The sequence below is a fragment of the Temnothorax longispinosus genome, chromosome 11 (genome assembly GCF_030848805.1).
Source record: "Temnothorax longispinosus isolate EJ_2023e chromosome 11, Tlon_JGU_v1, whole genome shotgun sequence".
Lineage (NCBI taxonomy): Eukaryota > Metazoa > Arthropoda > Insecta > Hymenoptera > Formicidae > Temnothorax > Temnothorax longispinosus.
Window position 1 is genome coordinate 9,677,934 of NC_092368.1, and position 70,569 is coordinate 9,748,502.

Consider the following 70,569-nt stretch of genomic DNA (forward strand, 5'->3'; position numbering starts at 1 on the left):
ATAAATATACATTATACAGGATGAGTTATTTTAATCAATGCAGGCAAATACCTCAAAAAAAATATGGAAAATAATAATACAAAAAAATGGACTGCTCAAAAGTTAAATAACTTTTTTAACATTTTTAACCTACTGCCTCCACGCATACACTTTCCACGCTAGACGAGTTGCCACATGGGTTTACAACTTTCTACGCGTGGAAAGTCCACACTTTTCCATCCACACAACAATTGAGTTGGGTTAAGTTAGTTTTTTGAGAGGTGGAGCCCCCCGCAGGGGGCGGAACCTACTGCCTTTACGCATACACTTTCCACGCAAGTTGCCACATGGATTGACAACGTTTCTGATTTTCTGAAGTTTCGCCAATAATGCTTTGCGACGCTTTTTTCCCCGGTCTCGCTATCCGGAGAAGGGCCATCGTGGATTGACGCGAAGTTGCTGAGACACAAAATAATTGGGCGCCAGGTGCGACGGATCGCACCACCGTACTCTACTCTATACAGAGCGATATTTCCTACGATACCTCAGGGTGTAGCTTCTTGTTCGTGGAGATTTGGAGAGGAGGCGTGACACAATTAATCGAATATAATTTAACAGAAATAGAATAACATATATTTGAAATCAAAGAAAGAAATATAGTCATTGATGTAACATAGGTGAAATCAGAGACAGAAATGTGGTCAAAGATTGAAAAACATTTTTGAAGTCAGAAATAAGGTGAATAGAATAATCTTCGAATCGGCGGTAAGGGAGACAGAATAATTAAAAATAGGGTGAATTGAATAATCTTCGAATCGGCGGTAAGGGAGACAGAATAATTAAAAATAGGGTAAATACACTAATTTTCGAATCAGCGATAAGAAAGACAGAATAACATGTTTGAGGAATTCACGAATCCGAACATTCACACAACGACTTACACACACGCATACTCGAAATACTCACACATACTCACGCAACGACTTAACCCACGAAATACTCACGAATATTCACGACAGACGCACCAATACTCACGAAAGACTCACGCCACGACGTAATTCACGCAATACGCACACATACCCGCGATAGGAAAGACGGAATAATATGTTTGACGCAATGCTCACAAATCTAAATCACGCGCCGACTTGACGATACGCAAACGAGCGTCCTCGTTTCAGACGAGCGTCCTCGCCTCACATTACCCAACTCTAGGGGTGCGTTCCACTTATCGACCGCAACGACTACGACCACGACCGTGATATTTGCCGTTCCATTAACTTGTGGGCGCTACGAGCGAAATCTTAAGTGGAATGAGTTTTGTGCAGTGAGATGGATGCCAAGATGAATACCATCAAAATAATAGTGCTGCGCTACAGAAATTGTGACACAAGTGAAGATTCATCGAGTTCTGATGACGAATGGAATGTGTTATTATTTAAAAGAGAAAAGCGTAAACATCGTCCACGAATTCAAAATTATGTCGATAATGTTGTGGTTCGTTACATGGGACACGATTTCAAGAGTCATTTCAGGTTAGTAAATAAACATATACGTTTTATTTTATTTTATAATATATTATATTATAAAAAATATTATTTGTACGTGTAAGCATGTGTGGATAATTGGAAATAAAGTTATGTACAATAAATATATTATAAAATATATATTTATTTTACATAACTTTATTGCCAATTATCCACACATGCTTACACATACAAATTGTTGATATTAACATTTCTTTTTGTTTATAGAATGTCAAAAGCGACTTTTCAATATCTGTTAGAAATGCTGAGACCGTATTTGACCAGAAAAACAAAAGGATGTCCTATGATTCCAGCTTCTCATCAATTAATGATAGCTATTTGGAAAATGGCAACCATGGACTCTTACAGGTACAATATAAATTTTCAAAATAATGCAATGAATAATTGTTAATTTACAATAAAAAATATTTAATAAATTTCTTTTTTAAAGATCTGTTTGCGATAGATTCAATGTTGGAAGAGCAACTGCTGTTCGAGCTGTGCGAAGGGTTACCCGTGCACTTTTTTTAAATTCGTCAACATTTATTAAGTGGCCTACTGGTGATCGTGCTATAAGGGTTATGCAAGGATTTAAAGAAAGCAGTGGATTTCCAAATACCATTGGGGCCATTGATGGTACCCACATTCGAATTGATGCACCAAAAGAAAACCATGTCGATTACATCAACCGTAAAGGATTCCATTCGATACAGTTACAGGTAATAACAATTAAATCTGTTGATCACAAATACAATTTTTTAGAAATGTTTCATTATGTACGTTTGTTTTGTATTATGTATTTATTACATTATGTATTTATTTACAGTTAGTGTGTGATCACAGAACTTTGATCACACACTGTTATGCTGGGCATCCTGGGTCAGTTCATGATCAACGAGTTTTTCGCCAATCTGAGGTAGCAAACTATTTAAATGATGAAGAGAAATTCCCAGCAGACAGTCATTTATTGGGAGATGCGGCATACGAGATTCATCAACACTTATTGACTCCCTTTAGAGACAATGGACACCTAACAGAGGCACAAAACAATTATAATTATCGCATGTCTGTAGCCAGAGTTACAGTCGAGAGGTGCATCGGTTTATTGAAAGGGCGCATGAGAAGTCTATTGCACTGTTTGCCTATGTCAAGAGTGGACTTAATGGCGGAATATGTGATAGCTTGTTGCGTAGTCCATAATATCTGTACATTAAGAAGTGATGACATACCCGAAGTTATCACCATACCCCCAGCCTTACAAGAATGCAACAGAGCTGAAGAAAATTTGCAAAGAAGACAGAATGCTGGCGGAGTTGCCAAAAGAAATTTGATTATGCACACTTTATTATAAGATTAAAAAATCATTATTGTGTTAGTTTTTGTATATATGAATTTTTTAAATAATACATGTACTTTTCTTACTATGTACTAAATTATGTACTAAATAAAAATGTCATTAAATATTAAAACATTACTTGAAAGTTTGAAACAAATGTTTTATTGTTCTTTATTTAATTTTAAACTTACAGTTTTTAACCTTTATCCAGCTTTTAACCTTACAGTTTTTAACCCTTAACAATTTTTAACCTTAATCTAATTATAAAAATAAAAATGTAAGAAAATATGCGAACTGTTTTGTTAATTTTAATTGCTTTAACGAGTGTGAAATGAACTTAAATGTTGTAATACAACTTTGGATTGTAAATAACATGTAACATAACTTAATATCGATACTCAATATATAACATGTTAATTTCATACAAAATAAAATTTTTTTCCCTCACAAAATAATTATTACAATTGACTCAGTGTGAGGTATCACAAAACAAAACATTAAAAATAATACAAAAAATAACATAAGTAAAACAAACAGTCTTATTATTTGTACTACAATTTGAAAATAAACGAGAAAATGTTGTAGTTTCTTACGTTAAGTATTACTTATTTCTCAACAAATTTATTCAAAACTGCAAGAAATTTCTCGTCCATTTCCAGTCTTTCTTTATGCCTTTTGGCTTTTGCTTCCTCTTGTTCAGTTTTTTGATGTAGCCTTCTTTTTAAAAGACTGCACACGTTTTCTTTTCCTTTCGATGTCTCTGTTCTTTTGCACATTTTCTGCTCACTTTCTGTTGATAGCTCTAAAAAAATTATTAAATATTTTAATAAAATTTAAATAGTTCAGATATTTATCATTTAAACTGAATAAATGCAGTGTGACAATTATAAAAATAATCAGATTTAAAACTAAAAAAATTATAATAAACCATTCATAAACTAATAATAATAAACTAATACTAATAATAATAAAATAATAATCATAAACTTACCAGATGTAGAATCTATATCGACAAATTCTGCAGCTTTTTCCTGCTTAATAGAAAGTCCCGTTGATGATGCAACAGCAACTGGAGAGCACCAAGCTCTTTTTGAAAACATTTCATCCATAACCTACAAAGAATATGTGTATTAGCAATAGAGGAAATAAAATGTTGAATAAACCTTTTTACTATATTTTTAATCCAGTTTTACTTCATAAAACTGCCAAGGTCGCCTATCATTGCCCGATCGATTATTATGCTCTTTCGTGCTTTTGTATGCTTTTTTCAGGCTTCTTAGTTTTGCCGCACATTGTGGTCCTGTCATTGTATGTCCTTTTTCCACAAGAATTGCACTAATTTCTTCCCAGATCTTTTTGTGTGAATATTTTCCGTTGCTAAACTTATCTTGAAACGTTTTATATGTTTCTAACAGTAACAGCACAGCAGCTGTTGACCACCTATAGGTAGAACCTGAAATGAACATTAAATAATGTAATCAATTACTTAAATCAATGTTTATTAAAAACTGAATGAACAAATGCTTTAACGTACCACTGTCTTCAGTGTTACTTATATTCATTTCGGTATTCGTCTCCGTTTGTGCCGATTCTTGACCCATCGTGGAAATGGTTTGTTGGCTTGGAACTAATTCGATAGAATTTTCCACATTTTTTTTCGAATCTTTTTCTTTTAAAGCTGCATTTAATAAAGATGTTGCAAAGGTCATGTCTAAAATCAGAGAACATTACGTTAAAATATAAAATATTATTTAACAAAGGTTAAGTATGTTAATGTTTCATAATATTCAAAAACATATAACTTACCTTGCTGTGCACGTAAAAAATCTTCCGGAGAAAGATTAATATCTACTACTATATCCTTTTCCGGGTCATATAAAGAAACTTTTTCCATTATATATAGCCCCGGGTTAACACAAAAAGAAATAACCTGAACGATCTTCTACTTCTTCTTCTTTAATTTTCCTGGCACCTGATTTCTGCCGAGACACAAATATCAATATCTTATGCCCCCTGGAGCGAGGTTACTTCAAAGCGTGCTACCAGTTCGCGAATCTAACCTTATCTAACCTGAACGACCGCGCCGACCCACCTACGAACCATGAGCGCCGTGAGCTCGATGCGGTCGCGATCAATGACGTCACTTATGACGTTTTGAACGCGACCACGACGATCGCGGTCGTTATGTGGAACAGGTTTGGAGGTGTTGCGAGCGTTGCGGTCGATAAGTGGAACGCACCCCTCGGTCGGCCTCGCCATGCCGAACCTTCGGCAGACGATCGTCCTCGCCCCGAAACCAAACTATCTGACGAGGGGACCTTTAGGCTAACGGATTTTTGTTTTTTTTTGTACTTACTGTACTTGAGGGTCATCACCCGGACATCAATTTCCCAAAGTATTAAGGCGCGCTTTTCAGAAAAACTCGAGAAAATCGACTTTGAAGAATTCCGAGCGCGTTATATGTACATAGAATTTTAATTTTAATGTAAAATTTATCAAATCATATTTAATCATGGTTTTCAATAAAAAACTTACATCTTCTTATTTTGAATTGCCACTCGCTTGAAACATCGTACTTTATATTCAAGTAATTTTGAAATCGAATATTTATAATAAATTGAAATTTTGGTACAAAAATGAAAACGTCAGGTAGGAAATAAAATACTTTTATATTTTTGAAAATTACGAGAAAATACAGCGCAAAAATGATATTAATAAAAATATTGTTTAATTTTTAAAAGTGAATTATATGATATGAAATATATAGTATAAAACATATTGTATACAGTCGTTTTACAGTAAAACGACTGTATACAATATATTTTATACTTATGATAAATTAAAATTTTGATACAAAAATGAAAAACGTCAAGTAAGAAATAAAATACTTTTATATTTTTGAAAATTACGAGAAAATACAACGCAAAAATAATATTAATAAAAATATTGTTTAATAATTAAAAATTAATAATTAATAATTAAAAATTAAACAATATTTTTATTAATATCATTTTTGCGCTGTATTTTCTCGTAATTTTCAAAAATATAAAAGTATTTTATTTCCTACCTGACGTTTTCATTTTTGTACCAAAATTTTAATTTATTATAAGTATTCGATTTCAAAATTACTTGAATATAAAGTACGATGTTTCAAGCGAGTGGCAATTCAAAATAAGAAGATGTAAGTTTTTTATTGAAAACCATGATTAAATATGATTTGATAAATTTTACATTAAAATTAAAATTCTATGTACATATAACGCGCTCGGAATTCTTCAAAGTCGATTTTCTCGAGTTTTTCTGAAAAGCGCGCCTTAATACTTTGGGAAATTGATGTCCGGGTGATGACCCTCAAGTACAGTAAGTACAAAAAAAAACAAAAATCTGTTAGCCTGAAGGTCCCCTTGTGAGTCGCGGACGATTCCGCGGCTTGCCGCGCGAATCCCGAAGTTTTCCGTTTCACTCGCTCCCGACTCCCAACGAAACCCGGTGATTCCACGGCCCCACGCCAATCCCACGGCTCGACGGTCTTACCCCAGGGTATTCTACAGAACACAATATCTTACACTTACACAACATCCGCAGCTCGAAATTATCACGCATACCATACGAAATACGCAGACTGACTCTCACACTAATCCACGACCATTCACTCACGATTACACGAATACGACGCGTGACTGTCGGCCGCGACGGCGCTCTCGGGGAGGGCTCAGGTGAACCTTACTTACGTGAGGATTCGCTCTCGGCGGGGCCCCGGCCTTTGAGAATCCCTATCCCGCCTTCGACCAGGCAGAGCGCCAGGTATAATAGAGGCTCTTTCTCCCGAAGGTATCGCAAGAGGTAGCTTACTACGCGAGCGGGGCCGTCGCCTCGAACGAATCCTCAATACCGCGGGGACGCCAGAGTGGTGACCTTACAAACGATGTCTCTCGCCGGAGGTCCGGATCGGCAGCTCCCAGGTGTCCTCCTCACTCTGTCCGGCACGACAGTGAGTCGACAGTGGCCTGCCCGGATCGCGCCAGTTCCCCGCTACGCAGCAACGCGCCGGTCGTGTTTCCACCGATCCTAGCGCTCCTCCCCGCCTCTAGCGCCTCTTCTCTGCTGTGGCGCCGCTCGAATTTCATCCGCCTTGGCGCGGCTCTTTCAAATTAATCCGACTGTCCAGGCCGCGATTATTGGGCCGGCGTTGCGTGGGCCAGGCTGGTCGAGCCATGGCCACGCGCGCCGGCGGTCCCTTAGGTCGTGCGTTCCCTCGCTCCGCGCTTCGGCACCCTGGCCTCTCTGGCACTACGTCAGGACGTCTCGCCCAGGCGTCTCGGTTTTTAAACTGCGGGGGGGCGGTAGGGCTGTTTGACGCTGCTTGCGGGGAGGTCCGGACGCAACCCGACCGGCAGCCACGTCTCTCAGCCCTGGTCCTCCCAATTCTCCCTCGTGGCGGCTCACGGTTGTTACATACAGGGTCTTTGTCACCACCGGCAATCCCCCTAAGAAACTTAAAAACTAGTTAATGGTAACACAATTGCCCTTCCCCGCTCCGAGCGAGGAAGCACCGACTTTCCCCTTGGCCGAGCTCGTCCGGGTGGCGGACGCGACTTGTGACGTCATAGCTTATGTTATGACTTTGACGGGTATGACTACTATGACTTTACGGTTGTTTACATTACTTGCAAGCTGTTTTGGTTTGTAATATACTGAGTTAGTTCTAAGTGTATGCGTGGAGGCAGTAGATTAAAAATGTTAAAAAAGTTACCTAATTTTTGAGTTGCTAAAAATCCTTTTGGTATATGACTTTTTTTATCTAAATGAAACCTATTTACAAAATTTGACCTAAATCTGAGTATGGATGTTTTCGAAAGTTTCGCCAAAAAATGTTTCAGACAAAAGTTGTTTAGTATAAAAGAAGACACATGATTCCGATGTGAATCATGTCGTAGATGTCGTCGTTTTCAAGAAATTTTGAAGGCGACTAATTTTTTAAATGGAACTTGATTTTTTTCTCGAGATAGAAGTTGTAGATCTCGTCGAGACGTTTTCAACACGCTCTAATAAAGCTCTCTTTCGTTAAGAATTTCCTGAGATATTTAAAATTTTATTATATTTTTAATATAAATTATAAAACAATATATCTCGCAAAGTATTCACTTTTCGATGACTTTACATTTACACTTTTATACGTAGAATAATGAAAGAAATTGATTGTTGTAAAAAAAACAATAAAAAAGAGATATTTTAAAAAAAGATCCCGCACACATTTTATGGAAAAATGGCCACCCGACAAATTTGCTGAAACTGTATGATATAGTTCATGACGTCCTAATGATCAAAAGTCCTAATGGGCCTGATGTAAAAAAATGGACAGTTTTCGAGATACGGGAGGTCAAAGGTCAATAATAGTGCTTTATTAAAAAATTCTACCCTTTGTGTATATTCGTATATGAGCGGTGCTATTGTGCGTATGAGCGATTCTGCGTATGTGTGTGTATTTGTGTGTGAGTGTAGTCCTGGTGTGATAATATGGCAATAGTACTATGGCCAAATTTGCAATATGGCCACCTACGAAACTAGTGCACAGATTGATATAAAACTTAGCCAGCGTGTTCACTGTCGAAAAAGAATTTTATTTTCATAAAATCTGAAATTAAGCGACCTGACTGGCCAGTTCACATTTATTCTAACTCATAACGTTTCAGCCATAATCTGGTCCTTCTCAAGCAAGATATTATAATTTAATACGCAACATTAGCCATCATGCGTCGTCAGACGTTGTATCCTAACTACATCGTGCAAACGCCAAGCTAAAAACGAATATGTCAGATATAAGTATGTCAAATGTAATAGCGGGAAAAATGTCAAAATTGTTTGGTGCGTCAAAAAAAATGAAAATATAAAATGTAAAAATTGTAAAAATTGTAAAAATGTAAAGAAAATTACAGTGTACATTTTCTCCATTATATCCATACCGTGCCATAGTTAAAGTCACAATAATAACAACAATGACAAATAAATACATTAAGACGCGTTCCAAAAGCACCGTAGGACTAACCAAAATCAGAAACTAAACGAATTAAGATGTGTTCTAAAAATACTGCAAAACAAGCCGAACTCGGAGACCTATATTACACGGCCTCGATAACTCGATCATATATCGCAGGCAAATTCTCCGTATCCTTCTGGAGGTTGATCGTGCATTTGCATTTCCTGATAAAAAACATTTCGGAGATCTCTTTTCTTGAAATGACTTTTGTTATGTTCGTAAGTTGAATAAACCGCCCTGAGAGTGCAACCGCGAGAGGGCACGATAGCCATAAGAGTGCAACCGCAAGAGGGCACGATAGTGAGTTTCCGGTCCCGCCAAAAAGAATGAGAGCCTTCGGGCAGACATATTGTAACAGCCGACTCGGTCGTATGACCGCTGCCTCGCACGCAATAAAGACGACTTATTGTATACATTGTGTGACTTACTACCTGCTCACGTACATAATAAGTGGCGACGAGGACGTTACGAATCCAAGTGCAAGTACTGCAGACTTCCTACATACATTGTTGCGCAGTACGAAATACGACTAGTGCAAAATGCCGAATACAGGGCAAACCACTACGTTCCAGCAAGTTTTCTCTATTGAGTCATTCGATGCGTCAAAGACAACGTTTGACCGTTGGACGAAAAGACTGGAAAGTGCATTTGGAGTGTTCAATGTGCCGGTGCCACCAAGAAGGGACTATTTATTATACTTCATTACATGGGTCCAGAAACATATGACTTATTGTGCGATAAATTGGCACCGGTGGAACCGACTACAAAGACATACGAAGAATTGGTGGCTATAATGAAGAACCATTTCAACCCGGAACCTTTGGAAATAGCGGAAAATTTCCGATTTCTGCAACGACGCCGACGCCAAGGAGAGGGGGAGACAGCGCAGGAATACATGGCGGCCCTCCAGAAGCTGGCGCTTCATTGTAAATTCGGGGACTACTTGCGCACGGCGCTGCGGAACCAATTCGTTTTCGGCCTGCGGTCGGAAAGAATACAAGGACGCCTACTCGAATGCAGAGACCTCACGGTGGACAAGGCAGTGGAAATCGCAGTCGGTATGGAAGTTTCGGCGCGGGACGCGGCACAATTACAGAAGTCCAACGCAGCGAGCGTGAATAGCGTAAATACAAATAAGAAGCAGAGTAAGGTTAAATTCCCAAATAAAAATCGTAAAACTCAGGTCGACACAAAAGAAAATAAAAATCAGAGTAATAACAAAACTTGCTATAGATGTGGTTCAGATAAGCATTTAGCGAATAATTGCGATAAGAAAGAGGTAATCTGTAATTATTGTCAAGTAAAAGGTCATTTAAAGAAAGTATGCATGAAAGCGAAAAAAGATGGTAATCAAACGAATCAGATCGAAGTAATTTGCCTGGCTGACACCGAGCATGCGACATTTCGAGAGAAATTTATGGTAAACGTTGAAGTAAATAAAGTCAATATTCAGTTTGAAGTAGATAGCGGTGCAGCCGTAAGTCTTATAGGCGAAGAACAATTCGTGAAGTTTTTCAAAGATGTACAGATACATTCGACTACGCTTAGACTAGTTACATATTGCGGTACGGAACTCGAGATGTTAGGAGTTTCTAATGTCAGTGTATGTTACAAGGGTATTACAAATAACCTCGAAATGTATGTAGTTAAAGGGAAAAGGAAACCTTTACTAGGCCGAGAATGGATCAGGCAATTAAATGTAGATTTGGGTGAGATCGCTCAAGTAGATACTGATGATGTGCAAGCACTTTTAAAGAAATATTCGCGAATTTTTCAGGATGATATCGGGAAAATTACAGGTATACAAGCTAAATTGAAATTACGCGAGGGGACTACTCCCGTGTTCGCAAAAAGCCAAAAAATCGCTCACGCATTGCTACCTAAAGTAAAGGAGGAAATTGATAAATTGGTCAAAGAAGGGGTATTACGTAAAGTGCAACATTCCGATTGGGCTACACCAATAGTGCCGGTAACGAAGCCAAACGGGGGAATTCGTTTATGTGGAGATTTCAAAATTACAATAAATCCGTTTTTGGTCGTGGACCAGCACCCTTTACCAACGACTGACGAAATGTTTTCGTCGCTGAACGGGGGTACGGAATTTTCAAAATTAGACTTACGGGAAGCGTACCTACAACTGGAAGTAAGCGAAGACAGTAGGAAATGTCTGGTACTTAATACACCCTTCGGACTTTACGAAAGCTGTAGATTAATGTATGGGGTTGCTAGCGCGCCGGCAGTATGGCAGCGCGAAATAGAAAATTTGTTACAGGGCATTGAGGGAGTCGGAGTTTTCTTGGATGATATCAGGATCACAGCGCCTAACAGGAAAGTACATTTACAAAGGCTTGAGGCGGTACTAAAAATATTATCCGAACATAACATTCGCGTAAATTTAAAGAAATGCATGTTTTTACAAGACAAAATTGAGTATTGCGGTTACGTAATAGATAAAACAGGGCTGCGTAAGTCGACCAGTAAAATCGAGGCCATACAAAACGCTCCCAGACCAACTAACAAAACGGAAGTAAAGTCTTTCGTGGGTTTAGTAAATTATTACAGTCGTTTTTTTCAAAATTTAAGCAAAGTACTCCACCCATTATATCACTTGCTAAAGGATAATGTACCCTTTAAATGGAATACAAAATGCCAGGAAGCATTTAATACGGTAAAGAAAGAAATACAATCGGACAAAGTTCTGGCACACTTTGACCCAACACTTCAGTTAATACTCGCAACAGACGCTAGCTCTTACGCGGTAGGTGCGGTACTTTCGCAGATTTCCCCAGCCGGAACAGAACGGCCAATTCAATTCGCTTCACAAATGTTGAGTGAGACTCAGCAAAAATATTCACAGATTGATAAGGAAGCTTATGCAATCATTTACGGAGTAAAGAAATTTTATTACTACTTATATGGCAGGAAGTTTACGCTGATTACGGATCACAAACCGTTAGTACGAATTTTTTCTCTAACTAATGGCCTTCCAGTGTTCTCTGCCGCACGCATGCAACACTATGCAATTTTTTTGCAAGCATTTGATTTTCAAATTAAGTATAAAAAATCAGAAGACAACGCAAACGCGGATGCAATGTCTAGATTACCCCTACGCCCGGTTAAAACGTACGGATTTGAGGAAGCAGATTGCGCGGAAATTAACTCAATTGAGACGTTTACATGTGTAGAATTAGCTCGTGAGACTGAACGCGATAAATCGTTAGCAGCACTCTTACAAGGCTTGAAAGAAGGTTATACGGTTCATAAGGAAAATAGATTTAATATAGATCAAGTCGAATTTACACTACAATCGGGATGCATTATAAGAGGCCAAAGAGCAGTAATACCTGTCTCATTACGAAAAAGAATTTTAGAGGAACTTCATGCCGCTCATTTCGGAATAGTTAAGATGAAGCTCATGGCTAGAAGTTACATATGGTGGCCTAACTACACAAAAGATATAGAACAATTAGCGAAAAATTGTTTCGAATGTAATAAAATTAGGAACGACCCTAGTAAAGTCACGTGGCATCCATGGGAAAAAACTACGGAACCGTTTCAAAGGGTTCATGTAGACTATGCGGGTCCGTTCTATAATACATACTTATTGATATTAGTCGATGCTTACTCGCGTTGGCCAGAGATTTACATAACAAAAGATATGACAACTGCGACTACTATACAAATTTGTCGTAGAATCTTCTCTCAATTCGGGTTACCTAAAGTTCTAGTTAGCGACAATGGAAGACAGTTCACGGCTCATGAATTTAGGAATTTTATGAAGGAAAATGGTATTTTTCACAAATTTAGTCCATCATACCATCCGGCTACAAATGGTATGGCAGAGCGATACGTACAGACAGTGAAACAAAGTTTAAGAGCATTGCACTGGCAAGGAACTAACGAAGAGAAAGATAGAATGTTGTGTAAATTCCTCCTACAATACAGAATTACACCACACAGCGTAACCAACAAACCCCCAGCAACACTTTTTCTCAATCGGAATAACTTACGTACACGTTTAGATCTTTTGAAACCAGCCATCGAGCATGTAAAGCAAGAAGCGATGAGCGAACAAGGGATTAGAAACTTCGCGGAGGGGGAAAGAGTGGCGGTTAGAGACTATATTCACGAGGATAAGTGGAAATTTGGTAGAGTTGTACAAAAGTTAGGAAAACTTATATATACGATACGGTTGGATGACGGTAAAATCTGGAGAAAACATATTGATCAGATACGAAAGATAGGAGAGAACACAGCAAGCGATCAGTTACTACAGCCAGAGCCTCTCACCCAACGGAGTCAGAAATACGAATGCGATATACCAAGGTTGCTAGATCGAGATCAGGTTTCGGAAAGCGGAACAGAAAGCGTAGCCGACGAGCGTCCGACCGAACGGAATACGGAGGATAGGCCTAAAAATAGGGAGTTGGAGACTGTACCCCCTAATGTAATAACCGCACCCGAGATAGCTCTCGATAGAGACTTAGAAGCCAAAGCAGAAATACCTAAGACTGTAGAATTACGTAGGTCTAAGCGAACAAGGAAGGCTCCTGAGAAGCTTGACCTGTAGATAGTGTAGTTCAGGATGTTGCGTTATACTTATAACTTCTTAATGTAACTAGTTGTAAGTATTTCCTAAGGGAGGGAGGAAACTGTTATGTTCGTAAGTTGAATAAACCGCCCTGAGAGTGCAACCGCGAGAGGGCACGATAGCCATAAGAGTGCAACCGCAAGAGGGCACGATAGTGAGTTTCCGGTCCAGCCAAAAAGAATGAGAGCCTTCGGGCAGACATATTGTAACAGCCGACTCGGTCGCATGACCGCTGCCTCGCACGCAATAAAGACGACTTATTGTATACATTGTGTGACTTACTACCTGCTCACGTACATAATAACTTTCTTTATACAAAACTTTCGGATTGAGCCAATCGAAATCATGATTATGAGTAAGACAATATTTAGTGACAACCGAATGATTATTGACATGTTTTTTTATGTCGCTCTGATGTTCTTTTATGCGTGTCTCTAAATGCCTTTTAGTTTGTCCAATGTAACAAGAATTGCAATTTGCACAGTCGATCTCATATACAAGCTCGGTTTGTTTGAAAGGCGGCAATCTGTCTTTCCCCTTCTTAATTATACAATCTAATTTCTTCGGGACGGTAAGAAGTGTCTTAAATTTGACACCTCTCATGGTACGATCAATATTAGCACTAAGGCTGCGGTCACATAATGCGTCATGCGTGATGCGGGATAGGCGTCCGTCATAGCAACAACCAATCAGAGCTATCCCGCATAACGCATCCCGCTTGATTTTCGTCCGCCCTGTGCACATGGTACGGGAGAGAGAGAGAGAGAGAGAGAGAAAAGGGGGTTATAACGCGTTTATGTAAAAACATAAATTAAAAAATAATTTTTTTTAGACGATATTTTATTGATTCACGAAATGTATAATACTCTTCAATATTAATTTTACCTTTGTCTTTACATTATTAAAAACTTCGTCAATACAATTTACAACTTGAAAAAATATTTTTAAATTCTGTAGCCGAATTTTTGGCTAAATTTCGTACCATGTGCACAGGGCGGACGAAAATCAAGCGGGATGCGTTATGCGGGATAGCTCTGATTACAACTTGAAAAAATATTTTTAAATTCTGTAGCCGAATTTTTGGCTAAATTCCGTACCATGTGCACAGGGCGGACGAAAATCAAGCGGGATGCGTTATGCGGGATAGCTCTGATTAGTTGTTGCTATGACGGACGCCTATCCCGCATCACGCATGACGCATCATGGCATGCGGGGCAGAGGATGCGTGATTCGAACAGCCAATCAGCGCTCTTCCGCATTTTTCTGTACCTTTCCCGTATGCGTTTGCGTTACTACCCACACAGCACATAATATTGCAGAAATATTGCAGCAATATTATTTTTTCATTGCAATATTACAATGAAATATATCAGAAATATTGCAGTAATATTACTGATATATATCAGTAATATTAAAATGTCCGCGAAAATGAATATCAGTAATATTACTGATATATATATCAGTAATATATCAATAATATATCAGTAATATATCAATAATATTACGGTAATATTACTATAATATTTGCGTGATATTTGTATAATATTGCTAGGAATTAAAAAACCATTTTAATAATTTTTATTAAATTTTATTAAATTATTTTTAATAGTATTGTTACATACAATTTTAAAATAATATTGATATTGTAAACGCAATAATATTATTTGTGTAATATTAGATAATATTTATTTAATATTGCTAAAAATTAAAACATTTTAATGAATATTATTAAATTTTATCAAATTGTTATTTTTAATAATAGTATTACATACAATATTAAGAAAATAATATTGATATTATCTTTCTATCTCTTTCTTCTTCAAAACTGCTCCATGCTACTCTGCACTGTATGAATTTTCACTGATAAAGAATGACGTAACACTATAACATAATACAAAAACTGTAATTATTATTTTATCTAATTATACAAGGTGAGTTTTATTTTGTATGCCAATTATCCTCACTAATTATCTCGGAAAGTATTGGTTTATTGGAAAAATGTTTCAGATAAAAGTTGGAGGGTTTATAGAGGAATAATGGATGATCTTATTAGATTTTAAGTCTGGAACCCATGTTGAGCCCAGTAGGGTCCAAGTCAAATTTTTTAAATAAAAACTCCCTTTTTTATTACATCATCTTTTTCTACTAATTAATATAAACAACTTTTGTCTGAAACATTTTTTATTTGCCTTATACTTTTTGAGATATTCAAGAAAAATTTGGTAATTTTTTTAATATTTAGCTTATATCTTGATAAATGCTTATCGGAGGGGAAAATGATACAAGACTTTTTGACTTGATATGGTCTCAAGAATATGCTATTGCAATAATACCCTAATTTCTTTAAATATTTGTGTATACATTTTCTTGAAGCTTTCATGTGTACACAATTATTTGAAGAAATTAGAATACTATTGCAACAGTATATTCTTGAAACCTAATCAAGTCAAAAAGTCTTGTACCACTTTTCACTTCGACGAACATTTATTGACAAACATCTATTGTAAGTTAAATATTGAAAAAAATACCAAGTTTTCCTTGAATATCTCAAAAAGTATAAGGCAAATAAAAAAATGTTTCAGACAAAAGTTGTTCATATTAATTAGTAGAAAAAGATGATACCATAAAAAGAGGGTTTTTATTTAAATAATTTGACTTGGATCCTATTAGGCTTAACACAGGTCCCGGACTCAAAATCTAATAAAATTGTCTATTGGTCCTCCTTGAACTCTCCAACTTTTATCTGAAACATTTTTCCAATAAATCAATACTTTCTGAGATAATTATAGCGGAGATGATTGGCACACGAAATAAAAATTACCCTGTTTATTTCATACATAATTACATATTAAAACATAAGGGTTAAGTATGACGTGTTCCGATATCATTGTCTATACTGAAAATATATGGTTAATGTTATACATACACTTTAGATTTTCAGTACTGGATATTAAAATATTGGAACGCAGTTTATACCAAGTTTAAATATTTCTTACTTATGTATCTAATAAATGAAGCTGTCGCTCAGAAGAGTTTGATAGAAATCAAACTGCTTGGTGCTGCTCTGCAACATAATACAAAAACAGTAATTATTATTTACATCTAATTATATATTTTAAACATAAAAGTAGGTTAAGTATGAATCTGTATTGTGATATTCACTATCTATGTATACTGAAAATCTGTAGTTGATGTTACACGTATACTTTGGATTTTCAGTATTGACGATTAATATTGGAAAGTATGGTTTATATCAAATTTAACTTTTTCTTACTTACATATCTAATAAATAAATCTTTTGCTCTTCTATCAAACTACTTGGTGCTGCTCTGGACTGCATGAACATCCACTGATGGAAAGCAATACTGTAACATATAGCATAAGAACAATAATTATTATAAAATCATGTAAATGGTTAAATAATTATGGTTAAATCATTTAATTAATGATTAAACTGCTTTTTAGGAGATTTGGGGTCGGCATATTTCTATCACGTATCTCCAACTAAGGGCTCCAGTTGGATTAAACTGTTAAAAATTTTGAGGTTAAGTTAGCATCAAGATTTAAGTATGAAGCCGTTAATAAATAATTTCATTAGAGACTCGTTCAATAAGGTTATAAAGGCAAATATATGTATTTTAAGATGGTCATTGAAATGATTTTTATGATATTAACGTGGTTTTTGCAGACCATTATGCCACGTAATCTCTATTTTTGGATTTAAAGACAAATCGCCAAATATATATGTACAATGTACATATTAGTAATAATTATACAAAAATACTTTTAAAAATATTTGTGTGAACAATATTTATTAAATAAAGAAAAATTACCTGAAATTAACACGATTGTTTCTGTGCGGTGTCGTACTCGTGATTGCGTGGTCCCACGGAGCCATGTAAGAGACAGCGAGAGAAGACCGGGAATGGTGGGGGTCGGTGCTGCGACCAAGCGCATAGCCACACACACTAGCCACACACACTAGCGTTCTTCCCTCCACTTACGCACTCAGAAACGTTCTGTTTATCCGTGTGACAAACTCGTAATTTGAAAAGTTTAATATTGATTATATAAGAAATATTTTTAAATTTTATCCATTTATTTTATTATCAATTTACTTACTGGCTCTTAATTAAAAATTAATTGTATATATAATTACCTATTATTATTACAAAACAAATAACAAGTTATAAAATTAAATACCACCACTTATAAAATTTATCTTAATCACTTTTATTCCCCAAAAGCAGTCTCTTTTGATTTCATCACGTTTTTTTATTTAGATTTTTCTTTCTTTCAGTCCAAAATTCTTTAACCGGTATATATTATCTGTGCAATACGTATGATTGTGTGATACCTTAATAACGTCTTAATGACGTCAATAAGATGTCATTAAAATGTCATTTGACATTATTTTGCTACTTAAAGTATTATATTTCAACAATATATTGCAGCAATATTACTGTAATATTTCAATATTATTTAAAAACGTGTAATACATCAGTAATATTTCTGAAATATTTCATTGTAATACGTAATATTTCCACTATATTGCAATATTACTGCAATATTTCTGCAATATTATGTGCTGTGTGGGTACCTACTTGTGACTACTTTAACCGTTAATATCTCGCTTCGCGGGGCAGAGCGACACTTTTTTCTGCCAGATTCGGTCGTTTTGTGCAAAAACGCGTCAATTAAGCCCAAGTTCAACGAAATCGGTGAGGAGGCCCAAATTCTTCAGATTTATCTAAAACATTATGGAGATGGACGTAGAGGTTAGGGAGGATTCAATACGTCGTAATGTAAGTATAAAAAAAAGTTTAATTTATTAGTGTTGAAATAAACAATAACAAATATAAATTACTTTTTTCAAGTATTACCAGTGCAAACATTGCAACTTTTTGTTGCCACAAAAAAATTTCAATTTAACGGAACACTCATGCTTTGCCGACATTGATTTTGTAAAAGAAGATATTTATGTGGACGACGCAAACGTTATATTTAGATGTTTGCTTACATTCTTAACAACATTTATCATTTCCTATATTTATAATTCTTCATATAATTTATATCAAAAATGCATAATAAATAATTATCATTGTATCAATACAGCTTTAGTAAAAAATAATAAAGAAGATGGTACAACAGAAAAAACATCTGTTAAACATAAAAATAAAGAGGACAAACTGTGGGGTTTATATGATGAGATACTCATCGAAGGTGTACGAACCAGGCTATGGAATCATACAATCCCTGTTAAGGAAAAAGGTTCCTTATCTGTGAAAGAAGCGTGGTTGGAAATAAGCAAGGAACTGGAAGGTAAATATTTTATGTGACCATAATTTTTATATCACTTACAATTTTTTAAAATAAAACTTTTGTTATTAAATTTTTAATAATATTAGTTATTTTTATGAGATTCTTTGAGAATGTAAATTTTTGTACATATACTATTTAAATGAGTATGCGTTATATCGATGAACCAAAAGCCTATGATATTAAATTGACATTTCAATGAGCTTCTATAAAAAATTATTTCAAAATATTTATTCATTAATCTATTGTAGATAAGTTTGATGTATATAGTATTAAAAAGCGCTGGAGAAATCTTCGTGATTGCTATATAAAAGCAAGAAAGAAAATGACTGCATACACACCAAGTGGTTCAGCAGCATCAACTTCAGATAAAAAGAAAGATGGTTTTCGCTTTTTTGACCAAATGCAATTTTTAAATGATTCCATAATTTCAAGGCTGTAAGTAGTATTCCATCAATAATAATGCACATTTTATACAACTTTCAAGATAATTATGTCTTTAAAAACTTTACAGTTCTGTAAGTAATGTTTCAAAAGAATCTGAACTGGTGAATGATGCCCTAGACACCGACGATTACTCCAATACAATGCAAGAACATAATGATACAATAGAAGAACATGATGAGAACAGTATTGCAGATAGCCAAATGATCGAAGAGAATAATACAAATGACAGTACTTTTGGAGTAGGAAAAAGTGTGTCTCGTACAAGTAGTATCTCTTCACATCATGAAAAACGTAAATTTGTTATGCTCTAAATAACGCAAACAATTTATTAACAAATTAAATAAATAATCCATGGAATAAATGATAATAGAATGAATCAAAATAGATTTATATGGTCATAAATACAACTGTATTGTTTTCGACATTTGAATTGTATATTATTATGCATATTATATTGTAAATAAATGTAAATAATTATTTGTTTTAGGGCGAAAAACACAATCAGGTGATGCAGAATTCAAAAAAAATTTGAGGAAAATTTTAAGTGAAAGAACACCTGCTGATTGTATTGAAGGGTTTCTGATCCAGTTAAGAGATATTTTAAGAAGATTATCCTACAAGGATTGTAGATTATTACAAATGAAAATTATGAATAATGCGTTAGAAGCTGAAGAAAAAGCAGGTCTCTTAAATGATTAGTTCTTTAATATGTAATCTGTTTATGCTTTTTATATTTATATTTGTAATAATTATTAAGTACAATACAATAGAAATAGTGTGTATAAAAAGGAAATTTAACTGCGTTAATTTTATAATACTTTAATAATTTTATAATACAATAAAAAGCTTTATTACAATACAAAAAAAATAAAAGCTAAAAGTCGTTATTTTCAGCTTTCTCTCATTGCCATTCTATTGCACCTTCATTGAAAAAATAATCAGCGAATCTTTCCCTGTAAATCGTTGGCAAATTACGTGAAGTTAGACCTTGGTTAATTCTGTTTGGCAAAGTTGTTAAGCATGATGTTTGCTGCTTGTCGTAATCATTGTAAAACAAATATTGTCTTTCTTGAGGACGCTTTTTCATTTCGCTAGTAATAACGAAATTATGTAAACATATTGTATTGTAGCTAATATAATCTTGTTTGCTCTGGAAATGGAGGTATTTATAGGCCTACGAAAGATTCTCCATCTTGCTACCAAAATGCCAAAGGCATTTTCAATGATACGCCTTGCTCTGCTGAGACGATAATTGTACACCTTTTTTCTTAAGTCAAGATTTGATCTTCTTGGATAAGGTCGCATCAAGTACGGTGCTAAAGGATATGCTTCGTCGCCAACCAAAACATATGGAAGCTCTCTTTCACCAACTGGAGCAGGCAAAGGTACATTTAAAGTGTTTGAATGTAATCCCGATTGTATACTGCTATCAGCAAACACTCCACCATCGCTGCGACGACCTTTTGCTCCAACATCAATCAAAATGAATCGATAGTGTGCATCGAAAACACCGGTGAAATTAATGCTGAAATTTTTTTTATAATTGAAGTAAGTGGAACCACTATGCGGAGGAGCCTGAAATGTAATTAAGCATTTATAACATATTTGTATCAATATACCTTAAATAAAGAGAAAGCTAAAATAAATTATTACCTCTATTACCATGTGCCTTCCATCGATCGCTCCAATACAATGAGGAAAATTCCACAGTTCTTCAAAATTTTCCGCTATCTTTTTCCATTCTTGTGTACTTGGTACAGGCATAACTATATCTTTTAATTTTTTCCAAATTTTATTACAAGTTTCATGCACAATTTTAGAAACTGTGTTTGGAGCAACTCTAAAGGCATATCCTACAGACTTCATGCTATCACCACTGGCTAAATATCTAATACAAATTTCAAGCCTTGTTCGAGAGGGAATTGGTTCCCTTATAACACATTCTTTTTCAATTTTAGGACCCACTAAGACAAACAGTTTATCAAAAATATCCATTTGCATTTTGAAATAATTAAAATACAAGGATGGATCTGTTGTTCTTAACATTGTAACTAAATTGTCACTGTCTCCTTGAAGAAACCGTTGTTCCATAGTATAAATTGGCCTAACCCATACACTTCTTTCAACTTTCTTTTTCGACATTGTTTCGTACAATATAAAAAGTTTGGTTAACGTTAATCTCATTTTCTCCTTTCGATAAGGTAACATTAGAGTTTTCACATAAAATTTTATAAAAATTTTAATAGCTTCTTGTAACATTATAACAATTTATTATCCATTTTTAATCTTTGCTCTAGAATTCTAGACACAGATCAACAATGACGCATACGCAAGATTTTAGTATGCCCTGTGCACACGATACGATACGGGAAAATGACCAAAAATGCGTTATAGAATTCAAAAATAATTTTTGTAATAATATAATGTTTAAATAAAATTTGTTCAATACTATCACAGAGTAATGCTTATTTCAATATTTTAAATAGTATAGTTGAATAAAATTAACAAATATTACTGTTTTTGTTAAATAATTATGTCTTAAATTATATATTTATTTCCCGGAACGCGTCATTTTCGGGTCTTTCACGCACTATGTGCACAGGGCACGAAATACATGCGGGATAAAAAAATGCGGAAGAGCGCTGATTGGCTGTTCGAATCACGCATCCTCCGTCCCGCATGCTGTTCCCGTATCGTGTGACCGCACCCTAAGGCCTTCAACATACGGCACCGTCATAAAATTGACAGAATCTCGACGCACACCAGTGCCTGCACTTGCGTCAACTGAATTATTTCCTTTTTTTTAACTCACCAAGTCGGACAATAATATATTTGTTGACGACATCAATCGGGAAACAGTTATTCAAAAGTATTTTCTTGACTGTTGAGACATTGGTAGAATGAAACCGGGTATTAGAAAGCAAAATAGCTCTATTCACGAGATTCCGTATGACGTTAACCTTATATTCGTATGTATTTGACCGGAAATGAATGTCTGGGAAAGAATCTACCATATGAAATCGTTTGTATTTCGTATGAAGACTTTTGAAGTGCAATTGAAAAGGTTTGTGAGTCATTCGTTTAATTGTAATTAATTAATTATTTTTACACCATGCATTTAGCCGAAATAGCTAAATTAATAAAAGTTTTTATACGGAATCGTTTGTATTTTGTATGAAGAGTTATGAAGTGTGATTAAAAAGGTTTGTGAGTCACCCAGATAATTTTAATTAAATATTTATAAACTCGGTAATTAGCCGAAATATAGATTTTTAGTTATTCATGTTAAAAGAAGAAGGCGCTAGTGGTCCCGAAGGTCCGTCTGCAATCATAATTAATATGAACGTTTTAAAAATTATTTTATACTAAAATAAATAAATATACAGGCTAATAAGCCTGTAACTATGAGCGATAGTTGCTAATTAAGTTTGTAAAGATGTACCAGCTGTGCAGGGTGAAGAGCAGGTTATCTCAAACGCCCTGCCACAACCCAATTAAAAGAGACTCAAATGTCATTACCGCTGCGAGAAGTACTTTTTGCCATTTAAGTTAGCATGTCAGAGCAACCGGATTGTCCATTGCGTTCCACCTTGAATTTTTTTTACAGTCGTTTATTAGGATTGCCCTACTTTTAAATTGAGCGCTTTTAAATGTATTATTATTAAACTACCGATATCGACATATTATTAGTAATTTAATATTAAAACTTGACAGAGTGACGTAAACTAATTCGCTCATAGTATTATAACAAAGTATTATGCGTTTAAATTCTCGAAAGCTAATAGCTTCTTTACTATGCTCTCTCTTTATGTCGATCGATTCAGATAAAAATCTCCGAAGTCTTTCTTTCTCTCGCGATATTCCTAGAGTAAAACTGTACAAAAGCTCTACGAAATTGGCGATATTTTTCACGGATCTGGTTCGAGTCTCGGCTCTTGAGGAAGGTGCGCATGTAGAAAGAGTACGCCAACACAGTTTATCCTGCTAAATGGTTATCAATTCTCTATAAGTTCTGTATTGTACATAAATTATAGAATATCTAAACGTTTCTTTTTTTTTCGATGTCCTGTGACATTGTACAATAGAGTTACAAATAAAGATAAAGCCACACTTTACGTATAATCTGATTCAGTCTTTGCTAATGTTACATAATAACGTGCGAAAGAACTAACAGTTAGACTATTTAAGAGGCTATTTAAGAATTTTAATTGATACTGGAAGCATAAAACTGTTTAGCTAGCTTTACACAAGATATTGGTCTTCTTCTTTATGAAATCGTCAAATTATGATTATGATACATTTCTACATTATCACCAGCATCGAATCTAATCTTATTTATCGTGATACTCTTGAGAAACTGTTAATCCATTGTTTTAACTCGATCGCGGCGCAGAACTGCGTCTACCAATATTGTTCTTCTCCCTCCAATCGATTCCCGTAAAAGCTGTCTACATATTGAACAGTCGATACAACGACGGCGGATTAGTCTGAAATTAAGCACACGTTAACAATCACTCTTCTTGCTAAAATCACAATTTTCTTTTCAATCGCATACCTTGATTATGACATACCTGTAGACCAGCACGGGAGTCAGATCGTCGGCAGCAGGTATGCCTCTTTTCGATGCCATGGAGAAGAGATTCATGATGGTAGTCGCGCAACAAAATACACACTGCAACTTATCCCTAGGAGTCTTATACGCCGATATCACAGCCAATTCAGCCTGCGCCCATGACCAGGGGCATTCGTAATGATAAACTTTTGAAATGCGTAGGTCCCTGTGATTTGAAGTTACGACCTTTGCCAACATATTGATATGACCGTGAAAAAGCTGGTCCCTATATACATCTCCATCTTCATTTAGATAGAGCGCATTGTGGTATAACCGTGCCATGATGGTTCTTTCCACCACGACTCTCGCCAAATCTAACTGGTTGGCGCTTGCCGCTGAAAGTAAGAAGTAAGTTCAGACGTCTCTGAGCACTCCGCTAAGATCAATTGCGAGATAAATAATTATATTCATGTACATTGCCAAATCGGATCGTTGTCCATTTCCACGTGGACCTTCCCTAGAAAATTATCCACGAGATCCTGTTTCTCGTCAGCTAGCGTAAGCTTTTTAAACTCTTCGCAGAAATGCAGGAGGAAAGCCTTCTTTTTTTCCAAAAATACCCTCACACAAACGGATACAAGATGATTATTGATAGCATCCCGATCGCACTTAACTCGCACGCATAATCTGAAAAATATTATTGTTAAACGGTTAACATCTTACATTTAAACATCTTACATTTACTTATACATTACATACAAAGATGATATTTATATATAAACAGTACCTATCTAAGTGAGCTAATGTCGACAGCAATCCCTGACGACATCTGATTAAATATGCGATATAAGGAGATCGCTTTTGATAATCTTCTCGAAGTGATTTGAAGAGCTTTCTACATCCATCGTCATTAAATAGACGCACGCAACGTAAAGTTTCATGAAGATGAGCTAGTTAGACTTAGCTAACTAAGACTTAGCTCAGCTTCAGTTTTGCCGTTTGCTATGACAGAACCCTCCTGCTGATGTTCCCCATCAAGCCTCACGTTCTCTTCCTCCGCCTGAGTCTCCATTTGCGCGAAGATCACGTTGATCATCTGCGTGAGAGTCGCACAGGCTGTTGTTTGATTCACCAGGTTGCGCGACGACAAGTAAACGTTGTAAACAGTACGAATTGTTAACAGTACCGTACCCTCGTATACCTCCACATGCTGACTTGTCATTACAGTCAGCAGAGCTTTAATAATCTGCAGCTGCACACTCTCATCGGTCTGTGGACCGGTAAAGCAACCGCAAATTGTCTCGACAATGCGCACAATCAGCAGCTTGTTAGCCCAGCAAACGAAAAAAGATTGAAAAGAATTAAAACGGGATTGCCAGAAATTCAATTAAGGACTTTCCAAATTCCATTCTGTCCAAAAAAGAGATTGAAATAGTTTCAATATCATGGAATTCCTTATTTTGGAAAGATTTTGTCTTTTTTGAATCCCATCCAATTCCGACACAAAAATATTATACCACTAAATGCCAGGTTAGGGATTGGAAAGTTTCGTGATGAATTCCATTGAATACCATTGATTCCGTTAACGAAATGAATACCACTGAATGCCAGGTTAGGGATTGGAAAGTTTCGTGATGAATTCCATTGAATACCATTGATTCCGTTAACGAAATGAATACCATTGAACGCCAAACTAGGAATTAAAAATTTCCGTATTGAATTCCATTGAATTCCGTCTATTCTGACAATAAAATGAATACTATTGAATGCCAGGATAGGGATTGAAAAGTGTCCGTGTTGAACTTTGTGGCGGTACGCGCCAACAATAGTACACGCCCGCGCGGTATCTGCATTACCGGCAATTCACGTCGACGCCGCTAGGCGTCGCATCGCCGGGGCATCTTTTCGAGTTCAAAGTTTCGTCTCGACCGCTATGTAAAGGGACCCCCTACGGTGCCTGACAGATCTTACAAATCTCATTTTCGGGCTAATTGCCCGTCGGCAGTAGTGCGTGTAATGCGGAATGCCCTTAGGCATACACAAAAGCTCACCGACGAACAACGGCGCTTGGTCGCCCAACAGAGGCGCGAGACGTTTCCTAAACCATTTAATGCCATGCAATTCCATAACCTTTACGGATTCCATAGGATTGGATGGAAATGAAATTTTTCTTTTTTGGATTCCATGGGATCGGACCATCTCATTTCGAATCCCATCTAATTTCATCTAATTCCGCCAAAAAAAGGGATTCAAAGGTATTAAAAAATTTTAATATCTTTTAATCCTTTTGCGTTTGCTGGGAGGCTCCGTTGAATCAGGCACATTGCCAGTGAGATGGCTATATGCGATTAACTTCTGCAGGCAGTCCAGTGCTGTGTCACCACAATCCGTAGTGACTAGCTCTGACATGCTGACTCAAATGGCAAGAAGTACTTCTCAGCGGTAATGACATTTGAGTCGCTCTTAATTGGACTGTGGCCCAATTAAGGGCGTTTGAGATAACCTCTTGCACCCTGCACAGCTGGTGTACATCTTTGATCTCGTTACGGAGGTCCTCTGCAAGATGGAAATATGAGTGACAAACTTAATTAGCAACTATCGCTTATAGCTACAGGCTTATTAGCCTGTATATTTATTTATTTCAGTATAAAATAATTTTTAAAACGTTCATATTAATTCTGATTGCAGACGGACCTTCGGGAACACTAGCGCCTTCTTCTTTTAACATGAATAACTAAAAATCTATATTTCGGCTAATTACCGAGTTTATAAATATTTAATTAAAATTATCTGGGTGACTCACAAACCTTTTTAATCACACTTCATAACTCTTCATACAAAATACAAACGATTCCGTATAAAAACTTTTATTAATTTATCTATTTCGGCTAAATGCATGGTGTAAAAATAATTAATTAATTACAATTAAACGAATGACTCACAAACCTTTTCAATTGCACTTCAAAAGTCTTCATACGAAATACAAACGATTTCATATGATAGATTCTTTCCCGGACATTTATTTCCGGTCAAATACATACGAATTAACCTTATACTTGAAAGGGTGGTTTGAGAAATAATTAATATAACGTCCAGAAAACGTGGGTTAACCAATTTGTTATTAATGAGTTCTTTTCTCGACTCACATAATGCACCATTTATTTTTATCTTGTAAGTGAATTTTAATCGTACGTGATATTTATTAAACGTTTCAAGTAGCTCATCGATTCTTGATTTTGGAACCACTGCAAAAATGTCATCGACGTATCTACAATAAAATAATATAGCAAAACTCAACGATTGCAGACAGTACCTCTAGATCCTCCATAACAAAATCTGCGAGAATCGGGGAGAGGGAAAATCTAACGAAACCAATACATCATCATCCTCAATTCTCACACCGCTAATCATTTCGACGAAAGATCAACTGTCCTATGACATATGAACGAGGTTTAGGCACAGATTGGTCAAGAATATCGTGTAATAATCTAGCCACGCTATACAATGGACTCCCCAACGCGCAAAACGATAATTCGGAGTGGAAAGCATTCTTATGTGTTTTCGGTAGTCCATAACAACGTGGGAGATTTCCATTAGTACAATTGAGTTGTTTATTATACCAAGTTTTAATTAGTTCGTTAATCTTTGTAGTTATTTTTTTTATCGGATCCTTATTTAATTTTTTATATGCAGAACTATCATTGAGCAAATCGGTCATTTGATTAAGATACATGTTCTTATCCATAATTACAGTTACCTGGCCTTTGTCAGATTTAGTAACAAAGACATCATCATTCTCACGGAGAAATTTTACGCAGTAATTGAATTCATGTAAAATGTATCTGTCTATGTAGTTGATGTATTTGTCACTACTTAACAATTTATATAGTGAATTGGTTATACGGATACGTGCTTTTTCCAACAGATCTTCGTCAATCTTATACGCATTACACTCAAAATTCTTGATTATGTCTACAACCGTCCATATGCGATTTATTTTATCCTTGGAATTAATAGGAAGAGCGAATCTATCTCCTAAACTTAGAAATTTAAGAATTTTGTCTGAAATGTGTTTTTCACTCGTGTTTACAATCCATTTTTTATGGTCAATATTTAAAAACGATTTATAAAGAGGAATCTGTGTAGACACAATCGAGTTAAATTTATTATATATCGACTTTATTTCAGCTCTGCCAAGAAAGGCGTTTTTTCTAGGAAAACGTTCCCAAAAACCTTTACAAAATATGTCATTCAATTTCCAACAAGCAACCTAGCCATTGTGCGACCTTACAAAATTATCTACCCTTTCCCCTATTAACCCTATAAACATCTTCCTCCAGCTCCTTCCTTCTGGTCCATCTAGTTCCTGTAGTTCATTCCTCTCTTCCCTTCCATCTGTTATCCTTACAGGCTATTCCTCTTATCTTTCTTCTGGCTCATCACCACCGTCTCCTAGCGCACCTCGCCTCCAAACTCAGCGCCTTCTACAACATTCAAAACAGTCAATAAAAAAAGACAAGTCCTCTACAAATCTAAAACCTTCTCCCCTTCTCTTCACCCCCCTCTTCATCCCCTCCTGCGACTGCTTTTCCTCTCCCTTGTCTCTGTGCCCTCTTCACATTTTCGTCTTCTTCTCTTCTTTCTTCTACGTCTGTTTACGTCTTCCTCTATTTTCGGATTCTGTCTCAGTCCGCTTCTTCCTTTCTTTTCTTCTTGTCTACCTCTTTTACCTCCGCCTATTTCTTTCCTTCCTTTCTTCTATATCCTTATGCCTCTTTTCCTTCGGCTCGCTATTTTCTTCCTCTTTCCGTCTTCGTCTTCCGCCTTAAGTTTTGTTTCACGTGCTATCGCCGGGCTTTCCTCTTCCTCGATCGACTCATCACTCTCGATCGATTGCGCGATATCGACCTCCCTAGCAGCTCCCCATTCGCCGCCGCGACAGTCCAACTCTCATTCGTCGCCGCGCGCGCGAGCACCGCGGGCCCCTATGCTGCGCCTCAACGCCGACGCCCCGCAGTGGTGCCAACACACTCTTTTGGAAAGGCCGGCACCCCGCGCCGTCTCAGCTCCAGCCGGGGCCCCACCATCGCCTCGTCGCTTCCACGCCCAGCAAACGCAAAAGGATTAAAAGACCTTTGAATCCCTTTTTTGGCGGAATTAGATGAAATTAGATGGGATTCGAAATGAGATGGTCCAATTCCATGGAATACAAAAAAGAAATTTTTAATTCTATTCGATCCTATGGAATCCGTAAAGGTTATGGAATAGCATGGCATTAGATGGTTTAGGAAATTGTTTTAAATTCCTCCCGTAATGACCGCACACACACAATTTTATGAAAATAGGAAAGAGTAATAAATTTCAATGCTTTTAGATAAATGTTTATTTTTTATTTACTATATAATTAATATATTTTATAGTATCTGTGGCGGTACCAAGCGCCGTTAGTTGGTTGGCAGGCGACTCGCGCCGTGTGCCGGCGTCTTGCGCCTTCGTTGGGCGACCAAGCGCCGTTGTTCGTCGGTGAGCTTTTGTGTATGCCTAAGGGCATTACACGCACTACTGCCGACGGGCAATTAGCCCGAAAATGAGATTTGTAAGATCTGTCAGGCCCTGTAGGGGGTCCCTTTACATAGCGGTCGAGACGAAACTTTGAACTCGAGAAGATGCCCCGGCGATGCGACGCCTAGCGGCGTCGACGCAAACTTCCGGTAATGCAGATACCGCTCGGGCGTGTACTATTGATTGGTGGCGCGTACCGCCACAGAGTTCAACACGGACACTTTTCAATCCCTATTCTGGCATTCAATGGTATTCATTTTATTGTCAAAATAGACGGAATTTAATGAAATTCAATACGGAAATTTTTAATTTCTAGTTTGGCATTCAATGGTATTCATTTCGTTAACGGAATCAATGGTATTCAATGGAATTCATCACGAAACTTTCCAATCCCTAACCTGGCATTCAGTGGTATAATATTTTTGTGTCGGAATTGGATGAGATTGGCAAAGATTAAAAAAAAAACAAATTTTTCCACAATAAGAAATTCCATGATATTGAAACTATTTCAATCCTTTTTTTGGACAGAATGGAATTCGGAAAGTCTTTAATTGAATTCCTGGCAATTCCGTTTTAATTCTTTTCAATCTTTTTTCGTTTGCTGGGTGCTGCCTCTCCGTCTGGCCGCGCCGCGCGCCACCTTCCGTCATAACAACGTCATCTTCCTCTTCCTCTGTACCTCACCTCTGACGTCTCCTCCCCCTCTTCCTTCTTTTTCCGTGTCCTAACCTCCAAGGCTTCTCTCCGTAATTCCAGGATCTTTCTTCATCCACTTCCCTCTCGGAGTCTCCTCTATTTACTCCGCTTCCTCTGTTCTTCCTCCCTCGGTTCCAACGCGCCGCTCCATTTTTCCTGCCTCACTCCATTCCCAGAAACTTCTTTTCCACTACGTTTAATTCCCAACCATCCGCACGCTCCGAAAGACTTTCCCCCTCTATCTCGAGTTAAATTTATTAATTAGTCCTGACAGTCCTATTTGTTGGGAAGTTAAGTTCCCGCGGGCATGCGCCCACTCAGTCCGAGTGGCGCCATCCGGCGTCGTGTCGATCATGATTATCGGAAGTTTGATTGATATCTCGCGATGAATGTATATCGACGAAAAGGCGAACGTTGCGCTCATCGCAACTTCCGCTCTGCACTGTCCTGTGTAATCACGACCGCCGATACACACGAGCTTTGTAACGTACGCAATAAATATATCTATCCGCAATGAAGTTAATTAGCAATCTGTCTCTGTTACCGCGATTGATCTCCCATCTTGGCCCCGACGTATCCTCATCAGGTTATGGGCCCAAGACGCGGGAGGTGCGATTGATCTCGCGATCGAACTTTGAGGTTGCGTTGCCACGTGCTGTGATAGAATCGCGTTGCCGCGTGCTTGTGGTGAGAACCAAGTAACGTGTGATTGCGTTACCGCGTGCTGTTCGACATCGCGTTACTGACTGCGTTACCGCGTGCTGTTTGATATTGCGTCTGATACTTACGTTTCGATATAATTTGCGTTGCCGCGTGCTTCTCGATCTTTTCGCGTTGCCACGTGCGTGTAAAGTGATCACGTGTTTTTGCCGTGAGGGACAATGACTATGGTGAACCCGGCTAAAATTGAACTCCTGACGAAGGACAACTATGACACGTGGCAAATGCAGATCGAAGCCGTGCTAATAAAGGGTGATCTGTGGGAGTATGTAAGCGGTGAGTGTTGCCTCCCGCAACCGGCGGATTCCACTGCCTCGGCCGTAGCCGCGAGCGCAGCAGCGCAAGCACAATGGCGGAAGAACGACCGAAAGGCACGATCGGACTTGATTTTGGCCATTCATCCGTCAGAGCTTCCGCAGGTTCGACATTTGACGTCTTCGAGAGAGGTCTGGCTCAAACTCGAGTCAATCTACGCGTCGAGAAGACCAGCCAGGAAGGCGACCCTGCTCAAGCAGCTTATTTTGCAGCGCTTGGTGGACGGTGGAGACGTAAGAGACCATATGAACAGATTCTTCAATGCAGTCGATAAACTCTCGGCTATGGATGTGCAAGTTAATGATGATTTATTGTCCATCATGTTATTATATAGTCTTCCACCAAGCTATGAGAATTTTAGATGCGCGATCGAGTCACGCGACGAGCTTCCCACCGCCAAGGCCCTCAAGGTGAAAATTCTGGAAGAGAATGACGTCAGGGCACAGTCTGCAGTGGTTGAAGCGGCCGGTGCTCTCGCGACCAGCCGAGGTGGAAGACGCCTGCCGAGGCGACGTAAAGGAAAGGTGGAGCACAAAGGCTCTACCGAAGACGCACCCGGGATCGTGTGTTACAAGTATGGAAAGCCGGGGCATAAATCTCCTGATTGCCCGGATGTTTCGGGCGAATCCTCCGATAAATCGAAGCGGAAGCCCACGAGTCACCCTCCGGCTAAGCCGGCTGCTAACGCGGCTGACGACACTTATTTGGCTCACCACTCTACCTTCGAAGATAGCTGCCGAGTCTCAAGCGAATCCGAGGGCGAGCACGCATGGATCCTGGACAGCGGATGCACCGCGCACCTGTGTGGCGAGAAGGACCTTTTTGACAAGATTGACTCTTCGACGACGGGCAGACTCAACCTGGCGAGTCAAGCTTCAACGATTGTAGAAGGGAAAGGACCCGTGAAGATACCAATATTAGGTAACCAGGGTCGTCGCGTGGTTGAACTTCAGAACACACTTTTTGTTCCAGACTTAAGGACCAACCTAACCTAGTTTCTGTGGCAAAAATTACTGACAGAGGCCACACGGTCATGTTCCGTAGAGGCTCAGCGCTGGTTACCGATGAGGATGGAAATGTGAGAATGGAGGCTCGCCGATGGGGTAACCTATATTACCTTCAGGAAGAGGTCGACTGCGCAGGGGCCGCCAGCGCCCCTCGACGTTCCGATTTGTGGAAGTGGCATGAACGATTGGGACATCTGAACTCTAGGGACCTGGTTAAGGTTAAGGTTATGGACTGTCTCGATCAAGCGTCGCCATCCACGAAAAAAGCCGATGACCTGAAGCAGTGTGCGATTTGTTTGCGGGGAAAAATGACTGCTCTTCCATTTCCGAGAGGGGACCCACCGTGTGCCGAGGTGTTAAGTATCGTGCACACTGATGTTGTTGGCCCTCTTCGTGTCCAGTCAGCGAATGGTGCCAGATTTTTTGTCACATTCATAGACGACAGTTCAAGATGGTGCGAGGTGTACTTCCTCAAGCAGAAGAGCAGGGTATGTGATGCATTCAGGCATTACAAAGACTTTGTTGAGCGACAGACCGGGAAAAGCATTAAGGCCTTGCAGTCCGACAACGGTAGAGAGTACCTCAACGACGAGATGAATTCTCTATTGGCGAATCTCGGGATTAAGCGACGGTTGACGGTCGCTCGCACCCCTCAGCAAAATGGGGTCGCCGAGCGCATGAACCGAACTCTCCTGGATATGTCGCGCTGTTTAATGCTGCAGTCCAGTTTGTCCTCGATGTTCTGGGCTGATGCGGTCGCTACCGCTTGCCATATACAAAATCGCTGTCCGTCCAGTAGTTTGGGAGGGCTCACTCCCTACGAGAAGTGGACAGGCAAGTTACCGAAGCTGGATTACCTCAGGACGTTCGGGACGAAAGTGTTCGTTCTCGACAAGGACCCAACAAGGGACAAGTTCGCGCCTAGGTCAGCCGAAGGGGTGCTCATTGGCTACCCACGAGAGTCCAAGGGATACCGCGTGTGGATGCCTGAGGAGCAAAAGGCTATCGTCGCAAGAGATGTTAAGTTCCTTGAAGCGGCGCCCGAAGGTGTGGCCGATGAACATGAAGTTAATGAGTTATTGAGGGTCGAGGAGCCCTCAGGCGGGGATGTCGCTCCGGATTTGCCTGGACCGGCACCTCAGCAGCGACAAGGTGCTCTCGGTTCGCCATTGTCTCCACCCACTCCAGATCGACCCGCACCGCCGTTTGTCACAGAAAGCGCCCGGCGAGCGCGTGGGCGGCCTAGGATAATACGTACCGGTGGAAGGGAGCGCCCTCGTAAAGAATATCAGACATTTACAGGTAGCGAACCGGATCATATTGATGTACCGGTGGAAATAATCAACGACGAGCTGGACGATGACGTCTTCCTCGATGCGACCCTGCCGCAAGAGCCTCTACAGGAGATGTTTGCCGGCATCGCTGAGGTGTCTTTACGCGAGGCAATGTCCAGTGAGGAACGTGAGGAATGGAAGGATGCCATATTGTCCGAGGTAGAAAGTCTGGTGAAAAATGATACTTGGGACGTCATTAAAAAACCTGAGGGCCAGAAGAGTGTGGGCTGCCGGGTGGTTCTGACAAACAAGTATGCCACAGATGGATCCATCGAGAGGCGAAAGGCCAGAATTGTCGCAAAGGGGTTTAGCCAGAGGTTCGGCGTTGATTACCACCGCACGTTTGCACCTGTGGCTCGACTTGAGTCAATTAGACTGCTGCTAGCCCTAGCAGCCGAGCTCAATCTAACCATCTGGCAGTTTGATGTTGTCACAGCCTACCTGAACAGAAACCTTGAGGAGGAGGTTATCATGGATGTTCCGGATATACTGCTGGAGACGCTCGAGCGGTTGGTCCTCGAGAAGAGCATCACTCCTGAGATGAAGATTCGAGCCGAGACGATGATAAGGATCCTAAGATCGGGCGGAGATGCCTGTTGATTGAAGAAGGCCCTATATGGTCTACGCCAAGCCGGTCGACAGTGGCACATTCGTCTGAAAGAAAAACTCAAGAGCATGGAGCTCTTACCGACGCATGGAGAACCGTGCTTATATCAAGCACGTCGTGGGGAGGATTTACTTCTCCTACTGATCTATGTAGACGACATATTGGTGGCTTCCCGAAACGAGCAGTGGATGATGGAAGTCAAGCAAGGCTTGATGGAGGATTTCGAGATCAAGGACCTCGGAATTGTCAGCGCATCATAGTTCCGGAGGGATTGGCCGTGTGCGCATTGAGGGGGCGTGTTGGGAAGTTAAGTTCCCGCGGGCATGCGCCCACTCAGTCCGAGTGGCGCCATCCGGCGTCGTGTCGACCATGATTATCGGGAGTTTGATCGATATCTTGCAATGAATGTATATCGACGAAAAGGCGACCGTTGCGCTCATCGCAACTTCCGCTCTGCACTGTCCTGTGTAATCACGACCGGCGATACACGCGAGCTTTGTAACGTACGCAATAAATATATCTATCCGCAGTGAAGTTAATTAGTGATCTGTCTCTGTTACCGCGATTGATCCCCCATCTCGGTCCCGACGTATCCTCATCACTATTGTATCTAAATATAAAATTACTATTATACTTAAAAAAATTGGTTATTACATCACGTGGTAAGCTAGCACGGAATCGATTCTCAATCTCGACAACTTTTGAGCGTAAAAAACAAATGACAATTTGTGTTACTAATTTCAAAGTTAAGAAGCTGTTTCTGTATTTATTACCATTAATTTTATTTTTGTTCACGCATTCGTACCATGAGTGGCCATATTGCCGATCTGGCCGTATTACCCTCACCGACGTTATATTGTCATCTGATCTCGTACTCTCCGGTGTGACACGATGGCAGAGTTTCAAGATCGATTGATGATCTAGCCAATAAAGGTAAGATTAATTGATGATCCAGCCAATGAAAGCAAGATCGGCTGTGTTGATCCAGCTAATAAAGGCAAGACCGGTTGATGATCCAGTCAAAGGTACTTTTCAGTTAACGACACAAGTCGACACAAGCGTCATTCTATCTTTGTTGCTCATTGAATGTTGAAAAGAGGCAGAATGACGCTTGTGTCGGCTTGAGTCGCTAAATGAAATCCACCCAATGAAAACAAGATTGGTTGATGATTGCACTAGTTTCGTAGGTGGCCATATTGCGAACTTGGCTATATTACTATTGTTATATTATCATACCAGGCTACGCTCACACACAAATACACACACATACGCAGAATCGTACATAAGCACTGCTCACACATAGATATGCTCAAAGGGTAGAATTTTTGAATGTGGCACTATTATTGACCTTTGACCCCTCGTATCTCGGAAACTGTCCATTTTTTTATTTTGGGCTCATTTAGACTTTTAATCAGGACATTATGAACTACATCATACTGCAGTTTCAGCAGACGAGTGGCTATTTTTCCATAATGTCCGAGCATACATAAAATTGTCAATTCGTTATAAGTTTGACTGTTTCTTTTCTTAAGACAAATTGTAATATTCATTCGAAAAGATTCAGTCTCCAGAAAATAAACTGTTTTTTTTTTCATTTGTTGTCTATTATTTATCCTATTTGTCGTTGGTTTTTCTGAAGTAGAAAGTCGACAAGTCACTCGGTCAAATTATTAACAACCAACGACAATTAGGATATCGTGGAACTACGAAGCGCTCCGAGCGTGTGCGCTCCTGTCACGTGACGCCTCATCTACCAACTTCGATGCGTAAATCGGCGTTCTAAGTGATGTGAACTTTTCAGGCCTCTGCGGCACCCAATGTAATGCGATGCCAAGAGGTAACCCCCAAATTATTCAAAGAGAGAGATTTTATTAGATGAATGAGACGTTACACGTAAACCGAGCTTATAAATTATTTTGCGTGGTAAAGAGAGCTTCTTGTTCTTGTTCGCTCTCGCACGTAAAAGTAATCGTCGCAGATCTTAAACCGATTCGTGGTAAATTCGCTCTAAAACGTAAAACATTAAATCTTGTTAATAATTCGGATAAACTTTATTGCAAAACTTTCTTGTAAACTTTTTTGTAAATTTAAACGTTATCATAATCTTGTAAAATAAAATCAGTGTTCGTTGCTCACGATTAAATCTGACTTTAAAATTACGTAAACCGATCTATCCCGCTCCTGGACTATCGTCACGCGCGCTCTTAAACACATAAGATGTGTGCGGGGACCTTTAATTGCATCTTAAAAGAGTTTACACACGCAATGATTAGTGGCGCCAACTGACTGGCATTTATTGGCGCCAGAAACCGACTAGCAAACTCACAAGTGTTTACACAGTGATGCTATTGGTGTATAATATGGAAAATATTTAACATTTATTAATTAAACACACAGTAAATGACAGCAAACATATAACCTTAAATTTTGAGGTTATATGCTTTGGCCAATAACCGTCAGTAAACGCTACATTACTAGCGCCAGTTTGTATCAAGTGTTTACACTTGCATTTTTACTGGCGTTAGTCGATTGGCGACACTAATCATTCGTGTGTAAACTCCCTTTTATACACATTCAGTTTTACAAAATTGCAAATGTAAATTAATATTATTATTATTCGCTTTCTTTTATTATTTTATGTATAAATATAAACGTCTCGACAAGATCTACAACTTCTATCTTAAGGGGGATGGTAAGGTTTGAAATTCCAAAAAATTCAATTTTTTGTTTTTTACATATTTTGGTAGTGTGATGTTTTAAGAATATGTCCGAGTTTGGTTTTTTGGGAAATTCGCAAAATTGAGCTCAGGAAAGTTAAAAATGTGAGTGTTGGCCGGCAAAGAGTCCGCGTGCAAATTTGCCTTGTAGCTATACTTTTTCCTTGTGTCTAGAAGAGGCCAAAGCCGAAAAAAATCTGTGATGTCCTGTGATTACTGCTGCAATGAAAACTGACCTGGAGACGTCATTTTATAGCGCGGATACTTTTGAGCTTCGTACGTATCAATTTTTTAGCTAAAACTATCCTAAACTTTAAGCGTGTTTTTCTCGAAATTACATTTTTCGTTAGTTTTGCCGCGATAACTCACGAACGGCTGCAGATATCGACTTGATTTCTTTTTTAAATAAAGATAACGAATTTTTTTATAAACTGAATTTATTTTAGCGTACAAAAATTAATTTTTTGTAACTGTTTTAACAACAAATAACTTAAATTTTCCGAAATTTTTTCTTTTTTGCTGTCATTGTTGTAATCTTGACGTACTTTTTTAGACTTTAGGTTCAGTCTATAGAGGGCGATTTTATCAACAAAATGGCACCAAAAAAACTAAAAAATTCCAGCTTGTTTACTAGGAATCGTGGCAAGAACATAGCAGTGCGCAAATCGCGCGATTGCCTTCAATCATCAATATTACCTTTAATTATTTATATTTTTGAAACTTTTACGTCTCGTTTAGTTCGCTAAGAAAGCACTAATAACATGCATTAGAAGAAAATTTATGTATGTTTATCTGTTTGTCCACAAATGACATTTGAATTTTACCCAATTTTTGGCCGTTTAAACCTTACCGTTCCCCTTAAGGAAAAAATCAAGTTTTATTTAAGAAATTAGTCGCCTTTAATATTCTTAAAAACGACGACATCTACAACATGACTCACATCGGAATCATGTGTCCCTCTTTAGATCATACAACTTTTGTCTGAAATGTTTTTCCACATCTTCCATATTTTTCGAGATATTTGCCTGCGTCAATTAAAATGACTCACCTTGTACATAAAATGTTATAGTATCTACTATTAATATATATCTTAGCAATAATAAAATTTTGATTAAACACGTATTTTTATAATTTTAAAAACTATTAAAAAATGTATTGGCAATACATTCAAAAGTCGATCACTGAGTAGCGATCATGTAACTTTTTCCCTAGAGCGGAAACGTGAAAAGTTTTATGTAACTATCTCTTTCTATTGGTGTTGAATAGAAAGAAATAAACTTTTCATTTTTTACGTTTTTGTCCTAGGAGAAAAAATACATGATCGATCTTCTGATTATGATCTCAGACAGCACATTCTATGGATGTCCGTTTTATGTCCATTTCTTGTCGGGATGTCCATGGACCTTATAAAGATATCCATAGAATATATATTTGTGGACACTCTAAGAATATCCTGAAATGGACAAGTTTGTATGTTCATATGCTATCCTTATTTATATGTGCTCTCTCCCTAAACAGCACACGGATATCCGATGGACATCTATAAGACGTCTTTTAAGGATATTAAGGATGTCCATAAGCCATCCGTTTTACGTCCTTCGGACATTCTATGGACGTCAATGGTATATCTGTTTATGAAAAATAGATCGGTGGATTGGTGGACATGCTTATATCACTAAAACATGTCCACAGGGTATCCGATAAACGTCTTATGGACATGATAAAAGGGAACATCCAGAATTGTAATTTACATTAAAAGGATAAAAACAATGAAATATATATATTATTCGGACAATCAAGATCCTGTCCTGACCGATTATGGCGTTTTTCCCTTGGTCTTATTGTATATCTTTGTTAAAGAGAAAGTACACAGGATTTCAGTCAAAATTTCACAGAGCTTTATTCCGTTACCTTTCCTTTATCGCCATATTGTTTCAACACTAACTCTAACTAACGCCGTTCTGGCGGTACAATCGTCAACTCTCCGCCCCCCTTGAAAGACAATCTTTCAACCTACTTAAAACTAAAATTGGAAACAAATAATGCTAATAACATGACAAATTTGATGCGAAATATATTGCAAAACATACAAGCGAAATGTTTCTAATCTAAATGCCAATTATAAATTCAAATAACGATAATCTTAAAGAAGTTATAGATAATGACAATTTTCAAAGGAAGCTAAATAGGTACTCTGCGAATAATTCAGTAACATGTTACTGGAAAAACATTAACGCTGTAAGGGAAAAAAGGAAGAGTAGGGCAAATGGAGGTTTACTAATAGGTATTAGAAAAGGCTGGATGGCGGAAGTGGAGAATTATAAAAGTATAATGATTACAGAAAGAATTGCGCGAACGAGAATAGTAAAAGAGGAAAAAGAGCTAAATATTTTTACAGTATATAATGTAGGAGCAAAGAAAGATGTTGAAAAGATAATGGCAAAAATAACAGAGCAATGCGAAGGATGCGAAGAAGATATTATTATAGGAGGTGATTTTAATATTAAAATAGGAAACTTAGGAGGTTGTAGGGAGGAGGAGTATGACTTTGAAAAGAAAAGTAAAAATAAAATCATAGGAGATGGCGGCAGAAGTTTTGTGGATATGATAAATGAAAAAGGATGGTATTTTTTGAATGGATGTACAGAGGGGGATTGGAAGGGGGAATATACGTATGTGGGTGCGAGAGGGTGCTCGGTAATTGATTATGCAATTGTAAACGATAGTGCGCAAGAGCGAGTGTTGGAATTTAGAATAGGGGACAGGGTGGACTCGGATCATTTGCCTCGCTGACCTTGTTACTGGAGGAAGAGGAGAATACGGGACAAATGGAGGGGTGTACAGAAGAGGAAGAAGAGGAACGGAATATGTCAAAGAAGATCATAGTTTGGAACAAAGAGGCAAGAAAATTATACAGGGAGAGGACGGAGGTATGGAATGAAACCGAGGACCAGGAAATGGAGTCGGTGGATAGGAAATGGGAGAAAATCAAAAACTGGATCCTTGGAGCCTTAGTGTATAAGGAAATTAAGTTAAAGAAGAGAAGGAAAATAGGGCACAAAGATTGGTGGAATAGGAGTTGTACCAGAAAGAAGAGGGAGCTAAAAAGAAAGTACAGAAGGTAGAGATGTGGAAAGGGAAGTAAGGAAGACTATTTGGAAGAAAAGAAATGCCTGAAGGGGTGGTTATAGAGCAAAAGGATGGAGAAGAGAGTGGGGGAAGAAGAGAAATTAAGAAAATTGAAGGACGAAAAGAAAATTTGAAACTACATAAACAGTCGAAGAAAGAAGAAAGAATGGAAAGAGAATAATATCCTTATTACTTCATGGAGCTGTTAGGTGGGACCGAGATGGAAGGAAGGGATGAGGCGTTGGAGATGCGTGACATGGGAACAGAAGAAAGAAATGAAGAGCAGGTTCAAGATACAGAAAGGGAGCTGCAAGAAGAGGAGATAGTGAGGGCAGTCAGGAACATGAAGCTAGGCAAAGCTGCAGGTGTCGATGGAATCCCAATGGAAGCATGGCTGTATGGTGGCGCAGCAGTAAGAAGAGGTCTAACTGATCTGTTGAAGCTCATTTGAAAGGAAAGTAAAATTCCGACCGAATGGCGAACAAGTATAGTTGTCCCCCTATATAAAAGGGGGAATAAAGAGAGAACAGACAACTATAGAAGGATCTCTCTGCTGTGCACTGCATTCAAGGTATATGCGGAAATTCTAAGGAACAAATTGGAGGAAATAATGGAGAGGAAAGAGAGGATACCTGACAGCCAAGCCGGCTTTAGGAAAGGGAGGTCCACGATGGATAATATATTTATCTTGAACCATATAGTGCAAAGGGAAAAGGAGAAAGGTTCGGCAACTGGGAAAGACAAGATTTTCACAATGTTTGTGGATCTAAGGGCAGCATTCGACAACGTTGACAGAGGAATTTTATGGAAGATAATAATGGAAGAGAAAAGAGTGGATCGCAGTTTAATAAACAGGATAAAAGAAATCTACAAAGAGATGGAGGTGACAATAAGGACGATGGATGGGTTCACAAGATGCTTCAAAGCAAAGAAAGGTGTAAGGTAAAGCTGTGTGATGAGTCCCGCCCTGTTCAATTTATACAATGCGGACAGTGATAAAGTTTTAGAAAAGCGTGGTATAGGAGGAGTGGAGCTTGGAGGAATGAGAGTATATATGGTCATTAGCATACGCGGATGATACGGTTTTGGTAGCGAAAAATAGAGAGGTTTTACTAGATATGATGAGCATGTTAAAAAGATTTTTAAAAGAAAGGAAACTAGAATTAAATACAGAAAAAACTAAAGTGCTAGTATTTAATAGTAAAGGTAAAAAAAAACAGGAGGACATGGAAATGGGGCGAAAAAATAATAGAGGAAGTAGATATTTTTAAATACCTGGGTTTCACGTTTAATAAGAAAGGTAATTATGTCGATTATATAAAAGAACTGAAAAGGAAAGGAAGGATCGCGGCAAACAGGGTCTGGGGCTTAGGAGAAAGATTATGTAAAGATAATTTTAGTAGGAGATGGACGCTTTTTAAATACCTAGTGAAAAGTGTGATGGAATACGGAGCAGAAATATGGGGGTAGTGTGAAAAAAAGAAGTTGGAAAAAGTCATGTTAGATTATGTAAGATGGGTATTTAGACTAGATTTTTGCACTCCGAGGTATGTAATACTAAGGGAACTAGGATTAGAAAAACTTAAAATCTGTTGGGACATAAGAGCCATAAGATTCGAAAAAAAAAGCAGAGAGAAAAAAGACGGAAGTTTAGTAAAGGCATGTTGGGATGAAAAGGACACAATGGATAAAAAGAAAAAGGATTTATATAGTTTGGAACGAGAAAGATTTTATAATAACAATGGTTGAAGCTCTGAAGTAATAAAAGAATTAAATAATGAAGATAAAAATACTGAAGGCTTAGTAAGAATAAGGGAACAGGACATACAAGGGCAAATAATAAACAGTAAAATAGTAGAGGCAAAATATAATTCAAGGTACAAAAAGATAGAAGCAAGCAACGAAACACCGAGTTACTTATTAAAAGTGAACTTGGATAAAGTAAAAACAGGAGATGAGATTAGAGCGATGGTAAAATTAAGGTGCGGCAATTTAGAGGATACAAATAAATATTGGCTTGACGAGGAAGATACGAAGTGTAGATTCTGCAAGTCAGGTAGGGACAACTTAGAGCATTATATAAGCGAATGCAACATCACAAGTATGTGGTTTGAGAACTTAGGTATGAATAACGGAGAACGATTAGAAAATATATGCGATGACAAATTTAGAATGGAAAAAGGAAAGGTGCTAAATAGATTATGGAAAAGGAGAGAGGAAAGCTATAAAAAAGATAATGGCTGTAAACAATAAAAATAATGTAAATAATAATGTACTGCGGCTTGTTTGTAAAGAAGAAGGATGTTTGACGTGTGGATGGATGTGTGTGTTAAGTAGAATTGTAAACCAAGTCCTTTCTTGGCGTATAGCTGAAATAAAGACATATATATATAACTAAAATTATTTATTTTGTTGTTAAAAATCGGCACCGAAAAAAAATAGACTGTTTAGCCCCGGTCTCCCCTATATAAGTTAACAGTCTTCTTCTGCGGGAAGTGGACAGAGTTTTTGGACGGCTCTTTTAAGTAATCCAGTGGGCGTTTTGACTGTCGCCACTCTGACAACGTCGTCCTTGCCGGGATGAACATCCTTCACTCGCCCCAAGACCCACTGCAGCGGGGGTACATTGTCCTCCTTCAGAATGACTAGGGTACCGACTTCGATATCCTTGCTTCTAGTGCGCCACTTATGACGCTTTTGCAGCTCGTGGAGGTATTCCTCCTGCCAACGCTTCCAGAAGTGCTGGCGTAGTTTCTGGGCATGCTGCGGTTGCGACAGCTTGTTATCCGGGATTTCCAGATAACTATACTCTGGTGGAAACAACAAGGAGTCTCCTGTAAGGAAATGGGAAGGTGTCAATGCCAATAAATCGTTAGGATCGTTGGACAAGGGAGTAAGAGGCCTCGAATTCAGGATTGGTTCTATCTCTACGAGCAGCATTGAGTATTCCTCAAACGTCCAAACCAGACCCTTCGTGACAGTGTGGAGGTGTCGCTTGGTCGCCTTGACAGTGGCCTCCCAAAGACCTCCGAAATGTGGAGATCGAGGAAGAATAAAACTCCATTCGATTTTCTGACGTGCCAAGTGATTGGCTATCTTTTCTGTGTCCTTCCGAAAAAATTCGTATACTTCTGCTAGCTCTCTTGCAGCTCCGACAAAGTTTGTGTCGTTGTCGGACACGATCTTTGAACAAATTCCTCTTCTCGCAAAAAATCTTCGTAAAGCAGCCAGAAATGACTCGGTAGTTAACTCCGTCACCAGCTCTAAGTGTACGGCTTTAGTGGCAAAACAGGTAAAAACTGCGATCCAGGCTTTAGAGATGTGAATCCTTCCCCGCCTGCGGCTCTCTCGTACCTGCAATGGTCCGGCGTAGTCTATACCTGTTGTGGTGAATGGTCTCAATATATGACGGACTCGATCCCCAGAAAGATCTCCTATGAGGAGTCCTTCAGGTGTCCTTGGCTTGGCTCGAAAACACTTTATGTAACTTCTCCTAATTTTGTTTGCTTCTCGTCGACCGCTCAGAGGCCAATATTTTAGATGTGTTGAGTGGAGCAACTGCTCCGGTCCGCAATGGTGAAGCCGGAGATGCTCCTTTCTCATAATGATTGTTGTGACGTGGTGCTTGACTGGCAACAATACTGGATGCTTCTGAGTTTCGGGAATATCGGCTTGAGATAACCGACCACCTACTCTTATGATTCCTTCTTTATCAAGGATAGGACTGAGGGACAACAACTTACTACCCTTGGGAATCGACTGCTCCTGCTCGAGAGCCTGCATCTCTTTCAGAAACACTTCTCGTTATCTTCAATATGTTGGTTTCCGCGTGCTCTAGTTCGTCTGGCGTTAAAGGTCCGCTCTTCTTTGCGCCAAGTAAGTTCGCCTTGAAGCGTAGCCAATAAGCGACTATGCGTTGAAGCTTCCTATAGTCTGAAAATCTTCGTAGGATGTCGTACTTCTTGTTCTTTGTTGCAATCAGCGCTGTTGTCTTCATCTCGGACGTATCGCCTAGGATTTTTGGTTGCTCAGGCCATTGACCTGTGGTGAGCCATTCAGGCCCGTGCCACCACAATTGACTGGTTTTCCACATGTCCACCGACATTCCTCTGGAAAGAAGGTCTGCAGGATTGTCCTTGGATGGAACGTGACGCCATGTCACACCCTGCGAAAGATTTTAAATCTTGGTGATCCTATTTGCTACGTACGCCTTTCTAATGTTTGGGGACTCGGCTATCCAGTTGAAAACAACAGTCGAATCGCTTAATAAAATTATGTCTTGAATCTTGGCACCATAAGCTTCCCTTGCCTGTTCGGACAGTTTAGCCAACAGTAGCGCCGCTTCGAGTTCCAGTCTTGCTAGCGATATCGTTTTCAGGGGTGCGACTCTGCTTTTTGAACAGATCAAATGCGCTTGTGCAGTACCTCCTGACTTTCGTGAAACAGCATACAGAACGGCTCCATATGCCTTTTCTGAGGCATTTCCAAAACCGACGAGATCGAACTGGCCGCTTGCATTTTCTGGGTTGATGTTTTTCGGAATCTTCACATCGTTGGTTTGCGGCAGCGATTTGTAGTATTCCTTCCACGTGGTCTCTAAATCCGTTGGGAGAACCTCATCCCAACCAGTTTTAATTTTCCATAGAGATTGCATGATACACTTGGCGATGATGACCACGGGTCCTAGCAAGCCAAGGGGGTCATATATCTGAGCTATCTGGGATAGCACCAGACGTTTCGTAACCCTTGAACTCTCTTCTATTGTCACGCTGTACTGTAGAACATCCGACTGAGCGTCCCATAGAAGGCCCAATGTTTTCATAACACCCTCCTTGTCTATCTTCAAGAAGCTGTTACTATCGCTGGACTCTGGTAGATGCTCCAATATTCGTGGATCATTGAAACTCCATTTTCGCAGCTGTCCCCGTTGCAGTAACTCAGACAGCTGCTGTTGCAAAGCTATGGCCCCTTCTATTGTACTTGCGCCGGACAAAACGTCGTCCATATAAAAGTCTAGCAAGACCAGTATTGCTTGTAGAAACTTCTCCATTTTTTTGTTTGCCAATGCTTCTTCTAGGAACTTCTTCAGCTCTTCGATCTTCAATCTTGCTTCTAGAAACTTTTCCATTTCTTCGATTGTCAATGCTGCTTTTAGAAACTTCTCCAGTTCTTTGATCGCTAATCTTTCCAAGCAGCTGATGGCCAAATAGGGTGCACATGCGGTGCCATATGTCACCGTGTTCAGCTTAAAGACCTGAACTGGCTGCGACTGATCTGATCTTCACAGGATCAGTTGTAAATCTCTGTCTTCTTCACACACAAGTATCTGTCGGAACATTGCTGTTATGTTCTCCGTTATTACAAAGGGGTGTGATCGGAAACGTAAAACAATGCAAAACAGACTCTTCTGTTTATTTGGACCGACTAATAACTTGTCGTTTAATGCTGTCCCCAGCGTCGTCTTCGCTGAAGCGTTGAATACGACACGTAACTTAGTCGTCATGCTGTCCGGTTTGATCACCGGGTGATGCGGAAGCATGTACGATTGCCCTGATTTCGTGCGCGTGTCTGGGCTTACCCTCATGAAAATGTGCCCTTGAGTGCTCAATGGCGGTCAGTGGGAATGTATGGTTGCCCTACAGTTGCAATGCGAATTATATGGAAAAGTTAATGGAAAATATTGAGTGGCAATAAGATGAATGGAAACGCAATGGCAAGATTCGAATGACAACTTTTTCCATACAGGCGTAATAGAAACTGCTAATGGCTTATGAAGGTTAAAACTTGTGTATGAAACTTGCAATGCAAATTATATGGAAAAGTTAATGGAAAATATTGAGTGGCAATAAGATGAATGGAAAGACAATGGCAAGATTCGAATGACAACCTTTTCCATACAGGCGTAATGGAAGCTGCCAATGACTCATGAAGGATAAAATTTGTATGGAATTTTTCTACCTTCAGCCAATGTTGTTCAGTGTGAATTGTAATGGAAATTTGTCAATGGTAAATGTGGCGGTTCGCGCCACCAGTGGTACATGCATCATCATCACGCCCGCGCGGTAACTGTATTACCGGCAGTTCGCATCGACGCCGCTAGGCGTCGCATCGTTAATGCATTCTCTCAAATTCAAGGTTCGACACGGACTGGTATATGTATGAGACCCCCTACGGGACACCGAGGCAGATATTTTCAGGCGCTAGTCGCCTAAGGCAAAAGCTCCCATTAGATTGTCCGTTGAACCAAAGGCAATGGAAAATGAAGGCATTTATATTAAAGACAAAATAGTACCATTTATTAAAATGCCATTGAATTCTTATTGTTCCAGACGCAATGGAAATGAAGGCATTTTTGCCAAAGATAAAAATTTCCACACAAAATCCCATTGGTATTGCCAGTGTTAATACCAATGGCAATACTAATGGCAATATCAACGGCAAAACCAGTGGCAATACCAATAGCAATACCAATGGGATTTTGTGTGGAACTTTTTATCTTTGGCAAAAATGCCTTCATTTCCATTGCGTCTGGAACAATGGGAATTCAATGGCATTTTTTAATGGCAATGAAGGGCACATTTTTATAAGGGTAGTCCCACGAGCGACATATGGCCTTGTTTCTCATAGTCTTCCATGAACTGAACATACGCATTTTTCAATGCTGGATCTCCCTTGAATCGTCTCTCTAGGGAATATAACCGCTGTAATGCTTGATTCCCTGAATCGCCGAGCTCAACTTCGGGTTTCTTTGGAAGTGTTACGATGAACCTGCCGGTTTTGTCTCGCCTAACTGATTCACGGAACTGCCGTTTGCATTCAATTTCTTCCTGGGTAAGACTCCGTTTTTCGAACGTCTCCTCTTGCTTCCAAAAGCGTTCTAACTGTGCTTGGAGTTGCGCACTTGTTATGAGACCGCAGAAGCTTCTTGGGGTTTCCGATCTTGCGTCGAGGAGTTCCCCTCCTACGATCCATCCTAGCAACGTACGTTGTAACCTGGGTATGCCCTTTGGTCTTTGAATATAATCCTTGCAGATTAATGGCCAGAAAAGTCCTGCACCTATTAAAATATCCACCGTGCCGGGCGTGTGAAAATCTGGGTCTGCTAAACTCAAACCCTTCGGCAAGCAAATCAGTTTAGTGTTGATTTTGACTTGAGGAAGTTTTTCTGTTATGGCAGGCAACACGAAACATTCGATGGTTATCTCATAATCCGCGTACATCGATCGGATTTTCACTTCTACCGTTTTACCGACATTTGTTTGTGATCAGTTTATGCCACTAATGAGCTCGTTTTGCTTTTTACACTTCAATTTGAGCCTATTAACGAGTTCCTGCGTTATCAAATTTGATTGCGACCCTGCATTCAAGAGTGCACGGCAGTTGTACTGACTTCCATTGACGTCACTGACTATGACTCGGGCCATTGATAGCACCACTCACGACGTGGGTTTTTTTGCGAGGTTGATCACAGAAGATGATTCTTCCGTATCTTGCAAGATGGTTTTCTGAGTGCCGTGCATGACCACCGAGTTCTTTGAAGCATCCTCGTCTAACTTCGTATCGGTTGCCGTCTTTTCTTCTTGCTCTGAATGCAACAGTGTGTTGTGCTTCTTGTGGCACCTCCGGCATGCTGACGATTTACAAGCCGCAGCAAAGTGACCTTTGCCTAAGCAGTTTATACACATTTTCTTTGCTTTCACCTCCTTCAGTCTGTCAGAGCACGATAGTTGCAGAAATTCCGGGTATCGGTACACCTGGTGACTCTTGCTGCAGATGACACAACTTTCTTGAGAGGTGGTTGCCAAAGCTACTTTTCTTTTTTGTTTCTTCGGTGCCTTTGATGCATCCGGCTTTCCCTTTGTCTTGTCGATCATCTCAAGCGTTCGTACTCGCTCATTGAGAAAAGTCAGAAAGTTCTCCAACGTAGGTCGGTTTTCTTTGTCTTTGTTAGTTTCTTTTTCCCAACTCTTTTGCGTATTGTAATCCATCCTGTTCTTTAACAGGTGTATGAGGAGCTCGTTCCACTTATCGACTGGAAGCTCTAGTGTTTCTAAAGCCTTCAAGTGCGTTCTGACATGAACGATCAGTTGTCTCATTGTTGCTGGTTTGTCCTTTGATACGGTTGGAAAATCAAGCAATTGACTCAAATGCGTGTTAATTAAAAGTTTCGTATTCTCATAATAATCTGTAAGAAGATCCCATGCGTTGTCATAATTCGCTGCAGTCGTTGCCAAGCCTCCGATAACCTGCAACGCTTCGCCTGTCAATGAACTTCGCAGATATTGAAACTTCTGTATTTCGGTGAGTACGGCATTATCATGAATCAATGATTTGAACGCATTCTTGAATAAGAGCCATTTATTGTAATTGCCGCTGAATTCTGGAAGTTTCAACGTTGGGAGCTCGACATCCAATCGTCGGTCTGTATCGTCCGTCTTCGTTTTGCTGCTCTGCCCGTGCGGCCTGAGCCTGTACTTGGTTAGCGGCCTGTGCCGCTGCTTGTGCTGTAATGAGCACCGTTTGAATCTTCGTTGCCGTTTCGAAATAGATATTTTCAAAGATTTGCCGTTTTGCCTTTTGTTCTGCGGTAGGCAGCACTTCTTCGCCTGCGGCGACTCCGGCCTCTTCTAACCTCGCATCGTTAATCCTTTTCGGCACTTCTTGGAAAGCCTCCCAATTAAAGGCTCTCGATTTTCGTCGACTTGACCTTTGCTTCGGCGACTGATGTATTTTCATCGACAGTATTATTGATTCGAGTCATCTGGCCTTTTATAGTCGCTCGACTTTGCTTCAATTTTCTTACGTCTGCCATTTCGTTCTCTTGATTCGATCAGGTACGTGTTGATAACTCTCGATGTGTAATCGACGTGCGTCCTCGAACCTCGCGACGTATGCGTTTGTAAGCACTCGCGACGGACGCGTTTACGCGCTCGCGACGTGATTTCTCGGCGTGCGGGCTTGAATGCCTTTGCGCACTTGCGATGCGTTTCCACGACCCTCACGACGTTAATCTCGGCGCGAGCAAGGTACGAAACTTGTCTCTGCACCCGCGAAGTGCTTCACGACACTCGCAACGCGCAACTCGGCGTGAGCGAGACACGATGCGATACGAGCTATGTCCCGGTCACTCGCGACGCGCGTCCACTCGCGACGCGCAAATCTCGGCGTGTGCGAGCTGCGAAACTTGTCTCTGCACCCGCGACGTGCTTCACGACACTCGCGACGTGCAACTCGGCGTGAGCGAGACACGATATAGCGATACCAGCTATGTCCCGTTCACTCGCGACGCGCAAATCTGGGCGTGTGCGAGATGCAAAACTTCAATACGAAGTATGTCTTGATTATTCGCGACGTGTGTCCACTCGCGATGTGAAAATCTTGGCGTGTGCGAGATGCGATTGGTCCTTCAATACTCGCGATGTGTATGCGCGCTTGCAACGTGTGCCCACGTGCTCGCGGCGTCATCCTTTATGTTTTGCGAAATAGTCCTCGAGCACCCGCAACGCGTACGTCCACGAACACTCGCGACTTGAAATCTCGACGTGTGCGAGATACAATTGCGATGTTAATCCTTAACGCGAATACTCGATTTCACGTTCCGTTGTGATGACTCGATTGGAACCCGTTTACGATCCAAACAATAATGCTGCTAGCGACCCGATGCGGACGCCCGTTGAACGACAATGCTACGATGTGACCGCCACGACCGGATCTCGACATGAGCGAGATATCCCTATGCGAGCGACACGATCGACTCTCGATTTGCGCGAGCCAATTACAATGATGCGAGCGTCCTGATGCAGACCTTTACTTGCAATGACGGTTATGATGATGCGAGCGTCCCAATGTAGACCCCGACGTGCGATGCGCTTCACTCTCGCTGCATGCGACGAGCGACAGCGTATTTTCCGATGAAGAATCCTTTGACCGAGGATACTTCCACTCCCGCTTCGCGAGAACAACGACTCGCGATTTTCGTATGCGCTCGCTCACATACTGATGATTACTCGACGGCTATGATTGCCGCCGCGATCTTGCACTATGCCAATAACGGATCTCGTTTTTGTTCCCGGCACAGATCTTGCACTACACTCGTCACTTTGTCTAGCAACTAAGTGTTCACTTGCGTGGCTGCTCAACGTCCTTGTCGGTAGCCATCTTGTCCTGCTGCGCTACGACGTGCTCGTCCCGCCGTTTTCTTCTTCGAGATTACAGAACACTTTCACGCGATTTTTTTGGTCTATTTCTTGTGACAACCCATCTCTCATGGGATCGTGCCACATTGGTTGGGCGCCAAGTTTATGTTGAGGAGAAAGTACACAGGATTTCAGTCAAAATTTCACAGAGCTTTATTCCGTTACCTTTCCTTTATCGCCATATTGTTTCAAAACTAACTCTAACTAACGCCGCTCTGGCGGTACAATTATCAACAATTTTACACAATCGTATAATCTCATACTTATTAAAACATAAATATTTTAAAATAATATATTTATTTTAAAAATTATAAATATATATATATATATATATATATATATATATATATGTATATTTTATATATAATTATATATATATTATATTATATATATATATATCTGTCCAAAATTTTATATATATATATATATATATATATATATATATATATATATTATATATATATATTATATAATTGTTTGTTTGGCAAGTTCGAATTTTTAGCAATGGGAAACGCCGTTGCAAGAAATGCCGGGACGCGCTCCGATTGGTGCGCCTAAAGGTGCGCGAATGGATGCGGAAATGAGGAGCACAGATTCTATTGAAAAGGCGTGTGTTCGATTGTTTGGAACATATCATAGATTTATTTAGAGAGCACAGTTGGCCAGGTCACAATGAGAGCGGGTATACACTGAGGTGCATTGTTCACGAAAGCGAAGTCGCATCGGTCGGAGAGAGGGTAGCACAGCGTGTGAGAGAACGATCTTGTGGTACTTCCCCGTTGACAAGCGCAATGCACTATCTTTAGAGTTTAGATCACTGCGGCACTCTGTGGAGGACACGAGAGGCACAGGATGCACAGTATTTAGAGTTTAGATCACTGCGACACTCTGTGGAGTACACGAGAGGCACAGGATGCACAGTATTTAGAGTTGAGATCACTGCAGCACTCTCTGGAATACACGAGAGGCACAGGAAGCAGTATTTAGTTGCGAACGCGAGATCTATCACTCGATGCCGAAGAGCCGGCGCTCACTGCGTTTCGCGTACTCTTTATTTCTAGCTAAACGAATGTGTGCGACTGCTCGGTGACAATGCTAGAGACTCTCTGGTACGAAAATCGCGCTCCCGCAACCGTTGGAATGTTCGCCCGAAAACGGGTGATCTAGGACACGTGTATTCCGCGTGTCGCGAATTCCTGCGCTTGCAAGACGCGCGACCCTTATGCTAAGACTCCATAGACGCGGAAATGCCGTGCGGTAGAGTGCGTTGACTAATCAGAAGGCTGCCGCAAGTCGCCTGCGGCAAAATCAAAATTTGTGATTGGTCAACGCACTCTGCTGCATGGCGTTTCCGCGTCTATGGAGTCTTAGCATTAGCGCGAACGATCGAGAGTGTTCAGAGACGGCGTTCCTCTATAAAGCGCCCGTTGCTTCAAATTAACGTAATCGTTAACAATAATTATATATAAATATAAATTGTAACGATGCACCCCCAAACATGCATCGTTCCGGCAGGAACACCACGCCGAGACCACCCCGCCGACCACCCGCGAGGGTGAAGAACGGGCACGATGTGCCCAGCGTATTTTTTAATCATCTCATACGTTAGAAAGTCCGCGAATGGACTTAAACGCGGCAACCGCCTCACCGCACCGAGCGGTGCCGAAGGCCGCCGAACGCGATCACGGCGTCGGGGCGCCGCGATCCCCGATCGTTCCGCCGCACCGGCCCGGCGCTCGCGATCGCCGTCGCTACCCCCACCACGCCGCGACGCCGCCGCGACGCCGCCGCGACGCGTATAAAAGCCCGGCGTCGCTGGCACAGAGCGCGATTCCCGATCATCCGTCTTCCAGACAACACCGATCCTGAATTCCCGCACAAAAGCTAATCCGAACGTAAGGTAGAACGCCTCCGACATTCTCTGTCTTCGCCGAGTGTGTCTCGGCTAGCGACCAGCTTTTCACTCCTATCTGAATCACCCGAAGCCGTCCGGATACGAAGGTAGAGCGCCTCCGGCATTCTCTGTCTTCACCGAGTGTGTCTCGGCGAAAGACCAGCTTCTCATCTTCCAAATCATCCGAAGCCTGTCCGGACAAGACGGTAGAGCGCCTCTGGCATTCTCTGCCCTCGCCGAGTGTGTCTCGGCCGACGACCCGCTACCGCCGCGTTATCCACGCTTCGCGATCCATATCGCCGCCGCGCTTCGCGCCATTTTTCCGCGCTCCGGGCCGCGCCGGCCGGGAAACCGGCGCCGCCCGTGCCGATACCTGCCATCACGCGATTCGGTCCGCGCGAATACCAAAAGCAGCGGCTCCGCCCCGCACATACCGCGAGTTACCCCGCGCCGCCCGCGACCAAACCAACGTCGCCTCGCACGCATCGACCTATGTAAATGCCGCGAGCGCAGTTTGTAGTTGTCATAGAATAAATTTAACTATTTTCTTGTAACCGAGACGCGCCTTCATTTCGCTAACCTTGCCCTCCGTCTGCTTCTCCGCACCTCCTTCGAACCCCGGCCAACCGCGAGCTCGATCCGCGCTTCAAAGACAGGTTGTTTTATGTAAATTGTAACGGCCTGACTTTATCGAACGCGGACGAGTTTACGGGATCGGGAGTTCGATGACAGGCCCAGAAACAGTAATCAAGTTGCCATGTGAATATGCACTTTATTCGAATATTCAAAACTATACTATAAACTATCACATACAATACTCGGGATTCGGTATTACACACGAACTGAACGCGGGAAATTACCGTGGTCGGTGGTGCCGGTGCACGCGACGCGGTATACGAAATCTCGGGACTCGAGCCTTCGCCTCGAGGTGCGGTACGCAAGGGAGGGATAACGCAGCGCGGTATTTTACAGAACGGAGTTCGTTGCGGTATACAGGGCTACGATAAGGCGGAACGCAGTATATTACATACGGAACGCGGCTACGAGTAGACGCTAATGGAACGCGGTATATTACATGGTGATTGATACATATATTTAATACATACAAGAAAGATCTACGCTGATAACGGAACGCGGTATATTACATACGGAACGCGGGACGTGACATACGGAGCGCGGTATATTACATACGGAACGCGGGACGTGACATACGGAGCGCGGTATATTACACGCGGGACGCGGCTACAGCTATCAGAACGCTGTATGCGATGCACGGGTAAGCTAGCGCGGTAGGTGGTACCAGAGGATGGCAGAATCCCGGGATCACGGTTGTGAGAACTCTCGCGGCGAGGCCGAGCACGCTCGACCCCGCGGTACCGTGATCGTCGGGGCAATCAGGGAGTTCGGGAACATTCTGAGAACCCTCAGTCGAGAACCAGAACTCTGGACCTCGTTGTACGTGTTGCCCTAGGATTCGGAAGGTATCGGGAGGTAGCTTCGTCAGGAAAGCCGAGATGAAGACGAAGTGTCCTCCTCGTCGAGCGCGCCGGCTTTTTATACCGCGCGTCGCGGTGAGCGTGGCAGGAGGGAGGCCGATCGTCAGGCGACGGTGCGGTGGTGGGAGCGGCGCGATCCCGCGTGCTCGCTTCGGCGGGGATCGGCTCGCTTCGGCGCTCGTCGGCGTCGTGCGGGAGGGCACCGGTGCGGCGGATTTCCCGCGCACACGGTGCGTTTCAAGTACTTAAAAAGATGTGGGCGCACCGCGCCCTGTGCTCGCCCGACGGGGAATCGGTCGGGCGGCTCCCGGAGGGTGGTAGCCGGGGACGATGCTTTGTCATAAGGGGTGCATCGTTACACCACCCCTCCCCTTATATGTGCCTGAATTGAGAGGCACAGGGGCATAGTGTCCGGCTGGTTGGAGGCGCCGGTCGGCCGGGTGGTCCATTAGGCTGGTGGTCTCCTGGACTTCTCTTTTATCCAACGGACGGATCCGTCCCCGTTGAATCGGATGTGCCAACGCCGGCTCCCGATCGTCGCCTTATATTGTCGGGCGACGTGGCACGAAAAATGTGGGACCTCCACTATCACCCCGGGCTCGACCTGCACCGGGATTGGAGGTGCGGGCAGCGGCCCCATTACCCGTGCGGGTTGGAGCGTCGGCCGTGGTCGTCGGGGGGCCTCCACCAGTGGCCGTGGGCGTCGTGGCGGTGGTGGCGGCGGTGCCAGCAGCCAGGCCTGCTTGGCCCGATTCGTCGCATCGGACCGTTGAATTATTGTGCCGATTTTCGGCACGGTTTTCGGCGGCATCGGTCGGGCCGGTGGCGGCGGTGGCGGTGCCGTCTCGGGCTCGCCCCTGTAGAGCGTGGCCCATCCTTGCCCGATCCCGGGGTTGGCCGGATCGTACTCCTCGTCGTCCTCGCCGAGGATTCTGGCGATCTCCGTTAAGATATCCCGTTCTTGCGGCGATGCTTCGTCCGTCATAGCTACGGTTGCTCTGACGATCGGCTCGCCCTTGCCTCGGTACGCCGGGTATCTCGGTGCTTGTTGTCATTTTGCGACGGTTAACAATGTTTTGATCGCGGTCGGTCGCGTCACAAAAGGTTGTTCGTCGGCGTTTTCGTTTCGGCGCGCGTTTTTCGGCCGCGTACGGTTGAACGGCGGCAACGGTCGGCGCGAGTGCGTCCCCCACGCCGCGGTCCGGGCCAGGTACGTCGGGTGGTGCGTCGGTAGGGGCGCGCTTGAGGTCTTGCACGTGTACGTGCCGATACCACTTCCCCGAGCGGCTGCGGAGGTCCACGATGACGGGCGAAATAATGCGGCGTATTTCCAGCGGACCCAGAAACTTTGGCGCGAGCTTGGCGTTAAACGCCGCTTCTTTGTTGGAGAGCGGGCGGTCCCGCTTCCACACCCATTCCCCGATACGCGGTCTCCATTCCCTGCGACGGAGATTATAATGTTTTTCCTGGTGCTGGAACGCGCGGGCCAGCTGGATCTTCACCAGCTCGTAAGCTTCGGTCAGGCGGCGGTGCAGGTGCGTCAGCGGCGTCGGTTCGTCGCGCGGCGCTTCTTCCCCGGGACGGCGCAATTCGCGGCCGTGGTTTAAAAACGCGGGCGTGTAGCCCGTCGCGTCGTGTGTCGCGGTATTATAGGCGAACTGGAGTTCTGGCAGGTGTTCGTCCCAGGTTTTGTGTTTTTTCGCGTACTGCGCGATCATGGTCTTGATCACGCGATTGGTGCGTTCAACGGGATTGCAATGGGGCGCGTATGCCGGCGTGAAACGGTGGCGGATCCCACAATCGGCGAGGAGTTTAGCGAGCTGTCGGGATTTCAATTGCGTGCCATTATCCGACAGGATTTCGTCCGGACATCCGTGTCGGAGGATGATGGCTTCCGTTACGTGTTTCACGATGGCCGGCGCGGTGGCCCGTCGTAATGGCCGGAGCTCAACCCACTTCGTAAAACGGTCCTGGATGTTAAGGAGCCAGATGTGGCCGGCGGCGGATCGCGGGAGCGGGCCGACGAGGTCGAGGGTGACCTGCTGCCACGGGTGGCCGAGCGCGGTCGGATGTAATTGCCCGGCCGGCTTTTCCTGCGCGACCTTATGGGCGAGGCATGTGGGACATTCGCGGACGTATCGGGCGATGTCGCGGAACATCCCGGGCCAATAATATCGGTGTGCTATTCTCGCGATGGTTTTTGCTATTCCGAGGTGGCCGGCGGTCGGTGCGTCGTGATATTGTTCGAGGAGCGGTCCTCGCTGGTCTTTTGGCACGCATTCTTTCCATTGCTCGGCCGCCGGGGTGTCTTTAAAATCCAGGCTGTGGAGCACGTGCTTCCACAGCCGGCCTTGGTCGATCCTGAAATCGGGCACCTCGTGGGGCGTATTCTCGGCCGCGTGCCACATACGAGTATACCAGGGGCACTTAGCTCGTGTGACGACGAGGATTTCGGGTTGCCGGGATAACGCGTCGGCTACTTTGTTGAGCGCCCCTTTCCGGTATTTGATCTCGAAGTCATACTGTTGCAACTCGAACGCCCATCGTCCCAACCGGCCGGACGGAGATTCTAGTTTTTGTAGCCATTTTAGCGATTGATGATCGGTGATTACCGTGAATCTATACCCTTCCAGGTAGCCGCGCATCCGTCGGATTCCCCATACCACGGCCAGGCACTCCAGTTCGGTCGCGCTATAATTCCGCTCGGCGTTATTTAGCGTGCGGCTGGCGTAAGCGATAACGCGCTCGCCCTCGGGGAAGTATTGCGTCAGCACGGCCCCCAGGCCGGTGGTGCTGGCGTCGGTTTGCAGGTGAAATTGTCGCGAGAAATCCGGACACGCGAGAACGGGCGCGGTGGTCAGCACGGTTTTTAGGGCGGTGAATGCGCTTTGCTCGGCTTCCCCCCAACTCCACCGGGCGTGCTTTCGAGTCAAGGCGGTAAGCGGGGCGGCGAGAGTCGCGAAGTCCTTAATGAAGCGGCGGTACCACGACGCGACCCCCAGGAACTGTCGGATCTGGCGGATGTTCTGTGGCGCGGGCCAGTTTGCGACGGCGCTGACCTTATCCGGGTCGGTTCGGATGCCGTCGCGGTCGACGATGTGGCCGAGGTATTTGATTTGATCGGCGCAAAACCGGCATTTCTCGGGGTTAATGCGGAGGTTGGCCTCCCGGAGCCGGCGGAAAACTTCGCGCATAATACGGAGGTGTTCGTCGAATGTTTCGGTAATGATAACGATGTCGTCTAGGTAAACGAACACGTACGGCTCTAGGTCCGGGCCCAAAATAGTATCGAGCAGACGTTGGAACGTAGCCGGTGCCGAATGCAGCCCGAACGGCATTACCTTAAATTGCATCAACCCCTTGCCGGGGACGGTGAAGGCGGTCACGGGTCGACTTTCTGGCGCGAGTGGCACTTGCCAATAGCCGTTTTTTAAATCGAGCGTGGACAGGTAGCGGGCCCCCCGCAATTTGTCCAGCGTCGCGGTAATGTGAGGCAGTGGGTACGCGTCTTTTTCGGTGGCCTCGTTGACCAAGCGAAAGTCGATGCAGAACCGGGGTTTGCCGTCCTTTTTACGTACGATAACGACCGGCGAGCTCCACGCGCTATGGGACGGTTCGATAATGCCGTCACGGAGCATTTTTTCGACTTCCGCGTCGATGATTGCCTGCATGGCGGGGTTTCGTGGCCGGTAACGTTGTTTGATCGGTCGGTTGGTTTTGACGCGTATTACGTGCTGCGCGCGGTCGGTGGGGCCTTGCACGGCCGCGAACTTCGCGAGTTCGGCGGCCAGGAAGCCGCGGAGGCGTTCCCCCTCCGTCAGGGCGCCCCCCTCGGACGCGTGCTCGATGGCGGCGGTTTGCGTATCGGCGTTGGGTGGGCCCGGCGGCGGTATGGCGAAGTCCATCTTCGCCCATAGGTCTACGCCTATCAGAACGTCGCAATCTAACGTCGGCATGATCTGGAACCGGTGCCAGAACATCCGTCCCTGCACGGTAATGGGGAAGGTGATTAACCCCGGGATGGACGTGCTTGACCCGTCGGCGAGGTGCACTCGCCCGTTAACCGGCTGGATCGGGAAATCTCGGGCTATCTTGTCGGCGGTTTGCGCGTTGACGAACGAAGCTTCGGAGCCGGTGTCTAGGAGGGCCTCGTACGGTTGCTTCGATACTATCACGGTCAGGTGCGGACGGGGCGTATACGCTATTCGGAGGACCGGTGGGCGGCCGCTTCGTCCCCGGCCCGAGCGGCATTTCCCGGCGGCGGGTGACAGTCTTTTGTGAAGACGCCATCCCGGCCGCATTGAGAACAGAAATGACGCGGTGGTCGGCGGCAGTCGAATCGGGTGTGCCCTCTTTGCTTACACCGCCAGCAGCACTCGCGGCGGTCGTATGCTGCGGCGGCGACCGCGGACGGTGGGGTGGCAACTTGTCGGACGCGTGTCTGTTCCTCGATATGCTCAAATTCCTCCGCTAGGCGTAGGATGTCTCGCGTGCGGGTCACGGCGTCGCGGCGGATGTATAACTGATAACGCGGGTGCATATTATCGTAGAGCGCGTCGATTTGCTCTTCTTCCGTGAACCCGGTGGCCCGTCGCATCATGGTCAGCATGTCCGTCGCAAACTTTCGGTACGGCTCGTCCGGTTTTTGTTGGCGGGTTTGTATTTCGCGGACTAGTTTGGCGCGGTACCGCCGCGGCAGGTAGTATTCGCGGAAATCAGTGCAGAAATCGTCCCACCCCCGCCAGCTGGCTCGGTTGTTCCGGCACCATAGGAGGGCGTCGCCTTTGCACATCTCCGGCAGCCCCAGTAATAATTGCGCGCCGGAATACTGATACGCGTTTTTGAGTTCTTCGAGCCGCTCGAGGAATGCTACGGGGTCTTTCCCATCGAAGTGGCACCCCCATTTCCGTATCTGGTCCATGACCTGGGCGGGGGTTTCGCTGGGGCGGTCATCTGCGACCGGGCGGAAGGGTACGAACGACGCGTTAGTTAGCGGCGGTGTATGAAACTGTAAATTGGGCGACGCCGGTGGCCGCGAGTCGTCCACCGGTACGAGGAGGTCTCCCGAGGGGTGCACGGTGATAGTGGGCGCCGCCGGCGTTTGGCGGCCCCCCGCGGCGGTATACGGCCCCGTTTCCGGGTGCTCGGTTACGTAATCGCTTAAGCGTCGGCGTAGCTCGTCGACCGAGCCGTCGGTGTCTAGTCCGAGTCGTTCGAGCTCGGCGGTGAGCTGGCATTTTGATAACGCGTATATCCACGCTTTCGGCATGATGCACCTTGATTACTGTCTCTCGGAGCGAATCAAAACGGTCCCTGTTCGGGCGCCATGTAACGGCCTGACTTTATCGAACGCGGACGAGTTTACGGGATCGGGAGTTCGATGACAGGCCCAGAAACAGTAATCAAGTTGCTATGTGAATATGCACTTTATTCGAATATTCAAAACTATACTATAAACTATCACATACAATACTCGGGATTCGGTATTACACACGAACTGAACGCGGGAAATTACCGTGGTCGGTGGTGCCGGTGCACGCGACGCGGTATACGAAATCTCGGGACTCGAGCCTTCGCCTCGAGGTGCGGTACGCAAGGGAGGGATAACGCAGCGCGGTATTTTACAGAACGGAGTTCGTTGCGGTATACAGGGCTACGATAAGGCGGAACGCGGTATATTACATACGGAACGCGGCTACGAGTAGACGCTAATAGAACGCGGTATATTACATGGTGATTGATACATATATTTAATACATACAAGAAAGATCTACGCTGATAACGGAACGCGGTATATTACATACGGAACGCGGGACGTGACATACGGAGCGCGGTATATTACATACGGAACGCGGGACGTGACATACGGAGCGCGGTATATTACACGCGGGACGCGGCTACAGCTATCAGAACGCTGTATGCGATGCACGGGTAAGCTAGCGCGGTAGATGGTACCAGAGGATGGCAGAATCCCGGGATCACGGTTGTGAGAACTCTCGCGGCGAGGCCGAGCACGCTCGACCCCGCGGTACCGTGATCGTCGGGGCAATCAGAGAGTTCGGGAACACTCTGAGAACCCTCAGTCGAGAACCAGAACTCTGGACCTCGTTGTACGTGTTGCCCTAGGATTCGGAAGGTATCGGGAGGTAGCTTCGTCAGGAAAGCCGAGATGAAGACGAAGTGTCCTCCTCGTCGAGCGCGCCGGCTTTTTATACCGCGCGTCGCGGTGAGCGTGGCAGGAGGGAGGCCGATCGTCAGGCGACGGTGCGGTGGTGGGAGCGGCGCGATCCCGCGTGCTCGCTTCGGCGGGGATCGGCTTGCTTCGGCGCTCGTCGGCGTCGTGCGGGAGGGCACCGGTGCGGCGGATTTCCCGCGCACACGGTGCGTTTCAAGTACTTAAAAAGATGTGGGCGCACCGCGCCCTGTGCTCGCCCGACGGGGAATCGGTCGGGCGGCTCCCGGAGGGTGGTAGCCGGGGACGATGCTTTGTCATAAGGGGTGCATCGTTACAAAATATATATAATTATATGTAATTATATATGAAATATAACCAGATGTGAACAATAGATCATATATCCACTCATGTATGGATACATATAAAATTCATATGGAAGTATATATAACTCTATATGATTATATTATAATTTCATGTAGCGTTATACATAAAAAGCAAAACTTCCGTACTTATATATGATATCATATGATTATATATGACTATATATAATTATACAGGCGATTAAAATATATTTAAATATATACAATTTCACATAATTATATATGAATTCTTATAATTTATATATAAATTGTATATAAAAGCGTTTATCCACGTAGATTTTATATAACCATATATAAACACAACACATGTGCATTTTATATTTATTACATTTTTAAATTCGGATTATCCGATAAATGGCATCCGATAGAATTTATTTCTCGTATTTAAAATTTGACAAACAGTGGTATAAGAACGGTATCAATAGACACGGCAGCGTTTCACAAGATTAGGATAAGTAAACTTTAAAACGGATGGTTATCGATCGGCGAGTGAGCCTTGATCCTTGCACATTTTTTTTTTTTTATATAACTAAATTATCTATTTGCCTAAGCGACTAAAAGCGACCTTTCAAAACCTTTCAAAAACTTAAAAATTTATCTTTTGAGCGAGGAACATCTCTCTCAATAAGAAATCCTTTAAACAAAAATTAGAAACATCCCGCCAACCAGAAGTTCCCAAAACGAAAACCAGACACTTCCCACAACGAACCCTACCCCTTCCATTCCTTGAATTTCTCTATATAAATCCCGACATTGGAGCGCTCAGCCTCTCTTCTCGATCTTCAGTCTTTTTGAACTTCGGTCCCTTCGAGTGTAAGCCTTGGTCTCTGCAGTTCCAAATTAAGTTGTGCGCGTTGAAATCGACTGCTCACCGAGGAGCCGAGAATCATCAGATCCAGCTATTCTACTTCAACTAGATCAGCCCCAAATAGTAAGTCCTATATATTGTCACGGCTTTTTGCACTCCCGGACCGCGCCGGGACGTGTGCCGGATCAAAAGGGGGAAACGGAGAGAAAGGTGACAGGCCTCTCCGACGATTTCCTCGCACCTCCGACACTTTGCGAAACAATTTTGCTGTTGAGCGCCAGACGCGTGGATTTGCGTCCGCGAAATCGCGAAAGAACACTGAGACGAGACGCGAGACGAAACGTGCAGATGTGCGAGGAATCGGCTAGCTCGACCTAACCCTTATGAAAATGTGCCCTTGAGTGCTCAATGGCGGTCAGTGGGAATGTATAATTGCCCTACAGTTGCAATGCGAATTATATGGAAAAGTTAATGGAAAATATTGAGTGGCAATAAGATGAATGGAAACGCAATAGCAAGATTCGAATAACAACCTTTTCCATACAGGCGTAATGGAAACTGCCAATGACTCATGAAAAATAAAATTTGTATGGAATTTTTCTACCTTCAGCCAATGTTGTTCAGTGTGAATTGTAATAAAAATTCGTCAATGGTAAATGTGGCGGTTCGCGCCACCAGTGGTACATGCATCATCATTACGACCGCGCGGTAACTGTATTACCGGCAGTTCGCATCGACGTCGCTAGGCGTCGCATCGTTCATGCATTCTCTCAAATTCAAGGTTCGGCACGAACTGGTATATGTATGAGACCCCCTACGGGACCGAGGCAGATATTTTCAGGCGCTAGTCGCCTAAGGCACAAGAGCTCTTATTAGATTGTCCGTTGAACCAAAGGCAATGGGAAATGAAGGCATTTATATTAAAGACAAAATAGTACCATTTATTAAAATGCCATTGAATTCTTATTGTTCCAGACGCAATGGAAATAAAGGCATTTTTGCCAAAAATAAAAATTTTCACACAAAATCCCATTGGTATTGCCAGTGTTAATACCAATGGCAATACTAATGGCAATACCAATGGCAATACCAACGGCAAAACCAATGGGAATACCAATAGCAATACCAATGGGATTTTGTGTGGAACTTTTTATCTTTGGCAAAAATGCCATCATTTCCATTGCGTCTGGAACAATGGGAATTCAATGGCATTTTTTAATGGCAATGAAGGGCACATTTTCATAAGGGAAGGGCTGGGGCGAGGGTGATGAAGGGCGGTGCAATATCCGGCGGGGTGACACCCAATAAATAACCCTTATGAAAATGTGCCCTTCATTGCCATTAAAAAATGCCATTGAATTCCCATTGTTCCAGACGTAATGGAAATAAAGGCATTTTTGCCAAAGATAAAAAGTTCCACACAAAATCCCATTGGTATTGCTATTGGTATTGCCACTGGTTTTGCCGTTGGTATTGCCATTGGTATTGCCATTAGTATTGCCATTGGTATTAACATTGGCAATACCAATGGGATTTTGTGTGGAAATTTTTATCTTTGGCAAAAATGCCTTTATTTCCATTGCGTCTGAAACAATAAGAATTCAATGGCATTTTAATAAATGGTATTATTTTGCCTTTAATATAAATGCCTTTATTTCCCATTGCCTTTGGTTCAACGGACAAACTAATAGGAGCTCTTGCCTTAGGCGATTAGCGCCTGAAAATATCTGCCTCGGTGTCCCGTAGGGGGTCTCATACATATACCAGTCCGTGCCGAACTTTGAATTTGAGAAAATGCATGAATGATGCGACGCCTAGCGCCGTCGATGCGAACTGCCGGTAATACAATTACCGCGCGGGCGTGATGATGATGCATGTACCACTGGTGGCGCGAACCGCCACATTTACCATTGACGAATTTCCATTACAATTCACACTGAACAAATTGGCTGAAGGTAGAAAAATTCCATACAAATTTTATCCTTCATGAGTCATTGGCAGTTTCCATTACGCCTGTATGGAAAAGGTTGTCATTCGAATCTTGCCATTGTGTTTCCATTCATCTTATTACCACTCAATATTTTCCATTAACTTTTCCATATAATTCGCATTGCAAGTTCCATACACAAGTTTTAACCTTCATAAGCCATTAGCAGTTTCCATTACGCCTGTATGGAAAAAGTTGTCATTCGAATCTTGCCATTGCGTTTCCATTCATCTTATTGCCACTCAATATTTTCCATTAACTTTTCCATATAATTCGCATTGCAACTGTAGGGCAACCATACATTCCCACTGACCGCCATTGAGCACTCAAGGGCACATTTTCATAAGGGAAGGCTACGGACTCAAGCAATTAACAATTCAAAAATAACATTTATTCTTGAGAAATTCGCGGGTGAAATAACACATGCCAATTCGGCTTCCGTCAATCAAACAAATCAAATAATTAATCCGCGAGCGTCAGAAATGAAACAACAAAAATAATGATGGCGCGGACGCTAGAAAGGAACGGAGTATTACGTTATCGTATAGTAAACGCACCGAATGCGCTGCGGTTAGATTAGAGAAATACAGTAGGATGAAACTTATAATTAATGTGGAACATCGACAGTAACGCGGAACAATCACGGAAATAGAACACATGGTCTCGCAGGAAAGATCGCAAGAGGACGGTACGTCACGCTCGGAGCGCGTGAACGCCACATATAGAGTCGCACGAGAATTTAATCGCCAATTATCCTAAGCCTACCACCAGTGGAATCGTAGTGTAAGCCGCGGCTCAACGTAATGAGGACCGTACGTAACGCAATAACGCGAGAAATATTCCGGCGCGATCGCCAGGAGACGCGAAATCTTATAACTAACGCGAAAATACAGGCTTAATCGACGCACGTAATAACTAAAGTCAACGCAAGTCATTATGATCAAATTCGGCACATGGTCTCCCGTGACTTTCGAACGCAAAGAATGATACGCCGAGGTACTCGGCATAGCGCGAAATACTGGAACGAACGCGAGGAAAATTATGCGGAATTACCGCAAGCAATAATAATACGCAATCACGACGGCACTGAGCCAATCGCGAGAATGGAGTAAATCACGCGAATAACGTTCTCCCGCCCGCACGACTACTTCTTACACGCAATTACCGAAACACGCATCCAAATATAACTATCCTGACACGCATTTTCTAAGGCAATTAGCCCACCTAAACGGCACGTTGACGCGATTGATGTGCCGACGCGGACGACATTCCGACCTACGCAATATTTGGTAATTCGATACGCCGTGAACACCGTGTGCGCGAGACGCAACCGCGAGCGCGGACATTACACGAAAACGGACTCGCATTACCGGAATTCGCCAACAAATCTATCGCGATCTCCAGAGGCTTGTTATCCGTCGTTATCGCGATTCCGCGGCCACGATACCATCCCGAGGCCCTTCGCTCTCGCCATTCGTCGATCGCCATTCGATACTCGGTCTCAAGGAACCGTACGTGTCGCAATTTTACAAACGTAATCCCGGACGAGAGCGCGTACCGGAGAGCGGCGTCGTGGCGCTACATGTCGGTATTAAGTTCTTGCGGGCAACCTCACCGATGCGATGCCTCCTCGTAGGGCTCCTCGCCGTCACCTTGTACCAAGTCGTCGCAGGACGAAACGAATACCCGACTTGGGGCGGCTATCGCGAATCTTAAGGAAACTTTTCGTGTTCGGCCTCGCCGACGGACGACCCGAGAGTGTCTCGCTAAATCCGCTTGATTGCGGAATCGATGTGGCACCTCCTTCCGTAGGGGTGCGCCGACCAATCAGGAGCGAGCTTGCAAGCTCGCGCGATATTTTAACGCAGGATCGTCGTAAGGATCTTTCGGAGGCGCGCAACGGTCCCTCGGCAGCGTAGCGACTCCTTCAATTTGTCCTTGGACAGCGGACTGGACTTCGTTCTAGCCGGTAGGCCTCCGGTTTGACCTCGGGCCGGTGATCAGTCACCCCGCAGGCTGGTATTTTGTGGAGGCAGATTGCTGAGGCCGGGTTTTCCCCAGGCGCCTGGGGCCCCGCTATCGGCGGCCTTGTCCATCGCTGCCTCACGCGCCGCACGCCTGCCGCGTTGCTCTCGCCGCCCGGGATCCCAGTGGTTTCCGCTTTCGCCTTCGCCACCCCTCCTCGGTCTTTGGTCCTCCCGGACCCTTCCGCTAGGTGTATTCTCTTGAAGATTCGTCGTGGTGGGGTGAGGCGCCGCGCGTATTACGATTACATAAAAATAAAACAATAGTCAAAACGCGGAAATGATATAAATTTTTGGCCTCTGGAGATCTCGTCGTCGCCTCTCTGGCTCGTCCCTGGGCGCGAATTTCCGCGCCTTGTGACGGCGGCGGGGCGCTGCCACGAAGCGGCGGGCCGCAACGTCACAATATATATATATATATTGATATCGCTCCCCTTTTCATTTTATTTTTATTATTCACTTGTACATTCGCGTGTTCAGGAAGTCTCTCGGATATAACCCTTCCATCCCTCTAACTCTTTTTGACCATTTTACCTCTATTACTGCCAAATTAACTGATTTATCGGCGGACTCAAAGTAACCTTCTTCCCCTATTACTTCCGAATTAGCTGATTTATCGGTGGACTCGGAGTAACCTTCTTTTCCTATTACTTCCAAATTAGCTGATTTATCGGCGGACTCGAAGTAATCTTCTTCCCTTATTACTTCCGAATTAGCTGATTTATCAGCGGACTCGGAGTAATCTTCTTCCTATTACTTCCGAATTAGCTGATTTATCGGCGGAGTCGGAATAATCTTTTTTTCTATTACTGTTGGCAAGGTCAGCAGACCCTCTCCCTTTAATTTAAATTTTTCAAACCCGAGTCGACTTCCCCGCGACTAACGTACTACGGTAATTAACCCCGCTAACTTATAGTGAATTTGCGTGGTCCCGCTGAAATCCTTGTGTTCCCAAAACGCCGCGAGACACGGGCGGAATTGTCCGAACAAGCAGGCGCGAAGGAGACTTAAGAAAATAATATTAGAGTTCCTCCGACACGAACGGAAGAACGCCGGTCCTCCACGGTTCGCCACCCCGTCGCCTCCAGGTCTCCCGGAGGAAGCGCCTTCGCCGCCGCGCTAATCACCCCCTGGTTCGCCCCCTTCTCCCCCCTCCTTAGTTATCGCGTGCTTCCCGACACTCCTGATTCTTCCTCCTTGCTCAAACCTTCGTATTCCCCAGTTTGCCCAGGGGAACTTCCCGATTTCCTCTCCCCCGCACCTTTCTCCCACCTGAGTCCCGAATACTAGTGATCGTATTCCCCGATTGCTCGCAAGGAGCTTTCCTCCCCAGCGGTCTCGGATACCTCGACCGTGGAATTTATCGAAGAGGTACCGCATTTTCCTTCACCGCGGAGCCAGGATCGTCTGGGCAAAAACGTAGAGTCTCCGAAAACTCCATCACCCTCATATTCCTCAGTTTCTGAGAAGCCCACTCGAGAGCTCCCTTTCCACCATTTTTTTTTGAACCCCTCAGCTTATTTCCGCCAATACACCGATCCTCTTCCTCCTGATTATTTTACCCTCGGTCCCTACGAGTTCGACCTGGTCGGACTCCGTTCCCTCATAGAAATAGCAGATCCCCACGAAACAGTCATCCCCGTTTATTTCCCGCAACATTTCCCCTACCTGTTTCCTATAAACCTTTTTCACCGTTCCACAGTCATCCTCGAGGAAATAGTCGATCCCGAGATGATCACCTTAGACTAACAAATTAACTTATCCTATAACATAAATATTATTTATTTTTAAACCTTTATGTTTTAATGTAATTAAGGAGGGTGGTTGCTCAAATCAATTTGATAATAATTAGTTCAAATTTATGGAAAATATTCGTCTATGGAAATCTCTCGTCCATGCCAAAGTTAAAGATAATTGTCTGCATGGTTGTCGAGTAATTAATTATTGAAGTTATATTCTTGTCTCTCTCTTATACACGGGCGACACAACAAAAATGTTACCTAACTTGTAACGTAACTCTCGAAAGCATATTAAAAATGATAATAATTTAATGAAAATAGGTGCAAATAATTCTTTACATATTTAGGAAGAACTTTCTCGAAGACTGAAATGATTCGTCTTTATAGTTATCAAGAAATTGTAAAAATAAAACAGGACTACATTTATTATTTCTACGTTTCAACGTGGATAATAACGTATTTAGATTTCAATTGTAGAATTTTTATCCAGGCTTCCCCCTCATCCTCCCTTATCCATGTCTCCACCAAACCAACAAAGTCCAGCTGTCTTATAAACTCCCAAAAGTCCATACCTTTTCCCTTAAGCCCAGCTACATTCCAGAACCCTATCTTGATTTTGCCCCTAACTTTGACGGAACTCGGGCTTCGCGATTCCCGCGATCTCTGCAGCGACCTTTCAGGCGTTTCCTTCTTCTGCTCTTCCCTTCTTACTCCGAAATTTCTCCTCCGTTTGCTCCAACAGCGAGACATGTTCTTTCCTCTCAATCTGCCTCCAACTGAACCATCTATCCACCAAAAAGACTCTCCTGAATCTGACATTGGTGTGCTCCTCCCATCCTTTGACTACCCTCGCAATGCCTCCCAATCTCTATTGAATTTCCTCCTCCTCCTTAGATAGCAACTTATCCATAAAAATTGGCTCCTTCCCTAACTCCTTCTTCCTTCTTAGTATCTCCATTTTTGCTGCCAGGTCCTTCACTTGAACCTCCAGTCTTCCCCCTTTTCTTGACCCCCCTTCACACCAAGCGTCTTCCACCAAATGGCCCAGACTAAACTTCTCCTGGAGCTTTGCTTTTTGCAGCGGGTTTCTACCGTCCCACTTCAGGCCGCTGATCCTCAAACTTTTTTTCCTTTTCTGCTCTTAATTCTCCTGCTTCCAATCCAATAACTCCTGCATTTTGGCTTCCAAAGCTGTCTCCTTAACTCCTGTCTTCGTCTTCTTTCCTTTCCTCACTATCTCACTCCAGGAATGAGAATGAGATTTTTCATCCTCTTTTCCCCTCTCCACAACCACCATTCCTTCTCTCTAGTCTCAACATTCCCCAGTCTGATAATCTTTTCCCACAGCAGCTTTTTTTCTCCTTCCCACTTTGTCTCCTTCCTTTTCATCTCTTCCCTTAACTCATCTCTTTTCTTCTTCATCTTCTTCTCCAGATTCTCAATCTCTTTTATCCTCTCTCTCTTCAGCTTTGCCACCTCCTCTTTTACCCCCTTCCCAGGATTTTTCGCAGCTCTGCAATATGGATTTCAATTGTACAAACAACTTTTTTTTAGACCTTAAGAAACAGTAATTGAATGCATTTCACATATTTATTTGCTAAAATTCGTTTATTTCACGCGACGAAAATCTAATAACGTTTTTTATTGGCAGAACTAGTGCGCACTTAGTGCACATTAAAGCCGTTGTACACTGATTTAATCTTTAATATTTAAAGTATAATGCAAATATTTTAATTGATAAAATAGCCAATACATATTTTACCAAACAGTACAATAAAGAATATTAAGGCTTTCGTGACTTAACCCGTTTATATTAAACATACACATTACGTTGATTTGTGTACAACGGCTTTAATGTGCACTGAGTGCGCACCAGTTCTGCCAAAGAAATACGCTGTAACCTACATGCTTTCCCCCTGCCGCGCTGTCTGCCTTGCAGCGGGACGCTAACCAACCTCCTTAACATACAATACACATAAATACATACACCATACTTAGCTGAATTTATGTAACTTCATTCCTTAAATAATTGTAATAATAGCGGGCAGGATGGCTATTTCCAAATAGGTTTTCCTTTAAAAATCCTGCCCGATCACCTCCGGACTTATGTATCACCCGCGGTAATCATACACTCACACACACACAAATGACATACACTTCGCTCGCGTTCACCTCAAATGCCTGATTCTCCTACTCGATGTTACTAATAAGCATTATTTTATTTGTAATAAATATTTAATTTGTTTTTAAGATTAAATTCAATGTTTGTTTATTTTAAATAAGACCTCGCTCTCAAATCCCATCTTAGACAATAAGTCTAAACAGACCATTCATGAATATGATTTGAATATCGATTTGAATTTCCTTTAAGTATGTTGTTAAACACAAAAATCCAAAAAACACGTATTTTTTTATAGGCGCTTTAATTTATCTTTAGGGGGTAAAACACCCCTTCGAAAAAATCGGTTTTTCTCTTTCGGGCCGAATATCTCCGAAACTATAAGAGATAGAAAAATTTTCCAAAATGGAAATTAAATGGCTTCAAAAGTACTTTGAAATAATGACAAAATAATTTTTTATTTCTTTTATTTTTAAATATACCCCCGCCACCAATATATTTTTTCAAAATTTTAAAAGTTTTTTATCACCAAATAAAAGGTTATTTTTTTACGAATTCAACCATATATGATAAATTTATGTTACGATAAACCATTTTCAAGAATTAATTACAAACGCCTCCGTATATACGCTATTCATGCTCATCCGTACTATGTGAGTAAGTAATTATTGTCGAAACAATAAGATAGATTGTTCTAATATCTGTTGTTCTAATATCTGATTGTTCTTCAGTATAATTTCCTTGATACTCTTGTTATGTGTCTGTAAAGGTGTAAAGTTATATGCTACAATCTGCTTCCATCTTTTACATACTCCGCTGAGAAGAAAAGCCATTAACTTACATGCTATCGTTCGAGGTAAACCAGGTAGAGTGGTGTATCCAATGTAAGTCTTACTGTTCCAATCAAATTCTATTTTTTCACGGATGCTCATTTCATCGAAAATTAAACAGCAGAACTTGTGAATTTCATTTAAATGCTCTCCCATTTCTTTAAGTAGGGCAAAAATATCTGTCAAAACTTCTGGTTCAAAAGAGATGTTCTCTATACTCTGTTGTAAAGTCCTGACTGAAGGAAAGGGAGCAACAACTTCTCTTACATAATTGTAACCTGTAGTGCCACAAGTAAAACGCAAGGCCAGCCCTTTTAGCACTGTTTTTTTTTACCATTTTAAACCTCTACTTTGCCCAGTTTTTAAAGCTGTCCATTGATCCTTCAGCCAACACTTTTTGCGTAAGTTGTAAACGTTCATTTAGTACTTTAACCTGTTGTTTTATTGTAGTTTATAATTTTCTCCATATACGTTTGTATCCACAACTTCTACATCAATCCTTTCAGTCTTCTCGTTTACTTTTACTACTTCTTCCACAGTTCCTTTCATTTCATTCCGCAATTGTTCATTTTCTTTTATTATGATGCTCCTCGGTGAATTCGCATTCTCGTCCATTGGTTGCATTTCATCCATTTGCTCAGCAATTTCTTGAGACGTAGTAGGTTGTACATACATTTTCTTTAGTTAGTGGTTTGCAAGTCTGCACACAGCCATCTTGATGTAGATGTAAGATATTTTGTTTTTTTCTTATACTGCACGTACAAAACCGTGAAGGAACTGCACCAAGTTTTACTTGTTTGCGCCCAGCGACAAATTTTATTTCTGATGGTTCAAAGTGTATCTAGAGAAAGGAAATCACAAATATATATACTTCAGTCTAACAGTAGATTACGTTGTTACATCTATTTATCTTCCGAAGCGCAAAGTCAGAGCATACTGCATATTGTTACTAACCTCGCAAAGTTTTTGAGTATTATTAGGTGACCGGCTTTTTCCTCTTCCAACCGCAGCGATCCATTTCTGTCTCAGCGACTCATTTTGCGGATATGT

General features: G+C 42.2%; 8 protein-coding genes and 2 long non-coding RNA genes across 11 annotated transcripts in view; 3 read left to right on the forward strand and 7 right to left on the reverse strand.

Annotated features, from left to right (window-relative positions):
• The first annotated feature begins 1,104 nt into the window (after positions 1-1,104).
• LOC139821478 (putative nuclease HARBI1) lies at positions 1,105-2,985 on the forward strand. The gene is made up of 4 exons (XM_071792521.1): positions 1,105-1,511; positions 1,731-1,871; positions 1,954-2,221; positions 2,329-2,985. Exons 1-4 carry the CDS (start codon positions 1,309-1,311, stop codon positions 2,851-2,853), a joined length of 1,137 nt encoding a protein of 378 aa, XP_071648622.1. The 5' UTR covers positions 1,105-1,308; the 3' UTR covers positions 2,854-2,985.
• Positions 2,986-3,082: 97 nt separating this feature from the next.
• On the reverse strand, positions 3,083-5,065 carry LOC139821479 (uncharacterized). The gene is made up of 5 exons (XM_071792522.1): positions 4,645-5,065; positions 4,373-4,549; positions 4,032-4,291; positions 3,830-3,950; positions 3,083-3,640 (listed from the first exon to the last, which is right to left on the reverse strand). The coding sequence occupies exons 1-5, from the start codon at positions 4,730-4,732 to the stop codon at positions 3,444-3,446; spliced, it is 843 nt and encodes a 280-aa protein (XP_071648623.1). The 5' UTR covers positions 4,733-5,065; the 3' UTR covers positions 3,083-3,443.
• A 9,956-nt stretch (positions 5,066-15,021) lies between these two features.
• Positions 15,022-17,433, reverse strand: LOC139821483 (uncharacterized). Its single transcript, XR_011734266.1, has 4 exons — positions 17,300-17,433; positions 16,745-16,831; positions 16,463-16,530; positions 15,022-15,347 (listed from the first exon to the last, which is right to left on the reverse strand). It is a non-coding gene; the product is annotated as an uncharacterized lncRNA (long non-coding RNA).
• A 799-nt stretch (positions 17,434-18,232) lies between these two features.
• On the forward strand, positions 18,233-19,931 carry LOC139822321 (uncharacterized). Its single transcript, XM_071793930.1, has 6 exons — positions 18,233-18,244; positions 18,344-18,476; positions 18,582-18,788; positions 19,037-19,223; positions 19,300-19,523; positions 19,720-19,931. The coding sequence occupies exons 1-6, from the start codon at positions 18,233-18,235 to the stop codon at positions 19,929-19,931; spliced, it is 975 nt and encodes a 324-aa protein (XP_071650031.1).
• Positions 19,932-23,207: 3,276 nt separating this feature from the next.
• On the reverse strand, positions 23,208-25,062 carry LOC139821480 (GTPase-activating protein and VPS9 domain-containing protein 1-like). Of its 2 annotated transcripts, none has more exons than XM_071792524.1 (4): positions 24,572-25,062; positions 24,260-24,471; positions 23,788-24,179; positions 23,208-23,719 (listed from the first exon to the last, which is right to left on the reverse strand). In XM_071792524.1, exons 2-4 carry the CDS (start codon positions 24,282-24,284, stop codon positions 23,681-23,683), a joined length of 456 nt encoding a protein of 151 aa, XP_071648625.1. In that variant the 5' UTR covers positions 24,285-24,471; positions 24,572-25,062; the 3' UTR covers positions 23,208-23,680. The 2 variants fall into 2 exon arrangements, with proteins under 2 accessions (XP_071648625.1, XP_071648624.1); XM_071792523.1 differs by having other exon boundaries at positions 23,804-24,179; positions 24,572-25,060.
• Positions 25,063-40,481: 15,419 nt separating this feature from the next.
• Positions 40,482-40,817, forward strand: LOC139821361 (uncharacterized). The gene has a single exon (XM_071792370.1). The coding sequence runs from the start codon at positions 40,482-40,484 to the stop codon at positions 40,815-40,817; it is 336 nt and encodes a 111-aa protein (XP_071648471.1).
• A 1,526-nt stretch (positions 40,818-42,343) lies between these two features.
• LOC139821362 (uncharacterized) lies at positions 42,344-43,474 on the reverse strand. Its single transcript, XM_071792371.1, has one exon. It carries the CDS (start codon positions 43,472-43,474, stop codon positions 42,344-42,346), a length of 1,131 nt encoding a protein of 376 aa, XP_071648472.1.
• Positions 43,475-44,048: 574 nt separating this feature from the next.
• On the reverse strand, positions 44,049-45,410 carry LOC139821363 (uncharacterized). The gene is made up of 2 exons (XM_071792372.1): positions 45,275-45,410; positions 44,049-45,145 (listed from the first exon to the last, which is right to left on the reverse strand). Exons 1-2 carry the CDS (start codon positions 45,408-45,410, stop codon positions 44,049-44,051), a joined length of 1,233 nt encoding a protein of 410 aa, XP_071648473.1.
• A 1,042-nt stretch (positions 45,411-46,452) lies between these two features.
• On the reverse strand, positions 46,453-47,091 carry LOC139821364 (uncharacterized). Its single transcript, XM_071792373.1, has one exon. The coding sequence runs from the start codon at positions 47,089-47,091 to the stop codon at positions 46,453-46,455; it is 639 nt and encodes a 212-aa protein (XP_071648474.1).
• A 22,894-nt stretch (positions 47,092-69,985) lies between these two features.
• The window catches only part of LOC139821484 (uncharacterized), a 969-nt gene continuing 385 nt past the window's right edge, over positions 69,986-70,569 (reverse strand). The window contains exons 2-3 of the long non-coding RNA XR_011734267.1: positions 70,474-70,569; positions 69,986-70,360 (exon numbers count right to left, since the gene is read on the reverse strand). The exon at positions 70,474-70,569 is cut by the window's right edge and continues 72 nt beyond it. This is a non-coding gene — a long non-coding RNA (uncharacterized lncRNA). The remainder of the gene's footprint in view (positions 70,361-70,473) is intronic.

Coding starts and splice junctions, on each gene's coding strand:
- LOC139821479 (XM_071792522.1), bottom strand. CDS start 4,732: ATGGAAAAAGTTTCTTTATATGACCCGGAAAAGGATATAGTAGTAGAT. Junction 4,292..4,372: donor AAGTAACACTGAAGACAGTG/GTACGTTAAAGC, acceptor TGTTCATTTCAG/GTTCTACCTATAGGTGGTCA. Junction 3,951..4,031: donor GACCTTGGCAGTTTTATGAA/GTAAAACTGGAT, acceptor TATTCTTTGTAG/GTTATGGATGAAATGTTTTC.
- LOC139821362 (XM_071792371.1), bottom strand. CDS start 43,474: ATGAGAAAGGAGCATCTCCGGCTTCACCATTGCGGACCGGAGCAGTTG.
- LOC139821478 (XM_071792521.1), top strand. CDS start 1,309: ATGGATGCCAAGATGAATACCATCAAAATAATAGTGCTGCGCTACAGA. Junction 1,512..1,730: donor GATTTCAAGAGTCATTTCAG/GTTAGTAAATAA, acceptor TTTTGTTTATAG/AATGTCAAAAGCGACTTTTC. Junction 1,872..1,953: donor GCAACCATGGACTCTTACAG/GTACAATATAAA, acceptor TCTTTTTTAAAG/ATCTGTTTGCGATAGATTCA.
- LOC139821480 (XM_071792523.1), bottom strand. CDS start 24,284: ATGGACAACGATCCGATTTGGCAAT. Junction 24,180..24,259: donor CAACGATCCGATTTGGCAAT/GTACATGAATAT, acceptor TCTTACTTTCAG/CGGCAAGCGCCAACCAGTTA. Junction 23,720..23,803: donor ACTCCCGTGCTGGTCTACAG/GTATGTCATAAT, acceptor GCTTAATTTCAG/ACTAATCCGCCGTCGTTGTA.
- LOC139821363 (XM_071792372.1), bottom strand. CDS start 45,410: ATGCTTCCGCATCACCCGGTGATCAAACCGGACAGCATGACGACTAAG. Junction 45,146..45,274: donor CGGTCCAAATAAACAGAAGA/GTCTGTTTTGCA, acceptor TGTGAAGATCAG/ATCAGTCGCAGCCAGTTCAG.
- LOC139821364 (XM_071792373.1), bottom strand. CDS start 47,091: ATGTACGCGGATTATGAGATAACCATCGAATGTTTCGTGTTGCCTGCC.
- LOC139821361 (XM_071792370.1), top strand. CDS start 40,482: ATGGAGAGGAAAGAGAGGATACCTGACAGCCAAGCCGGCTTTAGGAAA.
- LOC139822321 (XM_071793930.1), top strand. Junction 18,789..19,036: donor AATAAGCAAGGAACTGGAAG/GTAAATATTTTA, acceptor AATCTATTGTAG/ATAAGTTTGATGTATATAGT. Junction 19,524..19,719: donor CTCTTCACATCATGAAAAAC/GTAAATTTGTTA, acceptor TATTTGTTTTAG/GGCGAAAAACACAATCAGGT.